Source organism: Poromitra crassiceps, assembly GCF_964638095.1.
Source record: "Poromitra crassiceps genome assembly, chromosome: 1".
Classification (NCBI taxonomy): domain Eukaryota; kingdom Metazoa; phylum Chordata; class Actinopteri; order Beryciformes; family Melamphaidae; genus Poromitra; species Poromitra crassiceps.
In genome coordinates this window covers 7,781,274-7,853,362 of record NC_139623.1, presented here as the reverse complement: position 1 = coordinate 7,853,362, position 72,089 = coordinate 7,781,274, and the positions used below count along the sequence as shown (strand labels likewise).

General features: G+C 42.0%; 4 protein-coding genes and 1 long non-coding RNA gene across 7 annotated transcripts in view; 4 read left to right on the top strand and 1 right to left on the bottom strand.

The window, feature by feature from the left end:
* Positions 1-7,405, bottom strand: part of LOC310776844 (retinoic acid receptor RXR-beta-A-like) — a 22,057-nt gene extending 14,652 nt beyond the window's left edge. For both annotated transcript variants that reach the window (XM_083637041.1, XM_083637042.1), the window contains exons 1-2: positions 7,267-7,405; positions 548-741 (exon numbers count right to left, since the gene is read on the bottom strand). In XM_083637041.1, coding sequence (XP_083493167.1) covers positions 548-688 — 141 coding nt within the window. In that variant the 5' untranslated portion in view covers positions 689-741; positions 7,267-7,405. The remainder of the gene's footprint in view (positions 1-547; positions 742-7,266) is intronic.
* A 4,177-nt stretch (positions 7,406-11,582) lies between these two features.
* LOC310788780 lies at positions 11,583-14,520 on the top strand. 2 transcript variants are annotated; one of them, XR_014553306.1, is made up of 6 exons: positions 11,583-11,727; positions 11,955-12,317; positions 12,432-12,776; positions 12,875-13,698; positions 13,768-13,927; positions 14,080-14,520. It is a non-coding gene; the product is annotated as an uncharacterized lncRNA (long non-coding RNA). The 2 variants fall into 2 exon arrangements; XR_014553307.1 differs by having other exon boundaries at positions 12,875-13,927.
* Positions 14,521-22,355: 7,835 nt separating this feature from the next.
* c4b (complement C4B (Chido/Rodgers blood group)) lies at positions 22,356-38,781 on the top strand (the record flags this gene model as incomplete). The annotated part of the gene is made up of 40 exons (XM_083644990.1): positions 22,356-22,553; positions 23,628-23,805; positions 23,913-23,983; positions 24,084-24,172; positions 24,300-24,382; positions 24,494-24,581; positions 24,759-24,882; positions 24,978-25,122; positions 25,380-25,492; positions 25,797-25,958; positions 26,084-26,251; positions 27,717-27,911; positions 28,964-29,110; positions 29,252-29,378; positions 29,517-29,585; positions 29,682-29,897; positions 29,993-30,104; positions 31,479-31,549; positions 32,387-32,529; positions 32,634-32,849; positions 32,954-33,005; positions 33,088-33,177; positions 33,319-33,525; positions 33,718-33,793; positions 33,871-34,066; positions 34,177-34,281; positions 34,436-34,598; positions 34,723-34,904; positions 35,019-35,177; positions 35,267-35,326; positions 35,541-35,631; positions 35,724-35,904; positions 36,055-36,145; positions 36,262-36,336; positions 36,875-36,974; positions 37,085-37,174; positions 37,332-37,436; positions 37,994-38,077; positions 38,222-38,354; positions 38,454-38,781. 40 exons carry the CDS (start codon positions 22,356-22,358, stop codon positions 38,593-38,595), a joined length of 5,097 nt encoding a protein of 1,698 aa, XP_083501116.1. The 3' UTR covers positions 38,596-38,781.
* A 6,739-nt stretch (positions 38,782-45,520) lies between these two features.
* tnxba (tenascin XBa) lies at positions 45,521-54,520 on the top strand. Its single transcript, XM_083635025.1, has 15 exons — positions 45,521-45,559; positions 46,806-48,083; positions 48,312-48,410; positions 49,644-50,942; positions 51,112-51,234; positions 51,400-51,543; positions 51,639-51,758; positions 51,847-52,002; positions 52,109-52,221; positions 52,345-52,477; positions 52,955-53,106; positions 53,203-53,299; positions 53,410-53,571; positions 53,706-53,869; positions 53,984-54,520. Exons 2-15 carry the CDS (start codon positions 46,889-46,891, stop codon positions 54,080-54,082), a joined length of 4,056 nt encoding a protein of 1,351 aa, XP_083491151.1. The 5' UTR covers positions 45,521-45,559; positions 46,806-46,888; the 3' UTR covers positions 54,083-54,520.
* A 4,620-nt stretch (positions 54,521-59,140) lies between these two features.
* The window catches only part of cyp21a2 (cytochrome P450, family 21, subfamily A, polypeptide 2), a gene marked incomplete at both ends in the record, with an annotated part of 13,974 nt that continues 1,025 nt past the window's right edge, over positions 59,141-72,089 (top strand). Inside the window, 10 exon segments of the mRNA XM_083644981.1 lie at positions 59,141-59,273; positions 59,529-59,687; positions 59,878-59,967; positions 60,056-60,210; positions 61,135-61,230; positions 62,864-62,974; positions 63,082-63,168; positions 65,645-65,728; positions 66,732-66,845; positions 66,955-67,121. Coding sequence (XP_083501107.1) covers positions 59,141-59,273; positions 59,529-59,687; positions 59,878-59,967; positions 60,056-60,210; positions 61,135-61,230; positions 62,864-62,974; positions 63,082-63,168; positions 65,645-65,728; positions 66,732-66,845; positions 66,955-67,121 — 1,196 coding nt within the window.

The following is a 72,089-nucleotide window of genomic DNA, read 5'->3' as shown; positions in this document are numbered from 1 at the left end:
AGAACGTTGTGCCTTTTTACTTGGGGAAAGAAGGCTTGCTGTATCACAGCACTTTCTGTGTAAAAAGTAGGGCTGTTCGATAAATCGATTTTGAATCGTAATCGAATTAATTAGTTAGGACGATGTTAAAAAAATGAAAATTGTAAAATCTATTTTTTTAACTAGGGTAATTACGTTACGGTGGGGCGGCTCTCTGTCATGTATGCGTGATGTAGCAGCACGCGTACATGACACTACCGGTCTTTTCTCCCCGCTGTAAAGTCTCTCTGGGAGGCTGTGACTACTGCTGGCTACTAAAGACGGCAGCAATGAACTTATTTCAACCCCTCCAAAAAGCAGTGTGTGAGCACTGAGCAGCGTGTTGCACTGCGGGGCGGGCTGTGCAAGATAACGATTACCACAACACACGCGCGGGCGCGCGCGCGCGAACAAAGACGTTATCACTGGATGCTGAAATGTTGCCATTACGTAGTTAATTAGTGGTAAATGTCACCAAGACAAAAAGGTTATGGCTGTCAGTGTCAAGGCCTTGAATCACTATTCTCACCTGATTGCTACTGATGGGTCCAAATCCCAGAGAAGGCGTGACCCCTGGGGAGCTGAGTGAGGGACTGATGACTGAGAAAGGGGAACCCAAGACGTCGGTGGGACTGTTGGAGGCTGAACTGATGTGCTGCTGTGAGGACATGGCTATTAAGCTACCCAGTGGAGAGGATGACGAGCCGTCAGAAGGACCAACATCTGCAGGTGACACAAGAGGACATCATTAGCGTTGCAGTCAGCTTGTGGTGGAGCTTTGGTTGAAACAAACGTACGTCTTCTTTGTCACAGGATGTGAAAGTCCAGTACACAATTCAAATTGGTGCCACTGTGCCACGATAGCTTAGGTTAGCTAAATCAACTCATGCCTGACACTGTGTGTGTGTGTGTTTAGGCCAACGTGCTACAAAGAGCATTGTCATATCAGTGGCTGCATGACAGCATTCAAAGTTGTATCAGTGGCAAAGCACTTTAAGGTTATGAAGATGGGTTAGGGCGGGGGACAGAAAAAGCATTTGCCTATGGACCCAAAATGCCAAAGGGGCCAGAATCACAACCAACCATTGACAAAGATTTGGCAGAAGTTTTGACTTACGCTAATCCAAAACTTAACCAACTTATTATGGTTCTACTGTGTGTTTTGTTTGCAAGGTGGGTTTGATTGCATCAGAAAAATAAGTGTAATTACTTCTACTACATGCCATAATATTCAAGATATAAACTGGCAATGAGCTGTAACAAGTGTACCTCTCAAACAGAGGCCTTTAACAAATAATGAATGAACAGTGGTGGCCAAGATGCTTTCACATTCAAATGAAAAGCTGCTTCTTTCTCAGCATGTCGTAGACAGTGTATTAGCAATTACCAGTGTAATGATGTGCAATCTCCCGTAAAACTTCCAATAAACAGTCTAAAATGTTACTATAGCCTGTCTCTTATACTAGACTAAGCACCAGAAAAGTGTTATATCTTGTTCCTAATTTCTCAAATATGCTCTCTCTGTACTGAACAATGTGTTAGAGATGTAATGAACACAGGCACTCTCAATCTATTCTCTAATACACAACAGAATAGTAGACAGATTAACCTGTATCACATTCAAACTTGTAAAAGGTAGGCACTCAGCCACTCAAATGGCACCAGAGCAGTTAAGACTTCAAAAATATGTTATCCCAAGATTCAAACAGGAATGTGGGAGAAGCTTGATTATTATTAGTATTTCATAGACAACGTTTCTTTGTTTATTCGTGGATTTCCTGATGCATCCAAAGAAATACATAATTTAAGTCATTGAAATGTTCTCATCAGAATATCGCAGAAAACCCATTTTTCTAACTGCTGGTTTTTAACAGGTGACCTGCAGAATTTGCATTAGCATTGTTTTTTGATGTTAGGGTTTGTTTTAATAATTAATGCATAATCATGTATACTACAGTATGTATTTTTTATTGTCTTATTTCAAGTGTACATTCTGCATAATTCAATCTTGTATTCAAGTCAGAATGATTAAACTCAACTCAAACTCGTATCCTCATTCCCCATTGAACGTTAGGGGACTAGTTAAAGAGGACATGAAACATTTGATCATATGACTCTAGTTCATTTGCATTTCACCTCAGACAAGACAGAACACAGCTTTCAAGTCTGAACTGTACCTAGATTTGCTATGAAGATGAACATTTGACCTTTTTGCCAACTAGGGTGCTGCTATATGTCACTAGGTTGACCATACAGTACAGTAGTAAGGATTTTGAATGTTTTGATGAATCAAAACAATCACAATCCAAGTCAGAAACACAACAGCATATGCTGTGAGCCTGTCAGAATTCAAAATAGCCTGTACTCCACTGTACGCGATATTTTTCCCCCATGATGGCGAAGGCATGACCCGCCCCTCTCTGCCTCTGATTGGCTGGCTGCTCTCGCCTGCTTTCCAGGTGAGCCAGAAGTAATCTCAAACTAGCCTAATATATTTCATTCATTGTCATCACGATGCAGCGGAAAAAATAAAGAAGTAGGCTACTTCCAAGCATGTATGTATATTCCTACAGATAGTGGTGTGTTAATATTTCAATTCAAATAGAATGTCACTCCAATGAGCTGAATTAAAGTTCACTGTCAATGTGCAGTTGTGCACTGACCCTGTTATCACCCACTTTCATACGTGCACTGCCAAGAGTAGTGGCAGCGTTATAAACCATAAACCCGACTATATTAAAAACATAAACACACAGTGGCTTCTTTCATGCAGGCTAGCAAGTTAAACTGCTGTTTGTCTGACCCACTGAGTCTGACCACAGACTGTAGAAAGAGATGCAAGATAGCCAAGCAAATGTGATTGGATGAACGTTTGACGCTAGGCCAATCAGAGGAAGAGAGGGGCGGGTCATGCCTTCGCCATCATGGGGAAAAAAATATCGCCCACTGTACTGTACTGTACAGTCAACCTAGTAGTAGTCTCGCTTGCCAGACTCTCCCAGCAAAGGGGCTGGAGTCTGGCTGGGGAAGGCTTTCACTGTGGACTAGAGAGGGAAAAGGCTCTTTACAGCTATCCACCTGGCTTCATTGCATAATCCACATCAATCGTTTTCAGCATGTAGCAACGAGCTAGATGATAGCGCTGCTGTTGTTATTGTTTCAAAGGCAGGCATTTGAGCTGGGCAGATTCGACACGTACAGCAGCAGAGGCATACAGATTTGATACGGGGGGCGTGGAAAGTAAATCCAAATATGGTCGCAGCCGCAGTCAGAGCGGGTCGGAGCCAATTGCAGAGCTTGCAGGGAGCGGAATGGGATTTCCATCCGGCACCGACTGAAATGATCGGCACCAATGAGAGAGCTAAGTCCACCATGCTGCTTCCACCCAGTCAGACTAACCTAGTAGTGACATCATCAAGCAGCGCCCCAGTTGGCGAAAAAGTGAAATGTTGTTCATCTTTCTAGCAAATCTAGGTAAATTTCATACTTCAAAGCAGTGTCCTTTCTTGTTTGAGGTGAGATGCAAATGAACTAGAGCAAGGGTGTCAAACATACGGCCCGGGGGCCAGAACAGAACCGGCCCACCAAAGTGTCCAATCCGGCCCACAGGCTGACTTTGCAAAGTGTGAAGATTACACTGAGAAGTCCATTCCAATTTTTCAAGTTTGGGATTTGACACCTAATGTTGATGCACTTGTGAAGGCTAAGAGGTGTCAGGTTTCAGGAGCAAGTTACACTATTAAGTAGCCCATTCATGTTTGATGTATTCATCACTAAATGGTAAACTACTTCCATTATCGTTGAATATAGAGAAGAATTACACAGTTGCCACAGTAGATTTGATATGATAGGCCTATGGTAGTTGAGATAACCTTATGTGAAAAGGTGTTCTTAAAATGTACCTGTAGGGCAGGCCTAATTCTTTACACTAAAGGAAAGAAAATGTGGAAGTGTTGTTATTTATAGGTTATTATGCATTCATTTTCTTTGTCTGGCCCACTCGAGACCAAACTGGGTCCCATGTGGCCCGTGGACTAAAATGAGTTGGACACCGCTGAACTAGAGTCATATGATTAAACTCATGTCCTCTTTAAGGTGCCCACACATGAGTGTTGTGCAGTGTGCTAACTAAGCAGGGCATGTGTAGGCTTGCCAATACCATATCAGACAAGTGTGCATAGCAGGAAGGTGGGGGAGATAAAATCATTAGGTGACGTCAAATTGTCTTTTCTACTTGCTGATATGTTTGCCATGCAATAGGCAATGAATCCATGAATTATTTTGTCAATAAATATTTCACAAGTAATACATGTATAGTTGTTTGTAGTAAATATCTGATAAGACTGATAACGTGTTATAGAGGCTATTTTGCTCGGATATATAGGTGTGCGTGTGCCTTCAGATTTTGTCTTTTTTTTCTCAGATTCCCCACCCATTTTCTCCCCAATTGTACTTGGCCAATTCCCCCTGCTGCCCTCGTCACTGCCCGACCCCCTCTGCAGATCTGGGGAGAGCCATAAAGCTTGTGGCATACTCTTCGCGCCCAGCCAAGCGCATAGGGCGCACGGCGATTATGACGTTATCGCACGGGGCGTGTCGGGGGGCGAGGCCTGAGCGCAGCGCGGCGCGTCCATGGAGATTTTTCTATCAGCGCATCGGGTTTTGCTGCCTGTGCCTGTGAGATCTCCGTGGTAGGCTATCAGCGGATATCTGCTCTGATTGAGTCATCAGCGTCGTAAAGTTGCCTTTGAAGCATGGCGTTCGATTATAACGAACTAGTTGTGTGGCTTCGCCTTCCCAAATGTTGAGGGTCGTTTTTTAGAATTTAATACATAGAATTGGGAACGTTACATTCAATTTCATTCAGACTGCCTGGAGGAGCGAGCTGAGCAGAGTATGCTCTGTTTTGGCCCGCGCAGAGTGCGCGCGCCCTCCTCGGAGCCCCGCCTCCAGCGCGTGCGCGAAGGGTATGCCAGAAGCTTAAGGCTCTTTTACACACAGATCGCGGCAAAAAAGCAGTTTAGGAGTCCCGCAAAGCCCGCAGCCTCGCCACAGAAATTGCTTTCACACAGAGCCAAGCAGCACGGCCACATTCCCGTGCTACAGTGTACTTTCAGGTGAAATCCCCTGCTCCCGGATTGAAAGGCGAGCACCACTCGCATGGTGGGTGGACTCGCCTTAATATAAAAACGCATGCATCTGCTCCTCAGACCAACTCGCCACAGACAGCTATAGCCCTCTGAAGCTTATTATTATATCCGTTAATTTTACCTACTAATGTCAACATCGTTTGAGCATAAAGCCTAACCGCACTGAGCATTCCTCCTGGCATCCCTGCAGTCATGATTGTATAGGCTTTTTTTACTTTCACTCATGCACTTTCTTGCTACATGAGGTGATTTCCCCTGTAATTTGTTACTACCTACCGTGGCGCGACAAAAGGCGTAAAACAATTATCAACCAACGCGCGTTCACGACTTTCACATCGGAGGCGCGAATCCTATTTTCCGTGCATTTTTCGGCTTTCAAGGCCGGTGTGAAAGAGCCTATAGACACACACATGCTTCCTCCGATACATGTGCAGTTGCCAGTCGGTTCTTTTTACCTGACAGCGGGGAGCTTCACCGGAAGGACGTAGCACGTGGGAGGATCACGCTATTCCCACCAGTTCCCTTCCAACCCGAACAGGCGCCCCGACCGACCAGAGGAAGCGCTAGTGCAGTGACCAGGACACATACCCTGATTCCGGCTTCCCACCCCCACAGCCAATCGTGCCTGTATGGACGCCCGACCAAGCTGGAGGTAACACGGGACGCGAACCTGCGACCCTCGTGTTGGTAGGCAGGGAATGTACCGCTACACTACCCGGACGCCTTAAGATTTTATTTTGCCCTTTGATGTGCCTTGGGCACAAAAAGTTTGAAAACCACTATTCTAGAGGCAGCGTTGGCACACACCACAGGGTCACAGACAATGAGCTTGCACGGTAGGACAATTGATGAACTTCAGACAAAGTGGTCTGTTTTGTTGTGCATATGCCACTCAAGAAGGTATTGCACAATTACTGATTCAAAATGCAGCAAATACAAATTAAAAGCAAATACAAATATTTGCAGCAACACATTGATAATATCTAAGAAACCATTCAACCATTCAGCAAACAAACTTACACAAGATTATTTTTATATAAATCCTGCACATTACAATAGCTGGCCAAATTATAGGTAACGTTCATCTCATTGCATTTGCAACAGAATTTGAAGAGGGAAATGGGCCTGCTGTTGCAATGTCCCTCGCTGGGCTACTAAGCGCTAACAACGTTATTGAAGACACACAGAACAAATAATAACACTGTGGCTAGTGGCTACCCTAATGTTTTTTTGGGCTAACCCTAAAGTTAACCTTACATGCTTTATCATTGGGGATTGTGGCGATGAAACTGAGGGGAAGCACCCGTTACTAACGTTAATATACCACTCCACACTGTAGAACGTTATCGAATACATCCCTCTAGTCTTAACGAAATCGTGCACACAAAACGGCCCGCTGCTCTTTCGTGGACTGTAAACTAACGTTTAACTAACACTTGTGTTGGTTAGTTAGCCACTGTTTACATCAACAACAAAAAAACACGATTTCTAGATTATCGTAAATGTTGCGAACCATTCGCTACGTTATATTCTCCATCTAACGTTAGCCAACTTTACCCTAACGTTAGATAACGAGTCAGAACATAAGGTTTTCTTTATTATCAGTGAGCAAATAAACTAACGTTACTGTTAACGTTAGCTGACTAAATACAACGTTTTATTGAAGGTATCACGTAGCTTACACCTTCACTGAGCGTGTTATCGTTAGCTAGTTAGCTGCAAACCTAGCTAGCTAAACCCGTAAAATCAAACCAACGCTCGAGCGAACCTGGCCAACGTTAGCTGGATAGTTAACGTTAGCTACATTAGCTTAGCTTATCATAATTCCTGTCGATATTGCATTCAGTATGATGATATCGGGATGTAAACAACATATGTCGCCAGTCACCAAGATTTAAACGTTTATGGTACTAGATACCAGTAACCAATTGATCAAATACGAACAATAACTGACGTTATTTAGCTAGCTAGCATTAGCCCGTTAGCTACGGTTATGGCTAGCCTGTTAATTTAGCTAGCTATCTGGTTTGGTTCAAGTTGCTGGCCTAAAAAAGCCGTAATTAACACATTCTAGTTGGTTGAAATAACGTATACTTACCAAGTACACCTTCAACGCATCGTTAAAAACCACATAACTAATTTTGTTTTTGTTTTCTAGATACAGGGGCGCGAGGCAACAGGCCCACACTCAAACCCCGTTCACTTCAACTTGACGCTGTTGTTGTTTACACACTGAGAGGAAGCCATGTTGGATCAATGCCAGTGTCCCTTGAGCCAAAATGTCTCATGGGACCACCATCACAGCATGTCACATGGCACTAAACAATAATAATGATATTGCTTGAATTTGATATCAATTAATAAATCATAAACTAGATTTATTCTAAAGGTTATATGACACACAATGTTTTAGGCATTGTAAGCTATATATATTTGTGAATCCCAACGTGTGTGTGTGTGTGTGTGTGTGTGTGTGTGTGTGTGTGTGTGTGTGTGTGTGTGTGTGTGTGTGTGTGTGTGTGTGTGTAACAGGCATTCGTAAACTTCTTAGTTAAAATTGACTAAGTGGGCTCTGTCTGTCTGTCTATTTAAATGTCTACCCTTTCAAAGTAGGCCTACATCACAAACGGTCCATTCTGCTGCAACTCGACAGCGCTCCTTAATCCAGAACCTTAACTTCCCAAAAGTTCCACAATGAATTGAAAATGGGGGACCCTGATGTAAACAAGACAAACGTCTTTCTCTGGTCTGCATCCCCTTAACAATTGTGTGTAATGAGCCGTACTGTATTGTACCCATTCTGCAATCTGTTAAATAAAGTTTTCATTCATTCATTCATTCATTCATTCATTCATTCATTCATTCATTCATTCATTCATTCCTTTTTGCCAAAAGTTCCTTTTGCAATGTAAAAAAAACTGGTCCATTGGAGTGAATGGAGATGTTGCGACTCTTCTAGGCTGAGGCTATATGGCTGGTGGGAGTATAAGTAGGGAGAAGAGGACAAAGGTGAGTTAAGGGGAAAAGGTAGATTCTCCACCCATATAAATCGATTTCTAGTATGTTAAATAGGAAAAACAACACTGTCTAGTAGTTGGATCAGACACAACTTCTGAATCTGCAATATTCTACCTCTTGTTTCAAAGGGGAAAATATTTTAGCACTTCCTTGTATATAGTTGTTGGCTACCAGTAATTCCAAAGTCATACTGTAATTACTCAAACAAATGCAAATATTTGCTGCTACTGTACTTCCAATATGTTACTTTACAATCAGTGTTGGGCAAGTTACTTTCAAAATGTAATATACTACATATTACTAGTTACTTTCATTTGAAAGTAATAAGTTACTTTACAATAGGCTATTACTGTCTGTGTAGAGTAACTCGTTACTTACACTACTTTTGTATTACTTTCACCAAAACAACAGCAGCAGCAGAATGACATCGCTGCCCCGGAACCATCCCGAAAAATAATCTCAACCACCTTCAAGTCAGTGTAAACAATCCAAAATTCGAAATGTTATTATTTTCCTTTGTTATTGTCATCTGTAGTGGTTATTTGCATAAAAACAGTTTGATTAGGAAATTATTGTATCTTTATTTAAATATGTGCTTTGATTTAAAAAAAAACTCAATTTGTAATTGTGTTACCTGACAAAGTAACTGGTATAATATTACTGAAATCCTATAAGTAATAAGTTATATTACTGAGTTACTGCTAAAAGTAATATATTACATGTAATATGTTACTTTTGTAATGAGTTACCCCCACCACTGTTTACAATACACACAACTCATTGTCTGTTTTTGTAATTTGATTGTAGGCGAATCACCTGTTAATTTATTACAATCATCTGTTATTTTCCAATTAGTGGGCGGCATAGCTCAATATATGAGACCAATCGTTCATTTTGTGATAAAAGCACCACATTTTGCAGATGTGCTCAGAGATATATTCTGAACAAAATTGGATATACAAGGAATCAGCCGAGCAGCATTTTGGTAAACAAACCGCGTCACTGGGTGGCAACGGCAATGGAACCCTATGGAGCCCAAGTGGCGCAAGGCTTGTGTGTCTGACTCTATAGCCGGCTAACTCTGTTTACATTTTAAAAACTGCGACAGTTCACACAACTTTAACACGGCATGCATATATTATACATCAAACTCTTGAGCTAATTCTGCTCTCACTCAGAATGTGAAAATATAAGCGATGTGATGTATAGTTTTTGAGATATTAACGTTTGTTTGGCACAACTCATACTATTAACTGCTGCGGGGTTCTGCATTTCTGGGTGGCAAGTGACATCACGCTGATTCGTCCTATTGGGGCATCGCAAATTTGCCCCCTGGTGGCCGTGGCAGACATTTTTCAAACTGGCCACCATCGATTTGTCAATATTTCCTATCCCATGGACCCACATGCAATACCAGACATAATATAGATCCTAGTAAGCCTGAGAACCAAATAAAAATAGTCATTCAGGATTTTTACAAAGTAATTGGTAATTTCATTATATTATGTGTGTAGGCTACATTATAGGCCTATTATAGTCTCTCCCCAGACTCAAATATTACGTTGAATCGCTGCGCTCCGCATACTACATAAGTGAGTCTGTGCCAGTTAACAGCCACTGCTGGTTTTGAAGGCGGGTTGAAATTGAATGAGTGACAGGTCGTAGCACCGATGAGAGAGCGGTTCGAAAAATGGGCTGTGTTTGATCGCAAAGTCGTTACTAATTGGAGAGGACTGAAGCCATCACTGACATATGACTGGCCAAGTGAACGGTTCCCTCCCATAACCAGCCCTCTGAGGGAAAGTGTCCCAGACCCAGAGAGAGCTCTGCAGCATGCAGTAACGTAGTGTATCAGCGTAAGAACTCTCATGGGTCTGGTGTTGAGACTAGGCCTATTAGTGTGGCTATTGTTCATTTTGTGATAAAAGTGCCAAATTTGGCACAGAAATAGCTTAATATCTGTAGAAGACATCTGGATATTGGGGCATTGCAGATTGGCATTTCTATGACCATTTTCCAAAATGGCCACCAGCCGTAGCTCAACATATGAGACCAATCGTTCATTTTGTGATACAAGCACAGAGTATATCTATAAACACAAAGGGAAAATCCGCGCCTCAGCCGACGAACGTTGCAGACTGGTGCTTCTCAGACCAGGGACAAATTATTCAAATTGAGAGATGAGATCTGGAGCAAACAGTCAATTTTAGCAAATTTAATAGGTGCAACAAATAATGACTAACGTTTCGACACTAAACGTGTCTTCCTCCTTCCTGAGAACTTTTCTATTTTCTCATTGTATCAGCTATATTGTATTTACCTTTTAATCTGACTGGTGCTTTGCACCTGTCCCTGCACTGGATGTAGGTATGTATGTGGTAACTTTTCATTGGCTGGGAAGTGATGATGCAGTAATCATGCCCTGCCTATGAGAAGTCCTGATTTACCTGCAGGGGAAGTATTTATACCTGTCATCTTTCCCATGTCTCTGTTTGACTCTGAAGAAGACACGTTTAGTGTCGAAACGTTAGTCATTATTTGTTGCACCTATTAAATTTGCTAAAATTGACTGTTTGCTCCAGATCTCATCTCTCAATTTATATCTATAAACACATCTGCAAAATGTGGTGCTTGTATCACAAAATTAACTATTGTTAATTACTGTTATTTTAATTAGCCACCACATTTGGAAGTATTATGCTAAAATTTTAGAATCAAACCGTGTAGACTCTTAAAATGTGTCCAATAATTATTGACCACGATACAGTTTGTCACGCACGTACGCACGCACACACGCACACGCACACGCACACACACACACACACACACACACACACACACACACACACACACATACACACACACACACACAAATATATATTGCTTAGTTTATCTTGCAACTTCCTCATTCTTCAGAGTGAACTCGAGTAAATTATTTGAACCCAGCCCTAGTCCCTTTTTCAGAATGACTTATTTAGCTTCTGGTTCACATTTTGGGTATAATTCACTGCACAAGATATGCTTACCTTCCTTCTTAACTAACTATGTCACTAATACATAGATTGCCATTTTCAGTACAACCTCATACTTGCATGCAGGAGATTGCTTTATAATACAAAAATAACATATCATGTGTTGACAGATTCAAAGTTGTTTCCTGGTGATCACTGTTTTTCATGACATGGTATCTGCAGCTGTTTTAATACAATTTCTCTCCTGCAGGAAGAAACCAGTGGCATGTGATGTATGTATGTGAGTGAAAGGAACTTGCAAAGCTGCTTTGTCTATTACGACACACGCTCCTAAAGAGGTCTACAAACAAGCCAGGTGACATTCTTACACACCTACAAATAGCCTTTGTGTTGCTCACATTCGTCCGCTCCTGTCAGAGAGTCAGAGAGCACAATATGATTTCATTAGATCATGTAGTAAGTTGTTAACAAAGTTTGTGGTTGTTTTGCAGTTTACCATGAACACGATTGAAAAGGAGGAATCACCATGATGAAAGGGATTCACACTTTGTTTCTGCTGCTTCTCTCAGGTTTGTGTCCAGTGTGATTTTTTCCTTTATTGTTTTCCTGGTATCTCATTTATCGCCATAAACGGTAGTTGGTTATAGTCTAGATACAAACCTTTTTAAATACTCAGAAAAGTATACTGCTTGAAATATAATGCTATACCAGAAGTTTGATGTTTTTGCTATCGTTATTGCCAATATGTTCTACCTGCTGTATAATTATGGCTAAACTTCTTATGATAATTCAACAGGACTTCCTTCCTTCACATCGGGCTCTTCAGATTTCCACTTTGTTAATGTTGCTAAGAGCTATGCAGAGGCAAAGAGCTATTGCAGAGACACATACACTGATTTGGCAACAGTTCACAACTCAGCAGATATGGATAATTTGATTGCTTCAGTTCCGAGTGACATAGACAGAGCCTGGATAGGACTGGAGATTGGAGATGTTTGGAGGTGGCATTGGTCTTCACCTGATGAGACACTGGATTTTTTTAACTGGAAGGCAGGAGAGCCACAACAAGACAATCAAGATATTTGTGCAGCAATGGACACAACAGGTGGCGAGTGGTTTGTGAGTGACTGCGATACTCAACAAAGTTTTGTCTGTGATGGTGAGTAAAAATCACAATATTGCAATTCACTTTGGATATGAACATACATTGTGTTTCAATGGATAATATCACAATTGTCTATGTGTTTAATATAATAAATCTTTGCACTTGCAGGTAGTAATGATACTGGGCATCGTATTTTCATTGCTGAGGGCAAATCATGGAGGGAGGCTCAGAATCATTGCAGGAACATATTATCATCTGAGCTGGTCAGCATACACTCAGCAGAAGACAACGCGGCCGTGCAGGAAGTGTCCCAGGCACAGACTGTGTGGATCGGCCTGTTCAAAGATCCCTGGAAGTGGTCCGATGGAAGCAACTCATCATTCCGTTTCTGGAAGCCCAATCAACCCAACTACTTAAACAGCAATCAAGAATGTGTTGCTGCTATACTCAAAGATGAAGGGCAGTGGAATGACCTGAGATGCACCAACAACCGCAAATTTGTTTGTCACGGGGGTGAGTTGGTGTCCTATCATTCGCCTTCTCTGCCTACGACATGAAAATGTCCTCTTTTCAATGTACTGTATATGTTAATGTATTACTCATTCTTACAGGACCCACCAGAGAGACAAGTACACAGCAAGCAGTTACAGCAGTACAAATGGTCACAAATCAGACAGTTTCTCCAAACAGTTCATCTCCGGCGGTCATAACGTCCACATTTCAAAGCACCACTGCACTTCCTTCTACTGAACAATCCAGCACTGTTAAAGTGACCACTAAGCAAGTAACAACTGGCAGCCGCCCTAATCCAACTGGTACATCAACATTTGAACCAACTACATTATTGAGTACCACAGATTTTGTGTCATCTGTGAACTCTGCAAGCACAGAGCTCAGTGTAACTACAGAGACTGCACCTGTGACAGGAACACAGCATCACACCTCAACCACTACTATGCATAGAACTACAGATACTACAGAGACTACTGCACCTGTGACAGGAACACAGCATCAAACCTCAACCACTACTATGCATAGAACTACAGATACTACAGAGACTACTGCACCTGTGACAGGAACACAGCATCAAACCTCAACCACTACTATGCATAGAACTACAGATACTACAGAGACTACTGCACCTGTGACAGGAACACAGCATCAAACCTCAACCACTACTATGCATAGAACTACAGATACTACAGAGACTACTGCACCTGTGACAGGAACACATCATCAAACATCAACCACTACTATGCAAAGAACTACAGATACTACAGAGACTACTGCACCTGTGACAGGAACACAGCATCAAACCTCAACCACTACTATGCATAGAACTACAGATACTACAGAGACTACTGCACCTGTGACAGGAACACAGCATCAAACATCAACCACTACTATGCAAAGAACTACAGATACTACAGAGACTGTACCTGTGACAGGAACACAGCATCAAACCTCAACCACTACTATGCATAGAACTACAGATACTACAGAGACTGCACCTGTGACAGGAACACAGCATCAAACATCAACCACTACTATGCATAGAACTACAGATATTTCTGCAACACCACCACCAACAACAACACCAGAGGGGACTTCAACCTATAGCACTGCAGAGTCATCAACTCTAATGCCCTCTGTGCATATTCAAGGTTTGATACCACATAATTTTGCTTATCATTCACACATGCAAAACCATTTTAAACAGTCTTTTCCTTCACTTTTGCAAAAATTGTATGCTGTGAAATAGTATGAAAATAGCGTTTCCCTGACCCTATCTTTCCTTTCTATTTTTCTCCCAAAGAAAACCTGATATTAATCCAGGAGAACATGACATGGAATGAAGCTATGAGTTACTGCAGGGAGCACCATGTTGACCTTGTCTACATTACCGCCAAAGAGATTGACGAGTGGGCGGCTGAAAAGGCAAAGAATGCCACATCATCCCATGTTTGGCTGGGCTTACGCTACAGCTGTAGCTTCCACTTTTGGTTCTGGATCAAGTCATACACTGGCTGCTACCAGAACTGGGCCCCAGGACAAGGACATGAGGGACAATATGACTGTGGCTTTACTGGTGCCATAGAGGCCACTGGGGGGCAGCAGTGGGTAGGCTTGCCTGAGACAGAAAAACTCAATTTCATCTGCTACGCCTGTGCTGAGACGGGTGAGGAGGCCCAGTGAGACCTCAGACTATGAAGATTCTGTTGCAGTTTTCATCATACTCCATTGAAAAGATATATAATGTGTGTGTGTATATATATATATATATATATATATATTTGCATATATATATATTTATATGCAAATTGAAAAGATATATGTGTGTGTATATATATATATATATATATTTGCATATATATATATATGCAAATTTAAAAGATATATAATGTGTGTGTATATATATATATATATATATATATTTATTTGCATATATATATATATATATATATATATATATATATATATGGTATATATGTGCTGTTTGCTTTTTCATCCAACCATCATATTTATGCTTTCATTGATCATACATTCAATATAATGTTTTTTGTTTGTATGTTGTTTTTTTTTACTGTTGAAACGTCAATTCAGTGGATTGTTATGCACTTATACACAGATGTCAGGGGTTATTTTAACACTTCTACATTTAGTATATCTCTCTGCATCTACTAGGCTATCTCACTTATTGCATCATACTCTATTGCCGGAATACAGCTGCCTTTTCTATTGTTTGATTGAATTTCATTGAATATGAAAACCTCATGCAGAGTGTAGGCGTGCACATTCACAGTCATGGGCAGCAAGAGTAATGTGAGAACATTGATCTGCTCTATGCCTTTCACTTGGGGGTGACTATTTGCATATTGACCCCCTGGGTTGGGCCCCTAGATTGTCTTTTTCAGACCACCAGGGTATGCCCCCCATCCAGACTGCCTGCTGCCCTCACTGACCTGACCTTCACTAGCAGCCACATGTAAGACAGAGCACACAGACGCTCATCTTCCTGTCTGCTCTCTTGAGGTACATGGGGCATCGATATACCCATAGGAAGTGGCACTGACAAAACACTTTGAATGTTATCATTTTTATATCAACAATCTGTACTAAGAACTGCATGGCATTCATTACACTTTGAATGGATTGGCTCTGCAGTAGTAGTAGTAGTAGTAGTAGTAGTAGATGACAGATTGTTGCATAGGAAGGATTGTTGTGAAAGAAAACACTGACCATTGTTGGAAAATCACCAATATTGCTGTAACATAATTAAATGCTTTTTTCACGTTTTTACTTTTCCAAATTTAATTTTACATCTCTATACAGCACCTAATCCAGACAATACAACAAATGTGAATATTTTAATACAACCTGCTTCTAAAATGAAAGAGTCCATGGGTTAAATGGGGTTTTAAATGTCCATTGGTAGGCTACATGTTCAAGTCCAACCATGTTCCCTGAGATGAATGATTAAAAGATCAAAACAAAGATGGTTTATGTATGTATTTGTATGTACTTTATTTGACACACGTGATCACGACTGTTCAGCATCAGCTGTCAATTCCAATTCCTCAAATGGAGGTATTTTGTGTGTGAAGCATTCAACTACAAATACATGTCGTGCAATATTCAATTTTATGTCGTCAGTAAATCCCTTGTAACTTTCATGGGTCATTTATGCTTTGCAGCACTTTATGCTATCAATATTCAGTTTTGAATGAAAGTTCTTATAATCATTTTATTAATAAACAATGTTTGCATAATGGAATAAAACGTGATTTAACTCCATATAGCCATGAAATACTAGTATAGCTTGTAATCCACCACTGCATTTTGATCGCTGCTTTTGCATCCACAATGAGTCTTGTCACTTGTCAATTACCACGGGCCATTACACATGAGTGTGTCATAGCTTCGTTTTTCTCTGAAAAGGCATTGGTCAGTGAGTCTCCCGTCAGTTCAATGTTAATGTCCCATTGGGTCCAGTCAGTCAGTCTCTGGACCAGCACCCCTCCTCCTTTTCTCACCCTCGTCTCCTCTTGTGTGCTGTCCAGCTGGCTCTGACCTCTGGCCCCCTCACCCTCACTCCTGACCCCTGGAGACATTCCCACGCCACACCCTTTTGTGTACACCTCTCCATGGAAACCCAGTGGTCACTCCTTCCACCGTTTTGGAGATTATGGTGATCGACATAATTCACCTTCACTGAGATCAGTGTAATGCAATCTAATTTGCCCTAATCCCAATTCAAGTGTGAGATGCTACAAAAGCTGATGAAACTATATTTATTAAAAGTGTAGTAGCAAATGGGATAAATGTCTACATGCAGGACAGAAAAACATAACTCAAGTGAAGTCTCTCAGCACATCATAGAAATTGTTTGACCTCACTCAATACCAAACGGAATGTGTTCACTCCAGCAAACTAAATCATGCGGACAAACATTCAGTGGAAATTAAACATTTTTTTTTCACTGTGGTCAGCTATCGTTCTTTATCCTGGAATCTTGAAGTTGTAGCTTTTCAAATGAGTGCAAATATTAATTTTCCATCTCTCTACCTGCCATGTGCACTTCTATCTTTCCCTCTCTCTCTCTCTCTGCCTGCACCCCTCTGTAGATCCCTCCTTCTTTTCCCTCTGTCACTTTCACAGTTAATTGTAGCAAAAGAGATTTTCTCCATTGAGGCCGAGTCTCTTAGGTAACCCCAGTCCTGCATGAAATGAGATGGAGAGAGGGAAAGAGGGTGTGAGGGACATGGACAGGCAAACTGAACAAGCAGCAGTTATGGATGGATGCAGAGGAGTGTGGACTTAAGCAGATGGGAGAAAAAGGTTAGAAAGTGTATGAGTTTGTTGTTTGATGTGCATAGGGACACATAATGAACACTGTACTTCCTTAGGACTATCATGACGTTATTACTGAAGGTGCAGACATATGTAAGTATGAAAATGACCTCTGCACTTTGTTTCACTTACCAATTCACTCATTGAAAAGAGTTGATCGCTACGGAATATTCTTGTATTTTCAACCAACAATGTATTGATTTAATTATTTTCTTAATTACACTTAAAAAGGATCATTTCATCATTTGGAGAAAGCAACCTTTGGAACACACTCTCAAGAAAACAGAGATGCTAGAGTGAATTACACAAAATCTAGATTTGAGAGATAACTACTCTTGGATTACCTTTTTCAGAGATTGGCCTACTTCCTTTTGATATTTCATTCATTCCACACCCACAGAATTATAGGCACATGCTTAAACAAAAGGGCTGAATATGTAGAATATAAATTGTTTATCCTATAGAGACTTTTTTCCTGGTTTGTAACTCTATGACATCATCCTATACATCCACCCTTTGCAGGTTTCTCTCCCACGGTTAAGAGATGCCATGTTGCTGTTCACCCCACATGTAACAGGGAGTCTGGCGTTGATTGTCCAAACGCAATTCTTGTATTTTTTCTTCATATTCAGGAGTTGTGGATGGACATCATACCCCCGACTCTCATTTAGTCCCAGATACTGAAATGATACAGAAATCAAAATGGATACAAATGAATTGCCTTTTGTGTTATTATGGAGTTGGGTTTGGAGGAAAGCTATGGAAAGATGAAGATTGTCAGTAGAAATTGAAATCAAATTGCATAAATTTGAATTTGCACACATTGAACCATCACATTTTAAACAATATATTTGTTGAACAAATTAATTTAAAATTTTAATTTGTAAGGCGCAATTTGAAATGGAATACAATACTTGAAATTGAAGTGCCTTGTTGACTTTAACCTTTTATTATAATAGCATATTAAATCTGAGTATAAACTGAAAGACAGTTGCCTTCTCCAAGGCTGCCTATGCAAGCTAACTACAAGCCATGTGACATCCCTCAGCCAATGATTGAGATTTATTCTGCTCACATGGTTACAAATCCTGTCATTTTGTTGAGGTTAGTGAACATCAACTTGATGAATGAAGCTAAAATGGACTTGTGAATGTCAACATGTGGCCTACTTAGCTGCTAGCTCTTAACTTGATTGATGGATAGCTACAGTAAATGGTTGGGGGGGGGGGGGGGGGGGGGGGAGCAAAAAAAATAGCTCATAAAATATTTACCTGATTTCTATGAATAAAAAAACAAACATTCTACTGTATGTTGTATCCATCACTGGAGTGATTATAACCTACATGCAATATACTTCACTGTTATCCTAATTATTAAGATACAGTAACAGTGAAGTATATTGCATGTAGGTCATATTAGGAACTAATATGACAATGCTGCAAACAACTAGTCCGGACAGGCTAACAGTACACTGCTTTTAAACAATACTAGCTTTCTGCAAGGTAGCAAACTGATGAGCCTTCAATAAAGCCAATAGCTATATAGACAAAGTTTGCAACTATTTCAACAAGTGTGGAGAATAAAAGTCTTGATCATTGGATGAGGAGATGAACAAGCCACTGGGCCACATGGTTTGTGGCTAGAGTGGAGCTGCAGTCTTGGGTGAGGTGACCTTCTTCCAGTCGTCACTCAGGGAGGAAATATAAGTTACAGCTGTGGCTAAGGAGGAAGCATAGGAGTTGGGTGCCGAGCAACACCTAGGGCATCAGCAGGGGGTGACAGGGAGAGATCCCTGCCATCGCTACGCCACCATGAGATGTACTGGGGTTAAAGGAGCGAAATATCCATGATTGGTGGTCTCCAGCTGATGACCCGCATAGGCCCTCAGAGGTGTTCATAGGAGCACACCAGCACAAAAGGCACTGGTGGAGGTGCGTCAGGCAGCAATGTCCGGCAGGTAGACCATCAACCTGTATCATGATAAACAGTATGATGACCTGGAAGTGCAGGTCACAGTTCACAAAACAAAGTACCAATCAGGGGAAAAACACACATTTAATGATCTCACTGCTAATTCTAAAATACTAATGATGCTATACTTACTTTGTCAGAATTAGGCTAATTTAGCTAAGTAAGCATTTAACATATTGCTAATAATAAAGACTAATGTTAAAATGGTAATTGTAATGTGATAATGCTAATGCAAAGGTCCGTTCACATTTAGCTTTGGCATGTTATAGTTAGCACTAGCATGTTAGTATTAGCATGTGACATTATGACAAATTATTTGTTAACTTTGTGACTTGTGACTCATTCATGTGTTTTGTGATATGTTAATTTGTTTTGTGAAATATTAAATTGTTTCATGAAATGTTACTGTTTTCTGTTGTCAATTTGTTTTTGTGTGAATATATGCAATTTATAGGAAATCTTTCACTAATCTCTTTCCACAGAAAATTGTTACAGTACAATTGTTTTAAGATGAGTAATGGGAAATAAGTTGAAGTAGCCATAGATTTTCACAGCAAGTTAGTGTGTAGACACACAATGATTGTGAATAGAAGGGCACTCGGGAACAAACAAAGCAAGTACACATCTACAAAAGGCCCCTGCATAGTGTAACTCTCATGTGGTAGAGACTTTCTAAGAGCTTCAGCGTGCCCTCTTGATTATTTAGCTAAAATGAGGATAATCCTTAATTTCATGTATGAACAGGTATGAAGTATCATAATGGTATTAGTGTTGGATCATCTCTCAGACACTCAATCAAAAGCATTTCATACCAAGGCATTCACTTCTAGATGTATTGTACTCGGATGCTGCTCTGCCTCACAGTCCAATCAATGTGTTTAGGCCTAATACTGAATAGCAAAATACATTAGGTCAAGGATTTATTTTTCTTTTGATTGCATCTTCAAACACTCACTATCTTTATGTGGGTGTGTGTGGGGGGGTGGGGGTCAAACAGGTTTTCAATGTGACGTTGTCTCACATCTTCTTTATCAACTGAGTTCCAAACTTGGAAATAGTCACGAGTGCCTGAGTATAATAATAATTGATGCAGTTGTATAATAATAATAATAATGTATCCTCCTGTCCTGTCCATATGCCTGTAGCAGTTTTGCCAGAACACACACAGAATTCCCAAAGCCCCGTGGCTTATTGTTAAATTACTTTTGTCTGCTTGTTCACTCATAACAAAAAGAGAACACACAGCAATATACTATCAATGGTGAACCAAAGTGTATTAAAAGGCAACATTATTTTTATAATTATTATTAAAACATTATAAATATCTTGTTAAGTTGAGTTAAGTTGTCCTTTATGGTGAAATACATCTGGGTTGGACCCATCCAGGAACCTTCCTAGAACTAGGAGCAGTGGGTAGCCCGCAGTGCAGCGCCCGAGGACCAACTCCAGTTTGATTGCCAGTGCCTTCGTCAGGGGCACTGACTGGAGTATTAACTCTAACATGTCTAGTCTTTGATGGTGGGAGGAAACTGGAGCACCCAGAGGCTGGAGGAAACCCACACAAAAACGGGGAGAACATGCAATCTCCACAAAGACAGGACCTGGGACCTTGTTGCTGTGAGGCAACAGTGCTAACCACTGAGCCCACCATGGCGTCCAACTCTCCCCTCAAGTTGCACACATTGACTGTATAAAGAGACACACACTATCAGCTCTCAGGACGTGTCTTCAAAGAACAGAGACAGTGAGCGGGATGCACACACCAAGGCAAAAGACCCAAATGAATACAAGGATCATGAACAGTATCAAAGTGAAAAGAAAGTGAACACAACTGCATGTGGCTGTACATGCTATTGCATTAACCCATATGGTACGTATATAGTTAATAAGATATTTAAAATAAATCTGATTCACTACAGTGGGAAAACCGGTGCAGACTGCAGAGTGAGAAAAATCTAAACCCTTTAAAACATCTTAATGGCTAATTTGCAAATCATTCCTGAACCATCTGTTGCAGAGAAAATAGTATTTACTCAAACCGAGAGCCGACTTCAGAATTCTTGTAAATCACGTGATTCAGGGGAAAACATTGTGAAACAACAGACACAGCTCCCAAATATGCATGCAGGCAAGCCGAGCAGTAGGCTTATTCTCAAATCAGTATCAAAACAAATGTTGTGGTCTGATATATATCTGTCAGTTCAAGTCCATAATGATCTGTTGTATTTCCAACTTCATATTTTTGATAAATGCATTAGATGTAAATATTGTCAGCCTTATCAAGCCAGTTACACACTATTGAACCAACACGAATGGCTAGAGAAAAGCATGTCACTATAAGCACTCACTATATCTGACATTCTGATGATTTTGTCAGCTTTTATTGGAAAAGTCAAAAAGTGGCGACAAGATAGCTCAGCAGGCCAATATACTGTAAATAGTAAATAGAGAAAAGGGAGCTTCTTGATGCTTATAAAGAATTTAATTAATAAAGAAGTAATGTACAGGTATACTAAATAGTTAATACACAATACATCTTCACAGGAAAAGGTCAGCTTTTATTGACAATTAAATCACGAGTTACACAGGACATGACTCTGAGCTGTGATAAGCTACAATTTAAAAGTCAGACCTCAGGAAAAAGAACAAGGGGAGGGCCTTAGGAAATGAAACTATTGAGAAATAGAGGGGTGAACGACTTATAAAACCTTAGATAATCAAAAGCCTGAGTCAGAGCAGGCAGAGAAACAGCTGGATCATGGAGTGCCACGTCTGTCCTATGCTGCTCCTCATCTTAACTCTGGGCTCTGTGTACACACATGACAGGTAAATGTTGGAATAGCTGCATGAAACAGGACATGTAATCAGCATGTAATGTCAGTCTATTTCTGTTTCATGTAGAGATGTCTCAAATATATGTCTCACAAGCCAGAAAATGTGTTTTGAGTCCAAACACATTTTCTGGCTTGTGAGACATATATGGGTGGGGGGTGGGGGGGGGGGGGGTGATCTGTATAATGCATATAATGACAATTTTACATTTGGAATTAGTTGTAGTGATTATTCTGCCATTCACTATCATTCTAGTTAGATTTAAGTAAAATTGCAGCATTGTCGATGTGTAGGCCTACCTGCTTTTATAGTTAATATTAAATGGAATAATGGATAATATAGATAGTGAGTAGTGACCCTTTTCTTTTGAACTTTGAGATTTATCTTAAATGAAAAGTGCATGACAAATACAATTTATTATTATTATTTTTTGCATTGATGTACAGATTCTTCATCTCAGCCCCCAATGTGTTCCATGTGGGTGTTAAAGAGAAAGTGTTTGTCCAGATGGGAGAGCCTCCCCTCAGTAGCCCTGTTACTCTCTACCTGGAGAATGAGAATACTGGTGAACTGATCTCTGAGAAGATGACCACTACATGCACTACGTTGGAACCGATCAAAACAGTTGAACTCATGGTACGCAAAACTTCCCAACTAATATTAGAAGAAAACACATTGGTAACACTTTATAATAACGTTCAGTCGTAAGTCATTTATAAGCCTTTATTTAATGATGAACTAACCATTTACAAAACATGAATATACCTTTGTAGATGATTAATAAATGTTATGTTAACATATACAAATGTGTTGTAAGTCATCTATAAACCTTTAGTAAATGAAGTGTTGCTCACATGTTGTAAATGATGTGTAAATCATTTACAATTCTGGGCTTCAATTCAAGGCTTTCTGCATCCCCTAAAGTGTAAACCATTCATGAGACATAAATGTGTTACATAGCCTACAAGGGGGTAGCTCTGTTTGTCAAAATTGAAGCCAATGCAGAAGTGTACTCTTTGCCTGCAGGGGGCGACCCATTGGTTTGTTGACTTCTGTTTTTAAGCCTCAAGTATGGCCTCAGTAAACATTTTCCTAATGTGTTTATGGTCTCAATTGCTAGTTTCACACTATGTTGTAGTTCTAGACTGTTTTGGGGCATGATTGACAGGTCGCCGATCATGGACCAATAGCAGGCCGTGTTCTGTGGGAAACGGAAACCCCTGGACTTGTGTCGAGATCCAAGACGGCAATGGCCAAAATGCCATACGTGAGGTGTCAAAAAACAGAAGTCCACAGACCAATTGGTCGCCCCCTGCAGGCCATTCGAAAGAATGCAGGTTTAAGTGCACTACCACATTGGCTTAAATTTTGAGAGACCTTCCCCCTTGTATGTAACACATTTATGTGTGATGAATGGTTTACACTTTAGATTAGGGGATGCAGAAAGCCTTGTAAATTAATTGTAAACGATTTACCCATCATTTATAACAGGTGAGGAACACTTCATTTACTAAAAGTTTATAGATGACTTACAATGCATTTGTGATATGTTAACATAGCATTTATTAATAATCTACAAATGTATATTCATGTTTTGTAAGTGATTAGTTCATCATCAACTAAAGGCTTATAAATGACTTACGACTGAACATTATTATAAAGTGTTATCAACACAGGATTGAGAGAAGGTTCACATTTCTATCTGTACAGATTGCGAGGGAAAAGATGCCAGAGCCTCCTCGCAACTCTACACAGCCATACCTTCTGCTGGTAGCAGAAAGCCCCTCCTTCACTAGGAGGAGGAGGATGACGAGGGTCCTGCTGTCTCAACACAGAGGCTATATCTTCATTCAGACTGATCAACCAATCTACAACCCAACACAGAAAGGTGAAAAAGCGTGAATGAATGAAATATTTGTGTGAAAAATATAGTACTTGGAATAGGTAGCTGAATATTTTATAGCCATTAATCAGATGGTATCCCCCCTCTGCTAGTGATGTACAGGATATTCACACTTGACCATACGCTGAGGCCTCACGAGGACATTTTCCAAATATCTATAATTGTGAGTACATTTTTGTGCATAGATTCAGAGTTATGATGGATGCAATGCAATTTCTGCAGAAGATAAGATCATTTTAAAAGGCCTTTGCAACTGATTTCAGAATGCAGCAGGAAACAGAATAATGAAGTCCTTAAAGACAGCAAAGGGAGGAATATTGACTCACTCATTCAACATACCTGATGTCTCTGAGTATGTTGAGCGATTTGCCAGTAACTGTAACTACACAGATAACACAAACAACTTTTAGTAATACAATTTAATATGGAATATAGATGTCACATTTACAATAGGCTACATGCATATTTTGTTTACATAGAATGGGCACATGGAAGATTGTTGCACACTATGAAGGCGATGAAGCACATGCTGCTATTCGAGAGTTCAAAGTCCAGAAATTTGGTGAGCAAACAACTTGATATCATGCCCCCTCCCCCAATTTAAAACAGTTTTTGCAATAATCTATACTATTTATTCCCTCTTAATATATATATATTTTTTGTCACATGCTAGTTTTACCCAGTTTTGAGGTAACCATCAGAATGGAGCAAAGCTATCTTCTGCTGAATGCCTCAAAGCTTAACTTCACCATCTCAGCCTTGTAAGATTTCATTCATTTATTAATTTATATTTACAAGTGGAAAGTGGAGAGATCCTATTAGTAATAATTTATAGACATACTAGTTTTGGGGTGCTCTTCTCAAGTACTAGTGTGGAGTATGTTACGTTTAGAAATGCTTATTTCATGTTACAATGCATTTACAATGCTTATTTCCAGGTACTCATATGGTGAGACTGTCAGAGGAGCCTACCACTGCCGATTTGGAGTGGTAACAAAGGGTTCTAAAGATGGCCAAAGAATGAAGCCTGTCTTTATCAGGGGATTGGAGTTGACTGGTTCGGTGAGAGAAGAATCCACCATCCACATTTTATAAGTCATTTGTTATGAAGCCTCTTTGTTGCCATTTAAAACCAACAATTTCACCATTTCTTGCAGGTCCAGGATGGGACAGCAACAGCTATTCTCCAGACAGCCGAGTTAAATAAGAACCTCCAAGACCAGACGAACGGACAAACCCTCTCTGACTTAGAGCAGAGTGGTGCAGAGCTCTATGTGGCCGTGTCTGTTACCAACATACAGAGTAAAGGACACACTGGAACACAAGAAGGGCTTTTAGAGGGATTGTGCAATAGAAGCATGTGGAAACCTCTAACCTCTAATAATATTATTCAGAGGTCTGGTAGGATAAAATACACCATAGCAGAACAAGAAATGCCGTAAAGTAGCCTAAGGTTACTATAAACTTGAGTATCACTGACACACAAAATGTCCTCGGGAAGGAATATTGTGATGGTTTTTTTATAAAGGTTGATAAAAATGTCTGTATTATTTGCCCAGGTGGTGAACTACAAGATGCAGAAGTTTCCATTCCCATCATCTCTCACATTTACACCATTGATCTGTCTCCAACTCGCTCACATTTCATTCCTGGAGTTCCGCTAGATGTGGTGGTAAGTCTGTAAAATAATAATGGGCACAAGCAAACACACAAACAAACAAGCGCACACACACACACACACACACACACACACACACACACACACACACACACACACACACACACACACACACACATATATACATACATACATACATATATACATACATAGATACATACATAGTACATACATAGTAGATGCATCCATGACGTGCATGCATGTATATATACATACATACATACATACATACATACATGCATGAATGATGTAACTTTGATGATTTTGTATGTTAAGGACTTGTATGTTGTTATGGCAGGTGGTCATTCGTCTCCCAGATGGCTCACCAGCAGCTGGTGTGCCAGTAGAGATTCATGTCCCAACGGCAACATCAGAGGAGAAGTCTAGTCAAGCCACCACAAACCAGCAGGGGGCAGTGTTTGCTGTCTTTAATATTCACGATGCTGAGGTTGCTGTTGAAGTTAGTATCCCCAAACAACTCAGTTAAAGGTGGAATCAAAACTAAGCAACCTTTGGAGATTTTTGTCGATGGTCTCATAGTTGTGCTTTAATTGAGTCAATGGTTTTCACCTCTGTCTTCAATAGGTGTCTGTAGATGGCCAGCAACAGACAAAAGTAATACAACGGGCCTCATCACCGAGTGACTGCTTCCTTTACCTGAGTGTTACCAACAAGATTTACTCTGTGGGCGAGTCCCTTACAGTTACATACCATGCCATCAATGGTCAACCGAATGGGTTAATATACTACATGGTGAGACATATTTAAGTAAATACAACATGATTGAATAAAGACCAGTGACAGTTTTTGGCCAGCGCACACAGGCCGCAGGCCCTATGACAGGGTTTGTCCACCCAATTTAGTCACCAATTTGCAAGCCGATTTGGTCCCACTCAGAAACCATAAGACCTGCCGCTACCGAACTTGGTTCACAGAGTCACCTTTTGCTATGGGCGGAAAAATTACACTAGTTGACGACTAGGTGGTGCTATAACAGCCCCTCTTTACATTTTGGTCCATAACCTTTGAACCGTAGCATTTACAATCAAAATCATTTTTCCCAGGATTCCTTGGGTCATTCCGCATCTGCTGATAGAGGCCCCGCCCATTTCCGTCTCGCTAGATTTTCCGCCATTTTGAATTTTCTCTCGCTATTTCTCCTTCAAAGTTTGTCCAATCTTCACCAAACCACATCACACAGCGTGTGTGGACTGTCCTGCACAAAACCTATTTTGCAGTTTTTTGCAAGACCGCACTGTTGCGATATAATCGACTTCGGAAGTTTTGTGTGTGTGGCCTAGTTAGGTTAGGTAGGTTCATAGGTTCATAGAACTCGTACTCTTCTAATCTGGCCTAAAGAAATACACCGATTGACCTCACGGTGGCGCTATAGCTGCCCTCTTTACATTTTGGTCCATAACTTTGGAACCATAGCTTCTACGATCAACATTATTTCTATATAGACCACGCCCATTTCCGTCTAACTAGATTTTCCGCCATTTACAATTTTGTCCAAAAGCGTTTTTCCACTGCTATTTCTTCTTCAAATTTGGTCAAATCTTCACCAAACCACATCTGTCCTGCACAAAACCTGTTTTGCCATTTTTTGAAAGTCTGCACCGTTGCGATATAATCGACTTGTAAAGTGTTGTGGGTGGGGCCTATTTCACAGAAATCGCTATTTCGCCTTCTAATTTTGTCCAAACCTCCCCAAACGACAGCACACAGCATGTGTGGACTGTGCTGCTCAAAACTTATTTTGTGGTTTTTTGAAAGCCCGCACCATACCATAGGCTATTTCATCATGAACTTATGATTTTGGGATACTGTTAACTGGGAGATGTAATTAGAACAATAGAAGTTGAAAAGGCACCATGAGGCTATACAGAGGGGTGGGGTCCTTTTAATGCGACAAATACACATCTTTTTGAATTTCACAATAAATACACCCGCACACACACATACAGTACACACACACATACAAATGTATTATAATAAAAGGTTTTATTAAATGCAAGTACATAATTAAATAATTATTTTCTACCTTTCTTACCATACTGATTTTCCATTATATCCTTCATACCTTTGCGACCGACAGCCCTCCACTTTAACAATGTCGCTGCCTGCTACAACCAACAGGCTCGTCAATGCCTTTCTGCGCTGGCCATATGCTAGGTTTGGACCTAGCCTTGTTTAAAAGACGCTGTCTATGTTGTAGGTGTTTAGTCGAGGGAGCCTAATAAAGCAAGATTCTCTCAGAGCTGGAACTATAGAGACGAAAGGCAACCTGCTGATAACGCCCGATATGGTGCCATCCTTCCGTCTGATTGGCTACTACTACAACCAGCGTGGTGACATCATTGCTGACTCTGTGTGGGTAGATGTCAAGGATGAGTGTGAGAAGAAGGTCGAGGTGAGTAAACAGTAGATATGTGCAGACTGACCATGAGTGATTCCACACAAACACAACTTTACCTCTGTTGATTGTAGGCGTGTGTGTGTGTGTGTGTGTGTGTGTGTGTGTGTGTGTGTGTGTGTGTGTGTGTGTGTGCATGCGTGCATGTGTGTTCATGTGTGTGTACATGGTTAAATTCAGCATAATTATATAAACGCAAACAGTTTCATATTGTGTTTCAAATGATGCTGTCCCACCATATCAGACAAATCTAAGACAAAAAAAAACACTGACTTTCTAACAGGGTCGGATCAATTCATGAATTGAATTGATAATGCCTGGTAGATTCCAAATCAATTCCTGGGGTTGGAATTGGAATTGCACCCAGCTCTACGGAAAAACAGAATTGGTGGAATCTAATTGGAATGACAGGAAACAGAATTTAATTATATAAAATTTCATGAAATTCCACTTTTTAATACAGTATGTATAGTGTGTAAGCTAATAAGACTATGTTATCATGTGTACAAACACCCCCCAATCCCACCGCTTACTACAAATACAGTCAGGCATATAGACCGCCGACCCGGCCTGCCCCCCCCCCCCCCCAACCATCACCACTCACACCATGCCGAACATGGAAGAGGGCGTGACTACTACTACTCTATTAGAGTAGTAGGATTACATAACTATATACAAAAAAATCATGGCCGACCCACCCACCCAGGACATAAACTCTTCATTGCCCTCCACCATGGCAGAAGACTGATGTCTGGCAGTACCGGAACATCTCGTCACAGGGACAGCTTCTCCCCAACTGTCATCCTCCTCTTCAATGAGACCCGAAAGCCCCCCATTCCTCCATCTTCTGCTATTGATGCGATCGCATACTTGAACTAAGTCAAATTCCTTGTTTGGAATGTGACTACTCACTATGGCTATTCAAATGAATCTTGACTCCACGACATCCCACTTGTACCAAACTCATCCGCACGTGTATTTACAATTACAATTTCAATATTTCATTTTGATTTACTGATTTACTTGCAAGTCTTAATTCTAAAATCCAGGTATCCTCAAAGACGCATCAGTTTTATCCTGGGAAACAAGCGGAGCTACAATTTAATTTACATGGTCAGAGAGCCAAAGTGGCCTTGCTGGCTGTGGATAAGGCCATCTACGCTCTCAATGCCCACAATAAACTCACAGCCAAGCAGGTAACATACTGCCTCCTCACATCCCTACCAGCGTTAGGTCATTTACTTTCCTCTGAAGCTCACTTTCACAATATATTGAGACATTTCATTTAATCCAAGCGACAATATAGTGAAACAGAGTTCTTGTTCTCACTTTTTCAGGTGTTTTCCTCTATGCAGTCATATGATCTTGGTTGCTCATATGGCGGCGGATCTGACACAGCTTCCACACTAAATGATGCTGGCCTGTCTTTTATATCTCAGTCTACGCAGTCAGTCATTAGGAAGGGTATGATAAACCAACAAGCAACCAAACTCAAACTGAAAAGTTGCTCATCTAATTATAGTCGCTTGCTTTACACTTATCCCAGTTTGAGCTGAGAATGACATTGCAGTAAGTCCATATGCTGATCTATTGTTTTTCCAGGGCTCGGCTGCCCACGTTCTGTACGGCAAAGACGCTCTTTGGATCTACAACAGGAAATGATGATCCTCAGTAAGACAGCATTCTGGCGTTACAACGGCTGTCTATGAAAATGTAATGCTAATTCTGGAAAGCATGTGCCGTTAAACATGTCCTTCTCACTTACAGAATCGAACTTCTCCAGTGAGAAGCTGCAAGAATGTTGTGTCCGTGGCTTCTCCCTCATCCCTATGAGGCGGACATGTGAAGAAAGAGCTGATAGGATCTCTCAGGTGGACAGCCCAGAGACAGACCCTCTCTGTGGAGAGGCCTTTCTTCAATGCTGCCGTCAAGGAGAAAGGTTGAGACAGAGACAAGAGGATGCCAAGAAAGGACTTGGGAGAAGTGAGGATAACTTGTCATTGGATACTATTTCATACGTTTGGCTTGATTATCTGTGAGAGTTTAAATGCAAACCTCTCATTTTCTTAACCCTTTAGCTGCAAATGCATTGGAAATTGAGGAGTTCTTCTCTGACACCATTCAGTACATTCGGCGATATTTCCCTCCAAGTTTTGCATTTAAAACATTTGATGTAAATGGCAAAGGAAGGTAAGAGACGTGATAAGTGTTGAACACATGGACAACGAATTGTAGTCTACATTGATAGGAGCCCATTATTACTTTTTAAGTGATCTTTTCTTTTTTCACTGTCATAAGGTCCTTTGTTTCCATGTAGTGTTGTTTATATTTGACCAATTGCTTGTAACATTGGCAATGGTAAAGTGTACCAGTTAAATGTCTCTACAGCAGTGGTTCCCAAATTGCGGTATGTGTACCCCTAGGGGTACGTGGAGGTACTACAGGTGGTACTTGAGAGAAAGGGGTAAAATGTAAAATGTGAGGATAGATCATGAAAATAAATTAAACGTTAAAATAAATCTTTGGTAACGCTTTATATTAAGGTTCTATTAATAAGCGTTAATTAATAGGTAATACGTCTCTTATAAGGTGCTTATTAACACTATTATATGTTAATGAGGTTATTTAAGTGTTAATAATCGCATTATGAACATATTTATTGGTAGCTTATAAGACATTTATAAGCACTTCATAAGCACCATTACTAGCTGGTTTTGTTGCTTTATTAAGCTTAATAGTTTAGTTATTACTTTATTAGCAAATAACTATGCACTTATTAACAGTTAACTATGCTTTTTGTAGGTACCGGATCTAAAGCGAGAACAGTGCCTTATTAAGGTTAATAAATACCTACAAAAAGCATAAGTGCATAATAAATGATTTATTAACCTTAATAAGGCAGTGTTCTCGCTTTATATCCGGTACCTGCAAAAAGCAGTTAACTGCTAATAAGAGAATAACAAACTATTTATTAAGCTTATTAAAGCAACAAAACAGGCTAGTAAAGATGCTTATAAAGTGCTTATAAATGTCTTATAAGCTACCAATAAACATGTTTATGATGCTATTATTAACACTTTATTAACAGTGTTAATAAGCACCTTATAAGGGCCTTATTACCTATTAATTAACGCTTATTAATATAACCTTAATATAAAGCATTACCAAATCTTCTCTGGAGGCACTAACTCTTTGCAACTCTTTCACTCAATTTCTTATTTTGTAACGCTATTCTTCAAAAGGTGAGCTATCATTCATTCATTGCATCATATTCTATAGTTTTCGAAACAAAATGTTGTAGTTTGAGACCCACTGCTCTACAGTATAGAGTAGACGGTTTTAACTGACAACATAAACATTCTAAATAGCCCCTAGCTTACTTCCTGTTGTAGTGATTGCTATATAGCCGACAGGAAATAAGCTACTGTAGGTTTCAACACTGCTCCCTAGCAACACAATTCAGTGAAAACCGTCTATAAATGGCAAATGTAGTCTGTCACACCATATTTCAGATGAACTATATTACAGCTGGTTAATTCATTGTATTGTGTTTGAAAACTCTAGTTATCATTTGTCTCTACCTGATTCCATCACCACCTGGGAGATTCAAGCTATCAGTTTATCTGCAACTCACGGTAATATCAGCTTCCCACTTCGCAACATGTCAGATTTGATTGATACGGCAGTGTATTGCTGCCACACTGGTTATAACGAGAAAACTTTTCTCGATATTATGACATACAAATCTCATTATAACGCGATATCAACTTGTCTCGTGATGACGAGATGTCAACACTCACTCTTCACAGCCACCTTGGACCGGTGAACTGCACTTGCTCACCGGCATGAATTGAGACATCACCATGACCGATAACACGGATTTTGGCAGCGTAGAACTGCCACAGTGGAGAGAACGAGAAAATATGTCATTACAACGTGAAATTATCTTGTTATAACAAGAATATAGAAAATATCTCATTATAATGAAAGGATCTCAATATAACGATATACTGAGATTTTATATCTCCACTGTGGCAGCTCTACGCTGCCGTAGTGGAGGGATCTCTGATGAATAACTGCAGTTGACTTGTCTCACTCCCTATCTCTTTCCTATCTCTTTCTGATGAATAACTGCAATTGACTTGTCTCTCTCCCTATCTCTTTCTGATGAATAACTGCAGTTGACTTGTCTCTCTCCCTATCTCTTTCTGATGAATAACTGCAGTTGACTTGTCTCTCTCCCTATCTCTTTCTGATGAATAACTGCAGGTTGATTTGTCTCACTCTATTTCTTTCTGATGAATAACTGCAGTTCGCGTGTGTCTCTCCCTATCTCTTTCTGATGAATAACCGCAGTTGACTTGTCTCTCCCCTATCTCTTTCTGATGAATAACTGCAGTTGACTTGTCTCTCCCCTATCTCTTTCTGATGAATAACTGCAGTTGACTTGTCTCACTCCCGATCTCTTGCAGGATTTTGCGTAGCTGAGCCGTATGAGTTCAGAACATTTAAGCAGGTATTTGTGTCTCTGAGGCTGCCTTACTCAGTAAAGAAATATGAGCAAATAGCCATTGAGCCTGTCATCTACAACTATGGAGAGGACAAATCTGTACAGGTACAGACGTCCAAAATAGAGCATAGCCTAATAAGGACATGCAGTGGTGCATACAATACACACAATTCTGAATGTTCTTCTCTAAATATGTGATTTTTGTGTAGCTGGCAGTTCACATGGAACAAACTAAAGGGCTGTGTTCCCCCGGCTCAGCCACTTCTGTAGCTTTTGTTAACATTACTGTGGAGCCCCAGTCTTCCAACTTTGTCAGTTTCTCCGCTGTCCCGATGGCAACAGGCACAATACCCATCAAAATAATCCTCTATGATATAGAGGAGGGGGAAGGAATAGATGCAATTGAAAAGACTTTGAATGTTTGGGTGAGTATGTGCATTTCCTCTGCATGGTGCTTTTTCCACTAGCAGGTTTGGTAAGGCAATAAGGACACACTAGACTAACGAATCACTCTTTTCTCATGTTGTAGACAGAGGGTATAGTGCACAGAGTGGAAGAAACTCATGTGGTCAAATTAGATGGTGAGTTGTTTCTAAATGCATCGATCACAGTGCGGTCACATCAAAGTTGTCATTGTTTTAACCATTCTCTTCATCTTGACAGGAAGGAGTACAAAGTTTTTAACTATTGACGGGAATCTACCAGATAACATAGTCCCTGACTCCAGCAGCAATATGGTTGGCCGGATAGAGGGTATGCACATCAAATAAATCAATCAATCAATCAATAATCAATCAATCAATCAATCATGTACAACTAGACATAGCCCTTTTCCATACTGTGTCAATAACAACTCATCTCTTTTGCCATTCTCTCTTCTCCTCTGACACGCAGGGGACGGCTTTAGCGAGTCAAGGGCTCTGAGACTTCTCTCTCCTGAAGGGGTTGCTGAACTGCTTACGCTGCCTGATGGATGTGCAGAACAGACCATGAAAAGGCTGGCTCCTACAACGTTAGCCCTCCGCTACCTTGACAGTAATCGGCAATGGCTGGGACTGACTGCCGATACCAAAGATGTCGCCCTAGAGTACACTGAGCAAGGTGCAACATTTAATCAGCTCTTTTTCTTCATAAACCTTCATTTATTGTCTTAATGTCACCATGATTCACTTCCAAGAACATCGTTGAAGGTATTTGTTGATGTTGATTGCTCTAAATTGCTGTTATTTTTTTTAAATCAAAATAAACAAAAATAAATACATAAATACATAAATACAAATATCTCTTTGTCAGGTTACATGAGAATTTTGACTTTCAAAAAAGCTGATGGATCTTATGGAGCATGGATTCAAAGGCCATCTAGTACTTGGTGAGTATATGTTTTATGGTGCTGTGATGGCTTATTATTTCCAATATCTCATCTGTGGTTCTTTCTCTTGTCCTCAGGTTGACTAGCCTTGTAGTGAAAGTGCTCTCCCTGCTGGCGGAGCGCAAGTCACTGTTTAGCGGACAACAGGGGAGACAGGCTAAAGTTGTTGTATCTGAAGACGAAATCAGTCTCTCAGTCCGTTACTTGCTCTCAGTACAGAATGTTGATGGGTCATTCACTGACCCACATCCAGTGATACACAATGAGATGCAGGTAAACTTTCAAAAGCTAAGTATATTTGACAACAGTATGGTGTGTGATCTAGCAAAGATAGTCAATATCTTTGATCTGGGTGAAATACTGTCTCTCTGTTTTTAATGTAGGGTGGCATTCGAGGCAAAGAGAAAGAAACATCGATGACAGCTTTCATAACTATTGCACTGTACCGGTCCCTTCAGTTCCTAAAGGCGGAAGAGAAAAATAATACGGTAAGATAAGAGATAATACAAAGACACACTCTCCAGGGTTTTTGTCGATATTGTTGTTGTTTTTCATGTATTTTAATAGACTGTATGTAATGTGCAATTTACAAAGACAATTTGATTCAAAGAATTGAGAGAAATTCTTTCTACTTTTCTCCAGAAAGCAAGCATTGTTAAATCAACAACGTACCTCTTGTCACACCTTGGGGAGCTTACGATGCCCTATGCTGTTGCCATTACAACGTACTGCCTGTCACTTTGCCTGCCAGTGAAAGAAGATGCTTCAAGTGCCTGGGTGAAACTCAAAGTACTGGCAACCGTAGGCATGTTCCATCAGCAAACACACCCATGTGGATGAAATGAACAGGCCTATGACAATATATGATTTGAAAGGCGTTTTGCCATGTTTCCCTTTTACATTCATGTTCTATTTCTCTGACTAATCAGGGAAAGATGGGTGCGCTATGTGGAGCGCTAATGCTGAAGACGTAGCGGACGCCATCACAGTGGAGACCACAGCCTACGCTCTGCTAGCTGCAGTAGCACTTGACAAGTCAGAGTGGGCAGAGAAAGCAGCTTGCTGGTTAACCTCACAAGAAAACTATGGAGGAGGCTTCAAATCAACACAGGTGGGATGCTGATCTTGTGAAGTAGCTGAAATCATATTCTGAATAGATGGACCCAATCTTCCTAATGAGTGGTCATTATACCAAAGGTTAAATGTGCCTTAATACCATGTCCAGGATACTATTGTGGCTTTGGAAGCCCTGTCTGAGTATGAGCTGAAGAGGGCTTTGAGGACCATGACAAAGGTGGAAGCACAGTTCACTGTTCCAGGAAAGACAGAGAAAGAGGAACTGTCATTGGAAAATAGGAGGGAGAAGGTGGAAAAAGAGCTAAAGGTAGTGTGGAGTATTGGAATCAGCACACTTAAATGCACACATGCATGCTATACCTTATACTTACATTTCTCTTGTATTTACTCTTTTAGAGAATGATAGGGAACAACATCAATGTGTTGTTAACAGGACAAGGGGAGGCCAAGCTGAAAGTGAGTTTGGAATTAATTTCTTAAATGTTCAAAGAGATCCAAAATGTACAGTAAATCACCAGTCTGTTTAAATGTACAGTAAATCACCGGTCTGTTTAAATGTACAGTAAATCACCGGTCTGTTTAAATGTACAGTAAATCACCAGTCTGTTTAAATGTACAGTAAATCACCAGTCTGTTTAAATGTACAGTAAATCACCAGTCTGTTTGGCAGATTGTAAAGGCTTTCCATCTACTGGAACCCATGGACAAATGTGAGCAACTGTCTATCAATGTCAAAGTCGAGGGGAAAGTGAAGTACACTGGTGAGACTTAGCCACTAATACAAAATATAACATCTAAACTGTTTGCAATGTTGAAAAATGCAACGTGGAAATGTTGACTGCTGTCTCATCAGCAAAGATCGTGGAAAATTATGACTACTATGACCAAGACTCAGACTACAGTAATGATGAGGCCACTGACAGGCGAGTCCCACGATCAGCAATTGAGTGGTTTGATGCTCGAACCCGATACAGGAGAGATGCTGATCCCAGCCCAAATTCTGAAAATACTGTTAGCTACGAAGTCTGTGTCAGGTTGGTTCAAGTGAAAGTCACACATGCCCCTCACAAAGCGTGTACATTTATTCAATAATAGTCTCAAATATTCAGCTGTGGTTTTGTGGAAATGGGTCTCAAAACCTGATTGGCCTCTCACGCTGCCTATTGTGTTTACCATGTGTGCAGTTATAGCTTGAGCAGGAATCTCACAGGAATGGCAATTGCTGACATCACACTTCTGAGTGGTTTTGAGGCCGTAAGCGAGGACTTGGACACGGTTAGTACCACTTCACCAACATTGAAACTTGCAAAAATGAAGTAAAAATTGGAAGTACCAACTCAAGCATTGGCCTTTCTTTTACTGTGATCTCAAAATAAATCTTGTCCTCACAGCTAAAATTGCCGCCAGAACAATACATTTCCCATTATGAGATCTCCTATGGAAGAGTGTTGATCTACTTCAATAAGGTAAAGGCTGAAATCTATACACACACTGAAAAATGCACAAAATTTACTTTCTCCACCCCCTTTTGTTTTTGTTTTTTTTTTTTTGGGGGGGGGGGGGCAATTCCCTGTTAGGGTGTCTTTGTCATTGCTCCAACCCCTCTGCCGATCTGAGGAGAGTTGTAGACTAGCACATGCGTTTCACAACTGCCGTGGCTTTGATTGAGTCTGTCATGTTAGCTGGCTATCCAGGAGGCTAACGGAAGCTACACAACACCACCAAACTTGTTACAACGTGGGAGGATCATGCTATTCCCCCCCAGTTCCCCCCCTCCCTGAAAATGCACCCCGACCGACCAGAGGAGGCCCTAGTGCAGCGAGCGAACAGGACTCATAGCCATAATCCAGCTTCCGCCTGCAGACATGGCCAATTGTGCCTGTATGGACACCCATGCAAGCCGGAGGTAACAGGGGGGCTCAAACCTGCGACTCTTGTGTTGGTAGGCAGGGAATCTACCACTGCACTACCCGGATGCCAACTTGTTTTTTTCTCACTCTATAGCTTGAACGAGACACATGCATTGCATTTGACGCTATACAGAGAGTGCCAGTTGGCCTTCTACAGCCTGCTCCAGCCTCATTCTATGATTATTATGAACCAAGTAAGAACAAAGTTTCATGTTTTCTGGACATTTGATGTTTATCTGTGCTAGAAAGCTCATCTCTGTCGAATTTAGTAGGAAGTAATGGACTATTGGTGCTTTGCCCGCAGACAGAAAGTGTACTGTGTTCTACTCTGCCCCCCAAAGAAGCAAGATGGTCGCCAAGCTGTGTTCAGAGGATGTGTGCCAATGTGCAGAAAGTAAGCATTTATTCCAAGCCTACACTGACAAATACACCCTCACACATTGTGCAGCCTAATATCCTTCAGGGCTGTGCTGCATATTTTGAGAAATATCATGTCATTTAATATCCTTCAGGGCTGTGCATATGTTGAGAAATATGTCATTTCTTTCTAGGACCCTGTCATAAAATAAAAAGCGTATTTGAACTAGTCAATGGTAAGAAGATCACACTGGAGGACCGTTCAAGCCATGCCTGCTTCTCCCCTATTGCAGATTATGGTCAGTACTGCACAAATGGTAAATGGTAAATGGACTGTATTTATAGAGCGCATTTAGTCTATCGACTACCCAAAGCACTTTTACATGAATACCTCACATTCACCCAGCCATGCAAGGTGCTAGCTGCTCGTCAGGGGCAGTTAGGGGTTCAGTGTCTTGCTCAAGGACACTTCAACACACTGCCGGGAGGAGCCAGCCTCGAACCAGGAACCTTAAGATTCCCAGGTGACAGCTCTACCTCCTGAGCGAATGCCGCCCCACAAGGCAATACAATGCTTTGGCTCAATCCAGTATGTTATGTTATTTTTGGATTTATTTTGAAATATCAAATACATTCATAGAGATTCTTCAACAGTTTTAATTTGAAGGTGGAAAATGCCACAATTTGCAAATTTGGGGTGGAGAGGGTGCTCAAAAAACAAACAAGTACACACAGGGAGATATCCTTAACAAATTCCATTTGCATTTAATAATGACAAAAAAAGAAAAAAAGAAAACATGTACAATTGGGGCTTTAACAATTAAACTTAAAATGAATGACGCTTGTTTTATTTCAGGATATATTGTCGAAGTTATCAGGGCGTCTGTGAAGAGCAACTTTGAGCTTTATACCACTAACGTAACTGAGGTACTCAGAGCACGTAAGTATAATGCATATGTTATAGTGCTAGTTTTTTATAAATGTATTGTGTAATATAGGCCTACAGGTGAAATAAATGTGCCATTACATGAAGTTTTGATGAGCTGCTGTAAAACATAATGACTATATGCTCTGTGTCTTCCAGATGGAGATATGCATGTGAATGTCAATGACGTTCGGGTATTTGTCAAGAGGCTTCAGTGTAAAGGCCAGTTACAGATGGGCAAACACTATCTGATCCTGGGCAAAGATGGCACCACAACTGACTCAAACGGAAAGTATGTGCACTTAATCTTATTAGTGAAAGATTTTGATTGCTAAAATTGTACACTGATTCATTCTCCTTCTGCACATTTCCCCTCTCCCTTTCTCTGTAGGATGCAATACCTGTTGGAGTCAAACACCTGGGTTGAACAAATTCCGGATGAAAGAAAATGTAAACGACCCCTCTACAAAGTCGCCTGCAAAGCGCTGGATAATTTCTTATCTGACTACACGATGAATGGCTGTAGACAGTGAATATTCACAAACATCTTTGCTATAACTTTCATGTTGATGCTTATTTCACTGTACCCCCATTAAAGTAAACCTCATTAGTTAGCCATGATATACAGTATACAGTACAGCCACCATGGATATTGAGGTGTATTTTGTATTCTTTATCAATGGCTCTGCTCTGTATCCAAACTCAAATGACTTATTAAAGAAGACAGAAACAGAATCCCACAGACTTTTGTCTTTTATTTTATTTCTACACTGTTAATTATGATTCTCAGAATTTTTGTTTAACTTTTGTATTGGGAAGTTATGGGAACTAGGAATATCCCAGTTGAGTGATGTCACACCCGAGTTGACCGTGTCCCATTAAAACAGGCGGAAAACCAGCCAGGGTTAGCTCTAGCCAGGCTAGCCATTGTTAGCAATAACAGTTGATAAACAACGCATTTCGCAGTATTTTGCGCACTGTAGCAACATAAGGGGTACGGTGGCTCAGTGGTAGAGCTGTCGCCTCACAGTTAGAAGGTCCTGAGTTCGATTCTCGCCTGGGACACTGTGAGCGCTGTGGTTGTGTTCCCCCCCATATCTTCAGTGCCCACTGCCCAGGTGGGTTATCTCGTCATAAGGGCCTTTCTCTCTGTGTGGAGTTTGCATGTTCTCCCCGTACCCCCCAGGGGGTTCCTCCGTATATAACCCGCCCACTAAAAACATGCAGAAGATCAGATCGTCATCGTCATCCGACCAGTGACGACAACATCCGAAGTTGGTCCCCGGGCGCTGTACGAGAAAGCGACCACTGCTCCTGGCCTGCCCCTCGGAGGAAAGGACATGCCTGGATGGGTTAAATGCAGAGGACACTTTTCACCGGCCACCGTCAGCATGAGTGTGTTGTGGCCGCATGGCGCATGCATGTATTGTGGTGTTCGTGTGACAATAAAAGACGGGCTTGTCCGTTACGAGAACATGTCTACAGATAGAAGTTAGACAGTACTGTGTGTATGACTGATTTTAATGAGACACAAATAAGACAGAACTGCTAATAAACGGAATTCACTACAACTTTCACGACTGTTGAAGCGTGGCCCTGCCATCTTGGATTTTGAGGTGGGGGCTGGTGAAGCTCCCCCGAGATTGGCGGAGGAAATCCGAGGGCAGGTGACATCACAGCGGGCGGGCGTTCCTGACCTTTAAACCGGGAGTTTCATAGTTCCTAGTACAAATGGAATGGGGCATAATACACTATAGGTAACTGAGACAGACAATAGGTGGTTGACTGATTCAGCCTGACCCAATCCACACAACAGAATATCTTTTTTTTTAAGGATCACTTCTTACAATTAAGGTCGTCAAAAGTATCGATAAGCATCTGCACATTTTTCTATTGAAATGGATACAATATTCATTTGCAACAGTATCAATATGAGCAGTTCTTTCTCTTTATGAAATATCCAACAGGCTACTACAGAGTTTTGCCTCCCCAACATTGGTGAGTATCTGTTGCTTCAACAAACTAAAAGAGTTCTGATAGGCTGATGAGTAGAGAGCAGGGGTAATCTGCTGGGCCTAGATCTATCTTTCTATCGTCGTTGTATTTTCATGCCTCTTAAAGTGTTATCATCCAACCCCATCCCCCCCCCCCCCCCCCCGGTATCGCAAATGGTATCGACTATCGACATTTTCCCGGGTATCGGTATCGAAGTTACAAATTCTACTATCGTGAGTAGCCTACTTACAATGTACAACTTGTGTCTCCAGTTATTCAATAACGCCTACAAATACTTGAACAAAAACAAGCCTCTTAATGTTGACTAGAAAATGCCAGGTGTATCTATAAATGGTTATCGCTTTGACCATGGATGCATATAAGGTAAGATAATATTTGAAATGGAACAGAGCTTTGCCTGTTTGACATATTTCTGCTTGTACAAGAACAGAACACAAAGATGGGGAGAAACGTACATCCACAAACATCCCGCTCCTCTTTCATGTTCCGGCCAAAGAGTGAGATTCAGTTGGGTTTTCTGCTATGATTTAGCTTTCCTACCAAATCTATTTATTTTTTATGTCTTTTTTTTTCTGTTACTGGCAGTAAAGGCCCTGAGAGAGGCCTCTGTACTCAAAGCAACCCCCCTCACTACCCCCTCCTTCCTTAACATCTGCAAGGTGAGGGAGAGAGAGGGAGAGAGAGAGAGAGAGAGAGAGAGAGAGAGAGGGAGGTGGAGTGGTGTGTAGGCTTAGTACAGTGCATACACATCAAGTTGCATAGCAGTGCAGTTAAGCCCACAAGACTGGTTTGCTTGCTCCTGGTGGACTTACAAAGTGACAGCTCAATCATCAGCTCATAAAGATAAGAGCTCGATCAACTGCGATTCGCAAATATGCTAAACGTTAAGATACCGCAAAAGATCATGAGAGTAATTATGCAAGTCCAAATCTCGCTGAGATGTAGAGAGATGTAATGGGAGAAAATGAGGGGTGGTTAGAGGGGGCAGGAGAGAAAGAGAAGGGGGGCGGGGGGGGGGGGGGGGGGTATGGGTGGAGAGGCAAGGAACAAGCAGGGGCTTATGTGCTTATATTATTCTAATCTCTGAGGCCAGGTCCAATGTAAGCAACATGGGAGTACTGACCATCACTTCAATCACAGCCAGATCAATGCCAGCACTGTTCCTGCCTTTGCCATTAGACATTTCATTACATTTGAATCAATAAAGGCTAAGTCAATACACAGACTTCAACATCACATTCATATTTTCATCTCAGGATGACTTTAGTGCACCGTTAGCAGCCAACACCGACAGCACATTTAGAGTTTTTTTTTTTAAACCCATAGCCCACTCCAGGTAATCAATGTTTTGTGATGACTAAGCAGTACAGTTGTACCGTGGTTATCATTACAATCACAATCACAATCAGTGAGGAGCAATCACAGTAGCGGATGAGGCTACACCTCTTCACAAGCAATATTTGACACTTTGACCCCATATATTTCCAAGTTAGTTCTTTCAAAGTGTGTCAGATAAAACTGCTACTGTATGTTATGCAAATGGCTATGAATGCTAATATGTATCACAATGAAAACAGATTGACAATATCTGAGGATCGACGATTAAAAACACCTTCAAGGAACGCATCCTCCCTTACTCTTAGCTCAGAACAAAATATGCTTAGGTAGCTGCTGGGAAAATTGGCTGAGGAACGGTGAAATATACATGCGTGACCACATGTGTTTTGTTAGGTGTGCCTTTGCCATAGAAGGTTTGTCCGTCGCCATTTTCCAAAGGCCAAGACAGGGTCAGTGGCTTGAGGGTGATCTGTGATGCAGCGAGGAGAGCAGGGCGGAGCCGTTCCTGGAAGCCGCCACCAGATGGAGGCACTGATGAGACGGGACCACCCGCTCACGACTCCACACTATGCGACAAACGCTCTTTGTTGTTTTTCATCTCAATGTGAGGTTGACTCGATAGACCCGAGATGCAAGATGCCAGTCTTAATATCATACATGTAGGGCGCATGATAAGACGTGCTGTTATTTTTCTGATTCCAAGTTCAGGTCACAAACTTTTCTAGGGATAAGTTGAGCCAGCAACAGCATGCTTTGAAATTCAAAGTGATAAAAAAAGATACATGTAACGTAATGGATAAAGAGTTCCGGTCTGTACTGTTATAGAGATGTTTGAGCAAGTGTGTGTGTATGTGTGTGTGTGTGTGTGTGTGTGTGTTATTGCTAGTGGTTTTCATTGAATTAATTTGTGTCATGTTAATAGTGATTTATGCATGTTATAAGTTTATGCATGCTATCTATCACTCTTTGATTTGGGTAAGTACTTTTCTTTTTACTATGTTTTTGAGAGAAAACATGTGGGGGGGGGCATTGCATGTTGTCAGTATCTATGTCTCTCTGTGTCACCTCCCTCTCCTTTAAGTATCTATCGTGATTCCTCCATGACTGGCCCTGCTTTGATATAAAACCAGGTGTGACCTACCTGAACAGACTTCTCACACACACACCTTCTCCCATGTCACAACCCAGCAGCAGCCAACTCTCCACAGTCCGCCTCCTGAAGGACAACCTGACACTGTTGTTGAGCCTTCCTTTCTTTGAGCTAAGGAAAGAAAAAATAAATATATAAATATAAAACATATAAAAAAATCAATCAATAAATAAGTAGATAGATGGATAAATACATGAATGAATAAATTAATAAATGAATGAATAATATATATATATATAAGGTATATATTGTAAGGTCTTGGAATATTCAGTGGTTTGTTTCTACTAACGCTTTGTTTGACTATGCAAATGATGTGCAATATCACACAAGAGGGAGCGTTGCAGCCTCGTGTCAAAGATAATCACTCTGCTGATATAGCATAGCAGCATGACCTTGAGTGTGATGTTGCTCAAATAATTAGCATAGTAGCTTTGCCTGAAGTTAGCTACTTAAAGGTTTGCACCTCTCACAACTGTTCAGGTGAATGTATCCATATTGCTGTCTACGAGGTGCACATTAAGTTAGAGTTTTGTGTAGCCATGTATTTGGAATATCTGGTAGAAGTGCTAACCAGCTGGTTAGTGAGCTAGCGAGCTACTCAGCTAACGTCAGATGATCTTGTCGTGAGCCAATAGGAAGAGCTTTCTCCACACAAAGAAACAAAAGCTAATGAATGCAGCCTACCCAAGGTTGGTGATAATGTTAGGTTCAATCAGATGCAGGGGAGTAAGTGGGTTCTGCGATTTTGGTCACATTTTCGGTCACGTTTGTGGTTACACTTAGCAAATTGTGATGTCACTGATGATGTCATAGACATTGTGACATCATCACTGATGATGTCATAGACATTGTGACATCATCAGTGATGTCACAATTGACCGAGTGTAATTTCTCTCCCTCAGTCTCTCCCCACTCTCTCCTCTCTCTCCCTCGGCTCTCTCTCCCTCAGGCGCTCTTGTGTGTGTGTCACCGATGACATCATCAGTGATGTCACAATGCCCTATGTATGACATCATTGATGACATGATCACTGAACTATAGCCTTGTGTGTGTGTGTGTGTGTGTGTGTGTGTGTGTGTGTGTGTGTGTGTGTGTGTGTGTGTGTGTGTGTGTGTGTGTGTGTGAATGTATGACCTCACTGATGATGTCATCAGTGGGACAGAGAAACAGACACAATACTTCCTGGTTCAGACTGACCTGTCTGTGAAGTGCAGGGTGACTGATGGACTTTATTGAAACACAAGGAGTCATAATTGCATTATTTTTCTAGTCAAGAGTCTTTTAAGACTTCCACATCCTCTCATAGACTCCCGGTGCGAGATTTTAGGTACAGTGTCTGTTGTAAACACCAGTACATTTTAGTAGATTGGTTGTAAAGTTTTTGTTTGTTTGTTTGTTTGTTTGTTTGCTTTTTGTCTTTTTTTTTTTCCTTCTTCTTCTTTCCATTAGAATTAGTTTGTTTACTTGTCTTGTCTTGTTTGTTTTGTCTTTGTTTTCGATCATTTAAAACCAAACCTGTACGGTCAACTGGATGTGGGATGTTCATGAGGTGGGAGAAAACAGTTTATTTTCAGACCAAGCATTCACATGGTCAATGCTGCTGTGACATTATATTCTTACACGCAGTTTATCTGAAGACTATTTGTTATGGGTTCTGTTCTGTCTGTTGTTTTGTTTTGTTCTTTGCTTGTCAATTGCTAACGGTACTGAACCGATCGATGTCTGAAAAAGAAACAATAAAAAAACGATATAGATTCAAGAGTCTTTTAAGACACTGATTTACATCTATAATGTGTCATGATTAGTATTGTGTTCTTAAAAGAATGGTCATAACACATTGTGAGTGAATTATAAATCATTGTCATTATGATGTGCTATGAATGATGAAACTTACCGCAAATACTTTTTTTTCTTACATTTTCACTTTTCAATCTTTTAAACTTTTATTTTTGCTCTCCTGTAAAATTACGAAAATGTCACTTAAGCCCCTTTCGCTCAGAAACCCTTGATATACTTGTCTTCATGTGGTTTAGAAAAGGTGAGAAGGTGGGTGGCCATTTGGTCAAAGATGCAGTGCCTTCACAGAGCATTCGTTAAATCTGCTGGATATTTGGTCACTTACATAACTCCCACGTAGTTACATCTCATTACTTCCAACAAACAGCCAATTCATACAGAGAGAGGTTCCTGTCCCCCAGAGCCAGTGGTGAATACCTGCAGTGTTATGCTATGTATTCCTGCTGAATCATGATTCTCCGACCAAGACGTTATTCAGTCAAAGACTGTGTTAGCAATGTCTGCTAAAAGTCAAGTAACTCACATAACTGTCATGTGGCTCGCAAAGGTCAAACATGTTGGAATCGATATGCTGTGGTCTTTTTGTGTTACATGACAAAACTTTGCCTTATTCAGAGAAATGTGCATATAGTTTGACAGCAAAGTGGCACATTTACTACATTTACAAAGAATCTGAATTCACTAGATATTAAATCAAAACTTTTTGAAGATGATCTATTCAAACTGATTCATAATTCAGTAGGTTATTATTTTAATGATGACTTTCAATGAGTTATCCCCAAAAATATGGTATGCATAAAAGATTAACTTAATAGATTAACTTTGGATCAGTTGTATTGATAAACCTACTGGCCATGGTCTATGAAAGGACTACAAAAATATGCTTTCTTGATATTACAGAATATAGGATTGCGGTTGACCATATTCAATGCACAAACCTATGTGAAAATGCTACTGTTTTTGTATGTCCAATACAAATATTTTCCATGGTGGTTGAGAGAGTGGGAGCTGTAGGGGTGGAGGGGGGGTCCTTAAGTAGGAGCGGACTTTATCGCTCTCCTCCTTTCTAGTGGGGGTCCTTTCTCTCTCCTCTTTCCTCCTAGTTCAGACCCAGCAAGTCTAGGTGAGCTTTTCACATCAGATGGAGGGAGACACACAAAGGAAGCCATAAAGCCAAGAACCAAATCATTATCCTGGTAGGTTCATTATGTTTCTCCATGCATGATCTATTGCCATGGTATCATAGTGGTAACTGCAATCTTTTTAATGTATGGATTCATATATTCTATTGAGATGTCTGCAGCCTATATCATTGTTCATTGCTTGATATAACAATGTCTTTCAATGAGCACAACTGAAAACTCTTTCTCAATGAATGACATTTTGAATAATAAATGAAAAGAAGTGAGTAGAAATGTGACAACAAAAGTCATCCTGATGCTAAACACTCTGCTGTAAGAAGTAGAACTTTTTCTGCATACAATTGATTTCATAGGCAATGACACTTTGCTATAGTGATTTGTGTGCAGAATAGAATAGAATAGAATAGAATAGAATAGAATAGAATAGAATAGAATATTGTGATAGCATGACAGTTTATATTTGAAAAGCAAAGGGTGTGGTTACTTTAATTGAGTCAGATCTGCACCTATTTGGTCAATTAATGCACACCCTACTGCATTGAGAATAGTGTTTGCTTGCTGTGTGAGCACCCACTGTATGCATTTTCAACATGCTGGCTGATTTATTTGATTCTCTAGCTATTTAAAGCCAACTGTGGACATACTTCTTTTTGCGGTTTTCATGAGATGTGGGTGCAGAAGATGATGTAACCTGTGTATAGTGAAAGACGTACAGTGTCTGAGTGTTCTATACAGTAACGCTCTGTTAGCTCTCTGCATAGCCTCTCCAGCAGCTCTCTACACTTCCTCTCCTTCCTGCTCACAATCAGCTTCATTTAGATATCACTCACTCTGTATTTTTTTGGACTATACATGTGTGTACATGTGTGTGTGTGTGTGTGTGTGTGTGTGTGTGTGTGTGTGTGTGTGTGTGTGTGTGTGTGTGTGTGTGTATGTTTATATATATATACTGTATATAAAGTAGAGAAAAATAGAGAAGTAGAGAAAATAGAGGTAGAATTGAGAATCTGAGTCTCTCCTTTCCCTCAACAACTTTCATCAAGCAAGCCTTAAGTGAGTCACTGAGCCCAACATTGCTCCAGTGTAGCTACTCAGTGGTCAGCAGAAGGCTGTGGTTGCACCATCTGCAGCCAGTGTGAATGGGAACTCTATGAGTGTGAAGCTGGACAGTGCTGAAAAGAGCATGTATGCTCAGCAAAATCCTTCTCTGAATAAATAAAGGTTAAAAATGTCTTTGCATAAAATTTCAAACATTAAACTTGATTCATGATTAAACTCTTTCATTTTTTTTTATTTGTAGGAAAGAGCTGGCAAATCACCTTGAATCCTGGTCACTAAAATATCGAGGAAGGAGTTCATAATTTTCCAGCAGCATACATACAGATGATTCCTTCACTGGGTACTGCTGGTGGCTGCTGGCTAAAAATGCTGTTTACTATAGGACTTCTCCTCCTGCTCACCCCATTTCCCTCATTTCAAGCCACGACCAATGAGAAGAGAAACTCCACAGGAAGTGACATGACCAAACCCAATGCCGTTTTCACCCTCTCAAAACCAAAAACCACTGGTCCTCTTGCCAAACAGGCCCTTCGCCCCACCCTAAAGCCAAACACAGTTAATCAGACCGTTTTACCCACTTCGACCACCAACCAAAAACCTCCAACAGTCAATGCTCCAAAGAGCACCAAAAGCAAGCCCAGCAGCCCCACAGTCATTCAAACCACTCTGTCAGCACCCGCGAAGCCTACTACAGCCAACGGCACCACAGCCACCAAAGACAAGCTCCCACTCTCTGTCAATCAGACTGTTTCAACTAAATCTCTGTTGGCCAGCGAAGTGAAGACTACCAAAGACAAGCCTTCCCCAACAGTAGTCCAAAATGTTCAGTCAACATCTGCAAAGGCTGCTCCAGCCAGTGGCACTAAAACGACCAAAGACAAAATCACAGCCTCAGCCAATCAGACTGTTTCAGTTAAATCTCCTTCAACCAGTGATGGGAAGATTACCAAAGACAAGCCTGCTCCCGCTGCAGGTCAAAATGTTCAGTCAACACCCACAAAGCCTACTTCAACTAGAAGTAGCACAGCCACCAAAAACAAACCCACAGCCTCAGTCAATCAGACTGTTTTAATTAAATCTCCCTCAACCAGTGAGGTGAAGACAATCAAAGACAAGCCTGCGCCCACAGTAGTTCAGGCTGTACTGTCAACACCCATAAAGGCTGCTGCAGCTAGTGGTGCCATGGCCGACAAAGACAAGGGCGCAGCCTCTGTCAGTCAGACAGCTGTGAAGAGCACTAAGGACAAGCCTGCCACCTCACAGCCCATCAAGGTGGTCGTAAGTGAGAAGGACAAGCCTGCACCCCTGCAGCCCATCAAGGTGGTCATAAGTGAGGGATGTGACTCCAGCAATGCCAAGGAGCAGGAGCTGAACCTGAAGCCTGGCTCTCCTCTCGTGATGACTCATAAGATCAGCTTGATGCCTGGAGGCTGCACTGGGGGCTGTGAGGCGGAGATGGCTGCACTAAAAGGACGTGTGGCCCGACTGGAAAAGGAGATGTCCTCCATAAAGGATAAATGTATGGTTTCATTATCATTATGTCATCATTTCACCTTCATCATGTACAGTTTTCATCACATTTAGTATTGTTCTGCCATTAATCAGAATAGCCATATTTTATTTTATTTATTTATTTGGGGGGGGGGGGGGGGGTAATAGGGGAAGTGGATTTCATAACTGACACTACTAAAGACTATTTTGTTAACATGCATTCCCTCTAATCGTGGTTCTATTTGTATATGCTCAGGTCCATGTTCAGTCAATTGTCCAAATGACTGTAATGGCAATGGAAAATGTGAGAAGGGGAAATGTATCTGCCTCCAGGGATTCCTAGGTCCAGACTGCAGTAAGTGTGCACCTGGAGCTGACTGTAACTAGAACGACAGCACCACAGATATATGCCTCTGCCAACAAGTGCAGTCGACATCCATGTCTGTCCTTACACCCTTTCCCATTGCCCCTTCCCACCACCCACACCCCCTAGCCACCCCTCGAACCCTGACTCTCTATGACCTTCCTATCCCTAGCTACGGCCCATTTTCCCTAGCCCCGCCCCCTTACTGATCATGCTCTTTCCCACCACCCACGCCCCCTAGCCACCCCCCAACCCACCTCTCAAATCCCAACTATCTACGACCTTCCTATCCCTATCTACAGCTCCTTTTCCCCAGCCCCACCCCACTTCCTTGACCCACCCCCTCCCACGACACACATGTCCCTAGCCCCCACTCTACCCACCATCGAATCCCGACTCTCTACGATCTTCCTATCCCTAGCTATTTCCCTTACCCTGCCGCTTTCCCTCACCCCACCCCCTCCCAGCCCTCCTACACACCCACCCCTCCAATCTCTAGACTCTCTAAGACCTTCCTATCCCTAGCTATGGCTGCTTTTACCTCGTCCCGCCCCCTTCCTTGATGGAACCGTCACATTCCTTGATGGAACAGTGACATACAGTCACTGTGACCTTGAACTTTGACCACCAAAATGTAAATGTCATCAGTTCATCTCGAGTCCAGGTGGATAATTGAGAAATTCCGCCAAGGCGTTCCTGAGATATCGTGTTAACAAGCATGAAACGGGCGGTCATGAGGTCACAGTGATCTTTGACATTTGACCACCACAATCTTATCAGTTCATCCTTGAGTCAAAAGTGGACGTTTGAGCCAAATTCGAAGAAATCCCCTCAAGGCGTTCCTGAAAGATTGCGTTAACAAGCATGAAACGGGTGGTCGTGAGGTCACAGTGACCTTGAACTTTGACCACCAAAATATAATCAGTTCATGCTTAAGTCCAAGTGGACATTTGAGCCAAATTAGAAGAAATTACATAAAGGCGTTCCTCAGATATCGTGTTAACAAACATCGGACGGACGTATGTACAGACGGATGTACAACCCGAAACCATAATGCCGCCGGCCCGGCTATCACCGGCGGAGGCATAATAAAAGTACATTAGAGTGTGTAGCTGTCATTGGGACATGGTACAGTCCAGGATACAGATGTTTTTTTGTTCATATTGTCATGGTTAGAATATCTGATGCATTTCCTGATCTGAAACCTCTGCTGTCTAATTTCAGAAGCTGCCAAAGGGAAGGCCAAGATAACAGTGGAGACAGTTACCCTGCAGGTGAACCAAGACAGCAACGCCATCAAGCAAAACACACAGGGGAAGAACACCAAGGCTGAGCAGACACTCTTCCAAAAGAAGGAGCAGAAGAAGGGCACTGAAGGCAAAGAGATTGACACCAAACCCAAAGTGGTCACGGATGTGAAAGGGGGCCTTATTAAAACAGTAGCAAAACAAGGCGCTTCTGCAAGTAAAATAACCATTAAAGGTTCTGCAAGTGCCACAAAGACCACCAATCGCCCAACTGTTGGTCAAGTCCTGCTGAAACACGAGGGACGAAAGCAAGAGGAGGCCCGCAAAGGCAAAACGACTGTCCTAACCTCTAAAAAGCCCCTCCCAAAAACTGATCTCAAGCTAGTAACTGTTAAGGAAGGAGCTGCAGGTAAAGTGCTTTCTAAATCTGACCAACTGAAAGACCAACCTCAAACCAATATTACCCAGAGTCATGCAAAGAAAGCTAACGGCACGGTTAAAGTTCTGACCATTCTCACCAAGGTCATGGAAACATCTAACAACAAGACACGGGCAGGGAAAGAAACCCTGGAGCAATCCACCTTGGCTGAGAAGAATGTTACGCAATCATCTGGAAATAAACTCATCAAAAAGGTCAAAGCAGAGACTGTAAATGTGACAAAAGTGGTGCAATCTGTTGAGAGCAAAATCACTGACGTACACAAGATTGGATCTGGAAAAGGGAAAGTTACACAGAGTACACAGAGGAGTCAGTACCTAGTAAATACGACCATCGCGGCATCATCGGATGAGGCCAAAATTGTTCAGGATAAAACAGCTGTCCAGTATTCTGGGAATACCACCAAGAGGACAGGGGGTGGCATCGGCTCTGTGAAGGCTACGGACATCTCCTCCTACAGCTTCACTGTCACATGGTTGGCGCCGCAAGGGATGTTCAAGAACTTCACGGTGATCAGAAGAGAGCAGAGGGCAGAGGGTGAGGAGGAGCAAGATGAGGAGGTAGAAGATGCCGCTCTTGACGGAGACAAGGCCGCCGCAGCTAAGAACACAACTGAGGTCCCAACACAGAGTGAGAGCACCAATGGAACCGCTTCCTCTGCTCAAGTTCTTGGATCCAGAGGTAAAGCTGAGAGCAGGAGAGTCTCCCTGGTTCTCCCTGGCAGCGTACGCTCTGTGGAGTTCAGTAACCTTCGCTCACAGACACGCTATGCCCTGCTCGTTTATGGTACTGCTGCCGGGAAGAGGTCCAAGTTTCACAGAGTAACTGTAACTACAGGTAATTAAAATGATACTACATTGATTTATGGGTATTTCCCATAGTATTGCCAGTGTGTGTACTGAATCCAATACATGCACCCTGTCTTCTTCCCTTTTTCACTTTGCAATATTTAATGACTGATTTAAAAAAAATCTTCTGACACCATATTGTCTTTTTGTCTCACCAGGTCCTGAGCCAGCCACAGAGCTAGTGTTCAGCAACGTGACAGAGTCGTCTCTCACAGTGTCCTGGACCAAACCAAAGACCACATTCACAAGCTTCAGGGTCACATACACCCACTCTGTCAGAGGTCTGTCCAAAGGTTTCCTATCTACTATCTCCACTCACAATCTTCTTGCTCAATTCACAAATGTGATGCCTGTAATGACAGTGTCCGTCGGTGTGGCTCATTCATCAGTTTGCATGAGTGTGTAAAGTGTAAAGGTATAATATTGGTGATGTATCATCCTACCAGGGGAGAGCCACTCTGTGACTATGGACTCCCAGCAGTCTTATCTGGTCCTGTCAAAATTGTCTGCTGGGTCTTCTTACATAATCAGTGTAACTACCACACAAGGCAAGGTCCAGAGTGATGCCCTCACATCTGCTATCACAACAGGTATACACAGTCGGTTCAACGGAATTGTGGTATTATTTGGTTATCTCGGTCTGTGAATAAAAAATAACACACTATGGATTGTCTCCTGAATGCAGTGCCTGCACCTCCAACCCATCTTCAAGCCATCAATATTACAGATACCAGAGCTGTGCTGCAATGGACACCCAGTCTGGGAAAAGTAGACCGTTTCATCATCAGCTATGAGTCCTCAAAGAGTGAGTGCAGCGAAATGCCCATCCTCTCTCGGGTCTTCATCCAGGACGAAGGATTCAGCCGTTTCATTACTTCTACCTTTTGCCACAGCTCCTAATGTGACGGTGACAGTCATGGTGTCTGGAAACTCAGTGGAGCACCAGCTGAGAGGGCTGCAGAGAGGCACCCTGTATACAGTCAAGGCCCTGAGCCAGAAGGACAGTCTCCAAAGCACAGCCATCTCAACAACCTTCACTACTGCTAACAGTGAGTAGAAGGGGGGGTAAATAGAGATGACGGCGTCGCTAGTTGTTATGTGCAAAGTCTGGCTATAATATAAACTAAACGGATAATGCGTTATTGTGCTCCTCAGTGGTTAAAGCCAGTGACGTGGGCGCTCGCTCTGCAGTGATAGCGTGGAAAGCACCCACTGTTGCGTTCCACAGCTACAGACTCACCTACTACGTGGTAGGAGAGGAGACAAAGGTGAGCAATGCACCCTCAGCAGTGATACTTTACATAGTTGAAAAGAGAACTTTAACACGTCCAGCATTTGTGAAAAGATTCGGCGTGTGTGCTTATGTGCGTGTATGTTTGTGTATATATCAGGAGGTGATCCTGGACCCCACCATCACAGAGTATAAGCTGAGCGGGCTGCTGTCGACGTCCCGGTACTTTGTTCTGGTACAAGGAGTGAGAGATGGACAGTACACATCTGTTGTCACCACAGAATTCCTCACAGGTAAATGCCTTTTAAATACTCTTTTACCTCCTGTCCTCTCAATACTACGCATTCTTTTTAGGGATGCACCGATCCACATTTTTTCACTTCCGATCCGATTCCGATACCTGAATTTGGATATCTGACGATACCGATATTATTCCGATACCGATATTTTTCTTGAATATACAGTATAGGCAAAGATTTGGCCAATTAAAGATTTTTTTTTTTTAAATATACCTTGCAAAAAGCAGACAAAATTAAGAAAATATACAAGGCGAAGAAGGATACTATTATACATGGGCAAATTACGGCAAATTGTGGCCGGTGCTGGAATTGCAATAAAAATAAAAATAAATCCCCCCCCCCCGATTCCGATCCGACCCCGATTCGTGAATTATGTCAGTATCGGCACCCGATACCGATATTGGATCAGATCGGTCCCATCCCTAATTATTTTATAGTTATTCTTTTAACACTTTTTTTTAAATCTCTCAGGGACACTGCGTTTCCCTTTCCCTACCGAGTGCTCCCAGGAGCTTCTGAATGGAGCGCTGCAGTCAGGAGAGGTGGATATCTTCCCCCAGGGGAGAGAGGGAGGAGCAGTCAGGGTCTACTGTGACATGGAGACAGATGGCGGCGGTTGGACGGTGGGAGAAATTGACGTTTACTCAAATTAAACTTTGCATTTACGCCATGGCAGATCTAGACAGTATCAGTAAACTGGTGCTGTGATTGTTTTCTAGGTGTTCCAGAGAAGGATGAATGGAAAGATGGACTTCTACAGAACCTGGAGCGACTACAGCACTGGCTTTGGAAACCTCAGCGAAGAGTTCTGGCTCGGTACAGTTTGCTGCTCATCCTGATTCTGATCAAATCTACATCGAAATGTAGATTTGTCAAAATGTTCTTCAATGAATCCGACTAAAACTGTGCACTCCTTCGCCCACCAGGAAATGAGCTTCTGCACAACCTGACCAGTGTTGGCCCTGTGAGTGTGAGGGTGGACCTGCGAGCAGGAAATGACACAGCTTACGCTCACTACTCCAACTTCACCATCGACACAGAGGAGAAGCACTACGCCATCATGGTGTCCGGCTACACGGGAACAGCAGGTTACAATTTTTTAAAGAATGGACAATAGAAGAATTCTCTTGAACATGTATAGTAATATGCTACTCTCCTGTATATTCATGATAGTGCTTGTTTGGGAAAAGCACATCTTAATTTTACTGTACGTCCCAATCAGGTGACTCTATGAAGTACCATAATGGGCGGCCATTCTCCACCCGGGACAAGGACCCTGATACCTTGGGGATCCACTGTGCCAGGGCCTATATGGGTGGCTGGTGGTACAAGAACTGCTACAAGACCAACCTCAATGGTCTCTATGGCATCAACAGTAACAATCAGGTACAATCTACCTCCCTGAAGTTATCTGAATGAAGACTAATTAACTTAACAAACAATTGTTGCCATAGCACAATATCCAAATGTAATCTCTCAACTGTTTCTGTTATGCTGCAGGGGGTGGTCTGGATAGACTGGAAAGGTAAAGACTCCTCCATTCCCTTCACTGAGATGAAGCTCAGACCGTCTGGCTTCTTCCCTGCAACTCACGGCTAAGGACGTATGCAATCTCTATGAGTTCTCCAACCCTCACACCTTACTGAAAAACAGACAAATCAAAGGGCTCCAGGAATCCAGAAGAGAGTGGGATCTCACACCTGCTGCATTATACTATCTAACTAAAGTTGCATGTACATTCGTTTTGGGAGCTGTAATCACAGCTTCTCGATAAGTGCGATTGAGCACACCAGGAATTTGTTCTATTTTGGCTGGCGTCATCAGCTGTTTGTTTAAGAAATGTACCGGTAGAGAGGAGAGATATTTTTTATTGCAAAATTGTGTGTTGTATTGTGCTGTTCTGCCTGACCCGTCCATGTCTACACGGTTTTGTTTGGACTCTAAAACACTTCTCTTGTGCACCACCAAGGTATGCCACCCCACTACTACTGTAATTAAGTATGCACTGTCTCACCCTATTGGAATAAATGTGGCTAAAGTGGGTCTGAAGTGTGTTTCTTCTACTCCCTCCCCGATCCCCTCTCTTCTCTAAAAGATCAACAAAAGCAAGTGTATCTGTCAAGTGCCTTGTTATCATGTCCTTCAGTCCCTTCCATGGCAACTGTATCATCAGGCTTCTTTGCTCTCAACCTATTTCCAACTAAAGGAAACAGAAACATAAACATTGTAATACATTACAATTATTTCTTTAATGAGTACTTTCAGCACATTTATATGCTTAAAAATCTGCCTCTTGTTAGATTAATCTAAAAAATCAGAGATATTAACCCCCTATCGGGTCAAACAAAATATTTTGCCATCCTTGATTGCCGCGAAACACTAACATCATAAGCTAAGATAAGGATAAGAAAGATAAGAAGAGTATTATGGGTCTCTTGTATACAAACATTAGTGGGTGTGCGCACATCACAGGGACAGGGGATGACGAGAAACGCATCGAGCTGATCGCCCATTGGTTCAACACAGGTGCATCACAAACCCACAGTGAAGTGTAGAAACTTCCAATTTTATATCTATTCCAAGCTGTCACTCTACATTTTACATAAATACCACCTGTAATGCCTACATTAACAATAAAATAAGTAATCTGAAGGGCTGGGTCATTTGAGCAGTGAGTGTCGGTGGATGTCTTAATTTGTTTACAAACCGCTGTTAAACAAAACTGTAGAAGAAGAAAATCAGCAGTGAGTGTGTGCAGTCTGGGGTGTTCGACTTGTTGATGCCTCGCCTGACTGCGCTCGGCTGCTCTCGTCTGCTTTCCAGGCGAGGTGGCAGTCAACTCAAACGAGTGTGTGGATCATACAGTCTATATGGTGTGTAGCATACAGTCTATATGGTGTGGATCATACAGTCTATATGGTGTGGAGCATACAGTCTATATGGTGTGTAGCATACAGTCTATATGGTGTGGATCATACAGTCTATATGGTGTGTAGCATACAGTCTATATGGTGTGGATCATACAGTCTATATGGTGTGGATCATACAGTCTATATGGTGTGGATCATACAGTCTATATGGTGTGGAGCATACAGTCTATATGGTGTGGAGCATACAGTCTATATGGTGTGGAGCATACAGTCTATATGGTGTGTAGCATACAGTCTATATGGTGTGGATCATACAGTCTATATGGTGTGGATCATACAGTCTATATGGTGTGGATCATACAGTCTATATGGTGTGGATCATACAGTCTATGGTGTGGAGCATACAGTCTATATGGTGTGTAGCATACAGTCTATATGGTGTGGATCATACGGTCTATATGGTGTGGATCATACAGTCTATATGGTGTGGATCATACAGTCTATATGGTGTGGAGCATACAGTCTATATGGTGTGGAGCATACAGTCTATATGGTGTGTAGCATACAGTCTATATGGTGTGGATCATACAGTCTATATGGTGTGGATCATACAGTCTATATGGTGTGGATCATACAGTCTATATGGTGTGGATCATACAGTCTATATGGTGTGGATCATACAGTCTATATGGTGTGGATCATACAGTCTATATGGTGTGGATCATACAGTCTATATGGTGTGGAGCATACAGTCTATATGGTGTGTAGCATACAGTCTATATGGTGTGTAGCATACAGTCTATATGGTGTGGATCATACAGTCTATATGGTGTGGATCATACAGTCTATATGGTGTGTAGCATACAGTCTATATGGTGTGTAGCATACAGTCTATATGGTGTGGAGCATACAGTCTATATGGTGTGGATCATACAGTCTATATGGTGTGGATCATACAGTCTATATGGTGTGTAGCATACAGTCTATATGGTGTGGATCATACAGTCTATATGGTGTGGATCATACAGTCTATATGGTGTGGATCATACAGTCTATATGGTGGGGAGCATACAGTCTATATGGTGTGTAGCATACAGTCTATATGGTGTGGATCATACAGTCTATATGGTGTGGAGCATACAGTCTATATGGTGTGGATCATACAGTCTATATGGTGTGGATCATACAGTCTATATGGTGTGGATCATACAGTCTATATGGTGTGGATCATACAGTCTATATGGTGTGGATCATACAGTCTATATGGTGTGGATCATACAGTCTATGGTGTGGATCATACAGTCTATATGGTGTGGATCATACAGTCTATATGGTGTGGATCATACAGTCTATATGGTGTGGATCATACAGTCTATATGGTGTGTAGCATACAGTCTATATGGTGTGTAGCATACAGTCTATATGGTGTGTAGCATACAGTCTATATGGTGTGGATCATACAGTCTATATGGTGTGGATCATACAGTCTATATGGTGTGGATCATACAGTCTATATGGTGTGGAGCATACAGTCTATATGGTGTGGATCATACAGTCTATATGGTGTGGATCATACAGTCTATATGGTGTGGATCATACAGTCTATATGGTGTGGATCATACAGTCTATATGGTGTGGATCATACAGTCTATATGGTGTGGATCATACAGTCTATATGGTGTGGAGCATACAGTCTATATGGTGTGGATCATACAGTCTATATGGTGTGGATCATACAGTCTATATGGTGTGGATCATACAGTCTATATGGTGTGGATCATACAGTCTATATGGTGTGGAGCATACAGTCTATATGGTGTGTAGCATACAGTCTATATGGTGTGTAGCATACAGTCTATATGGTGTGGATCATACAGTCTATATGGTGTGTATCATACAGTCTATATGGTGTGGATCATACAGTCTATATGGTGTGTAGCATACAGTCTATATGGTGTGGAGCATACAGTCTATATGGTGTGTAGCATACAGTCTATATGGTGTGTAGCATACAGTCTATATGGTGTGGATCATACAGTCTATATGGTGTGGATCATACAGTCTATATGGTGTGGATCATACAGTCTATATGGTGTGGATCATACAGTCTATATGGTGTGGAGCATACAGTCTATATGGTGTGGATCATACAGTCTATATGGTGTGGATCATACAGTCTATATGGTGTGTATCATACAGTCTATATGGTGTGTATCATACAGTCTATATGGTGTGAATCATACAGTCTATATGGTGTGTATCATACAGTCTATATGGTGTGGATCATACAGTCTATATGGTGTGGATCATACAGTCTATATGGTGTGTATCATACAGTCTATATGGTGTGGATCATACAGTCTATATGGTGTGGATCATACAGTCTATATGGTGTGGATCATACAGTCTATATGGTGTGGATCATACAGTCTATATGGTGTGGATCATACAGTCTATATGGTGTGTATCATACAGTCTATATGGTGTGGATCATACAGTCTATATGGTGTGGATCATACAGTCTATATGGTGTGGATCATACAGTCTATATGGTGTGGAGCATACAGTCTATATGGTGTGGAGCATACAGTCTATATGGTGTGGATCATACAGTCTATATGGTGTGGATCATACAGTCTATATGGTGTGGAGCATACAGTCTATATGGTGTGGATCATACAGTCTATATGGTGTGGATCATACAGTCTATATGGTGTGGATCATACAGTCTATATGGTGTGGATCATACAGTCTATATGGTGTGGATCATACAGTCTATATGGTGTGGATCATACAGTCTATATGGTGTGGATCATACAGTCTATATGGTGTGGATCATACAGTCTATATGGTGTGGATCATACAGTCTATATGGTGTGGATCATACAGTCTATATGGTGTGGATCATACAGTCTATATGGTGTGTAGCATACAGTCTATATGGTGTGGATCATACAGTCTATATGGTGTGTAGCATACAGTCTATATGGTGTGGATCATACAGTCTATATGGTGTGTAGCATACAGTCTATATGGTGTGGATCATACAGTCTATATGGTGTGTAGCATACAGTCTATATGGTGTGGAGCATACAGTCTATATGGTGTGGATCATACAGTCTATATGGTGTGTAGCATACAGTCTATATGGTGTGGATCATACAGTCTATATGGTGTGGATCATACAGTCTATATGGTGTGTAGCATACAGTCTATATGGTGTGGATCATACAGTCTATATGGTGTGTATCATACAGTCTATATGGTGTGGATCATACAGTCTATATGGTGTGTAGCATACAGTCTATATGGTGTGTAGCATACAGTCTATATGGTGTGTAGCATACAGTCTATATGGTGTGGAGCATACAGTCTATATGGTGTGGAGCATACAGTCTATATGGTGTGGAGCATACAGTCTATATGGTGTGTAGCATACAGTCTATATGGTGTGGATCATACAGTCTATATGGTGTGGATCATACAGTCTATATGGTGTGGAGCATACAGTCTATATGGTGTGGATCATACAGTCTATATGGTGTGGATCATACAGTCTATATGGTGTGGATCATACAGTCTATATGGTGTGGATCATACAGTCTATATGGTGTGGATCATACAGTCTATATGGTGTGGATCATACAGTCTATATGGTGTGGAGCAGCTTTCTACCCCGGCGATGCGTGCGCATTTATGAGATGACCTTGCATAGAAAGCCGTCTATAAAGGAGCCAGCAGAGAGATGGAAAGCTTGTTGAATTGGGAAACAGCACTAAGACACAGAATGGCTCTAGAAATATCAGTGATCAGTGTGGTAGCTGTGCTAGTGGTTGTAGTGCTGGTGACATTATGGATCTACATTTCTGGACAGAGAGACAGATCCATACAGGGAGATCACAAGGAAACGAAGTCTACAGGTAGCCATCTACTTTTCTTTTCAATCCAATTTGATATTTATTGCTTTATTAGCTTACTTGAAATCACCACAAACATATGAATGTGACAGATATTCAACACAACCTGATCTACTGGACTCAATTACTAATCAACTTTCTGCTTTTTTTTTTTTTTTTATCTTTGTCTCTCTTAACTCCTCAATGCAGTAGTTGAATCCAAACTACTGCAATATCTCTATCAATTTCTTCCCCGCTCCGCTTCTCCTTCCCTCCCAGGTCCTCCTTCCCGCTCCGCTTCTCCTTCCCTCCCAGGTCCTCCCGGCCTCCTTCTCTTAGGCAATATGATGGAGCTGACACACGACCACCTGCCCATCCACCTGACCAACCTGGCACGACGCTATGGAAGCATCTACCGCCTTAAATGTGGCAAAACTAGTAATCAGTCAATTTCAGATTCCTGCATTTGACCTCATTGATAGATTTTGACAGAAATAACGCGACTCAGGGCTTTTAGAAAATGTATATACTGTATGTCTTATCTACAGTACTGTATATGTCTACATTGGGACTCTCCATGGTTTCAAAACCTGTTATTAGTTTGTATTTTGGTTTTGGTTTTCTTCAGCTATGGTGGTGCTTAATAGTAGTGAAGTCATCAGAGAAGCACTGGTCAAGAAATGGTCAGACTTTGCTGGGAGACCACATTCTTACACAGGTAAAGAACTCAAACATCTTCTGCGAAATTTTGAGCCCCACAGTGTTATGGATACATGATGGTGTTGTCCTCTACGTACCTGTGTCAGGAGATCTTGTGTCTGGGGGCGGGCGCTCCATCTCTTTGGGCGATTACAGCGAGGAATGGAAGGCACATCGCCGTCTCGTCCATGGTGCTTTGCAGCGCTGCTCCCAGCGCTCTTTGCATGATGTCATTGAGAGACAGGCGCTGCACCTGCGACAGGTACAGAACAGGAGACACTCAGTGGGAACAGATAGCAAGACAGCATCAATAAGTAGATCATGCAAAGAAAGTAATAGCCTGACATGGAAAAGGAGAGATCCAGACAGCTTTACCATTCCACTCTATCATCCCAAAAGTTGGGTATTTTCCAAAATGGTCCCATAAACAAATAATAATAATAGTAATAATAAACTTTATTTATATAGCACATTTCAAACATAAAATCCAATCAATGTGCTTTACAGAAAGATAAAATAGTGAGATAAAATGTCAGCAAAACACACAAAACAAAACATGTTAGTGGTAAAATGAGAAAAGCATAAAAGCATAAAAATGAATGACGGGAAATATGGTACAAATTAAAATAAGTGAAAATAATGGTTCCTAACAGAATGCCCTTTTATAGAGGTAGGTCTTCAGATTTTTCTTAAAAATATCAACGGAAGAAGAAAGTCTGATTTCTAAAGGAAGGTTATTCCACAGTCTAGGGGCATAGGAACTAAAAGCAGCCTCTCCATATGTTTTAGTTCTACACAGTGGAATACATAATTGGAGGGAATCTGCGGACCTCAGGGCTCTGACAGGAACATATTTAGATACGAGGTCATTAAAATAGACAGGGGCAAGTCCATGCATGACTTTAAAAACCAATAAGAGCACCTTAAAATCAATTCTAAAATCAACCGGCAGCCAGTGTAATGATTTTAAAACAGGAGTAATATGATCACATTTCTTCGGGTTTGTGAGTATTCTGGCTGCTGCATTTTGAACCAATCTAAATTTATTAATAACTTTTTTTGGAACACCAGTAAGTAGAGCATTACAATAATCTAGACGACTTGTTACAAATGCATGGGTTTTAAATGAAATATTTAAAACAAGGATCTATTATTCATGGCTGAAAATGTATCTTTTACCATTTAGGTTTTGATGGACTATCAGGGCCGTGCTGTGGATCTCTCTGAGGATTTCACTGTGGCAGCCAGTAATGTCATCACCACTCTGGCTTTTGGAAAAGAAGTGAGTGTGTGTCCTCCCCTCAGCGCAGTGTGTACCCTCCCCTCACCACAGTGTGTACCCTCCCCTCAGCGCAGTGTGTCCTCCCCTCAGCGCAGTGTGTACCCTCCCCTCAGCGCAGTGTGTACCCTCCCCTCAGCGCAGTGTGTCCTCCCCTCAGCGCAGTGTGTCCTCCCCTCAGCACAGTGTGTACCCTCCCCTCAGCGCAGTGTGTACCCTCCCCTCAGCACAGTGTGTACCCTCCCCTCAGCGCAGTGTGTCCTCCCCTCAGCACAGTGTGTGTCCTCCCCTCAGTGCAGTGTGTCCTCCCCTCTGTGCAGTGTGTACCCTCCCCTCAGTGCAGTGTGTGTCCTCCCCTCAGTGCAGTGTGTCCTCCCCTCAGTGCAGTGTGTCCTCCCCTCAGCGCAGTGTGTGTCCTCCCCTCAGTGCAGTGTGTCCTCCCCTCAGCGCAGTGTGTACCCTCCCCTCTGTGCAGTGTGTACCCTCCCCTCAGTGCAGTGTGTGTCCTCCCCTCAGTGCAGTGTGTCCTCCCCTCAGTGCAGTGTGTCCTCCCCTCAGCGCAGTGTGTGTCCTCCCCTCAGTGCAGTGTGTCCTCCCCTCAGTGCAGTGTACCCTCCCCTCAGCGCAGTGTGTGTCCTCCCCTCAGTGCAGTGTGTCCTCCCCTCAGTGCAGTGTGTACCCTCCCCTCAGTGCAGTGTGTACCCTCCCCTCAACACAGTGTGTACCCTCCCCTCAGTGCAGTGTGTACCCTCCCCTCAGCACAGTGTGTGTCCTCCCCTCAGCGCAGTGTGTACCCTCCCCTCAACACAGTGTGTACCCTCCACTCAGTGCAGTGTGTACCCTCCCCTCAGCACAGTGTGTGTCCTCCCCTCAGCGCAGTGTGTCCTCCCCTCAGCGCAGTGTGTCCTCCCCTCAGTGCAGTGTGTCCTCCCCTCAGTGCAGTGTGTCCTCTCCCCTCAGTGCAGTGTGTCCTCTCCCCTCAGTGCAGTGTGTCCTCTCCCCTCAGTGCAGTGTGTCCTCCCCTCAGTGCAGTGTGTCCTCTCCCCTCAGTGCAGTGTGTCCTCTCCCCTCAGTGCAGTGTGTCCTCCCTCCGCGCAGTGTGTGCCCTCCCAGGAAATGAAAAGGAGAGTATTAGATGGAAAAATCTGTTTTTCATCAATGAACAGGGGCGGTTGGCTCGTGTGGTTCAGGGTCGGTTGGCTTGTGTGGTTCAGGGGCGGTTGGCTTGTGTGATTCAGGGTCGGTTGGCTTGTGTGATTCAGGGTCGGTTGGCTTGTGTGGTTCAGGGGCGGTTGGCTTGTGTGGTTCAGGGGCGGTTGGCTTGTGTGGTTCAGGGGCGGTTGGCTTGTGTGGTTCAGGGTCGGTTGGCTTGTATGGTTCAGGGGCGGTTGGCTCATGTGGTTCAGGGGCGGTTGGCTTGTATGGTTCAGGGGCGGTTGGCTCGTGTGGTTCTGGCAGTGCTTGGTTGCCTGGTAATGTTGAGAACTGGGCAAGGTCACTGTTTATGTTGCCCATCTTAGGAGTTTGAGTTATAAGAACCAATGTTTAAATTCATAATGTGTTGTGCAATGACACTGTTAGTGGACAGAGTATTTCAGGGGGTGGTATAATAACTTAAACCTGTTTTGTTCTATAGTATGACAAGAGTTCAGCGGAGCTGCAGCGTCTGCACAGCTGTCTGAATGACATTGTTGCTCTGTGGGGCTCCTCGTGGATTTCTGCTCTGGACTCCTTCCCATTGCTCAGAGTGAGTAGATGTTCACTTCACTATGATGACTATAAAGTACAGTGTGCACGAACAGCCACATTCAGAATAGGATTTCATAGATTATGTGATGTTCTCTCTTCTCAAAGAAATTACCCAATCCTCCGTTTGCCCGTCTCCTGAAAGAAGTGGCCAAGAGAGATGACATCATAATGACACACCTAAGCAATTACAAGGTTTGTAATAACAAATGCTACAAAGATACAGAAGGTTTCATTAACATTCACCAGATTTTTCCAAAAGTTCATATGCCATCTTGTTCAAGTCCCAGTTCAAGAGACAGGTCAAAAGTACCAGTAGATTGGCCTGGTGGTTAGAGGAAATCCTGTAAATGCAACTTGCAGCCAATGTGTCAAGACTCCAAACCCCGTCCTGCTGGTGTAGCAAATGCCTGACACATACACGTGTCTATAGTCTCGGTTTCCAGACGTTTGGTGAGCGGCGCCAACAGCGCCACCTAACCACCAAACGTCTGGGAATTTCACTGTCAAAATCTTTCTCTTCGAGCCCGGCGAGAATGGCCGGCAGCAGACACACCTACATTTATTATTAGAATTTTATTTGGTAGCGGCAATGCAATGTTTCATAGTTCCAATATAGAGCAAGACACTGATGTGCTGCAAAGAGATTTTATACCTGTTGTTTATTTTACAATAATTTTTCCTACCCGGAAGTGGTCCGCTTGCTACTGTGAACTTGTGTGAAGTCATCAGCCGGCTCTGTAACGTTAGCCTCGGGAGTCGGGCTTATCGCTGGGGGAAAGACCTCTAGCCGCCGGGGCCGGATGAAACACGTCCTATTAACAGGTTATGTTTGTTTCTAAGTGATTCATATGTTTCTCCGCAAATGCGGCGATGTTTTGCGAGACACCGGTTCTGCATGAGTGTCACTGCCCCCAGAAAGCAGGCCCGCCCACAACACTCATGATTGGTTCTCCGATGCAAGGCTTCCAACAGCACCACCTAACGTTATGAAAAGATTTAAATAGTAATATTCTCAGTCTTACAGTAGTGAAACGGATTGGGCTGAGTCTAACATGTCTATAAATCAATAAACTAATTGATTTTCAACCAACCCAAATTCTCTCATGTCACTCCCCTCTTCCGTGACCTTCACTGGCTTCCCATCTCGGCACGCATTCAATTCAAAACACTGGTTCTGGCCTACAGGGTAGTACACCAGACAGGCCCCCTGTACTTACAATCTATGGTCAGGCTCCAAATCTCTCACCGTGCCCTCCGCTCCGCCAGTGCGGGACGCCTCGCTCCGCTCATCCCGTTCCAACACGTTCTCACTCCGACCACGTAGCATATTGACGCTTTGTCCCGTCCCTTATGCGCCACTTGTTACTAACATGGTACCCTTGAGCGACCCATGAAACGACTTGGGCTTTCCGACTAAACTCAATGCAAACCCATAGAAGTCAACTTTGACGCTTATGGCAACTGCTCCCCCATCAGCCTAACTGCTCGCCCATTAGTCAACTGCTCCCCATTAGCGTCTGGGGGGAGGTTAGGTTTAGGCGTGGGAGGTGGGAGAGGTTAGGTTTAGGGTCTGGGGGAGGTTAGGTTTAGGCATGGGGTGGGAGAGGTTAGGGTTAGGGTTAGGGTCTGGGAGAGGTTAGGTTTAGGCATGGGGTGGGAGAGGTTAGGTTTAGGGTTAGGGTCTGGGAGAGGTTAGCTCCTCCAGACCCTAATGGGCGAGCAGTTGACTAATGGTGGAGCAGTTAGGCTAATAGGGGAGCAGTTGCCATAAGCGTCAAAGATGACTTCCATGGGTTTGCATTGAGTTTAGTCGGAAAGCCCAAGTCGTTTCATGTGTCGCTCAAGGGTACCATGTTAGTAACAAGCGACGCACAAGGGACAGGACAAAGCGTCAATATGCGATGCGCTCAGAGTGAGAACGGGTTGCCCGTTCGCGACTCTTCTCGTCCCTGGCACCACAACGAGCTTCCACCTTCGGTCAGGACGGCCGAATCACTGCCGATCTTTCGGAAAAGACTAAAGACACACCTTTTCAGGCTCCATCTGGGCCCTTCTTGAAACTAACTTCCTTCTCTCTCTCTCTGTCTTATAATAAAAAACAAAACAAAAACTAACTACTTACTAACTTAACTTTACCACTATTCCTTCAGATGTTGTAGTTGTCATAGACTGTGTTGCATAGTTGATTGCTCTATTGTTGACAAAAATGTGTTATTGTAAGTCGCTTTGGATAAAAGCATCTGCCAAAGAGTTAATGTGATGTAATGTAATGGCATAGCATTTCTGTGCAGTAAATTACCCCCAAAACACATTTAAATCCAAACATCAATGTGGCTCACCACGTGAAATCAACTAGGCCTAGTCACAATCAAAAGGCGAGTGAAGTTGAAACTCAATTCACTTGCATGAAAACACTTCTGCGTCATCTAGTCAACTTGGATCAATTATTATAGTGCAGAAAAAGAGGTAACACTGTGAGAAATATCAGACACCATCTGTCTGGGAAGCACGTGTTTTCAATTCAATCACATGTCCCATTTCAAGCCCACATTGATTTTTCCTTGTCTCAAATCATCAAAATAGTGAGTTGGATCAGCCAATCCCCACTCTGCTATTTCCTGCACTATTCATATTGACTAGTTGTTGTGTTGTGTTGTCCCATGTACAGTCACAAGACAAGACATCTGACGAGGCCATCACAGGCTGTCTGCTCGAGGGCCTGGACCAGCGTCACAGCACAGCAGATGGAGTGGTAATACATCTACTATACTGATACAGAAATATGAATTGTACTTCAATCCAATTTAATTTATACTGCCATGTACTACCTTCCCCCCTATTTTAGACTTTGATTTCCAATCCAAACTCACGTTCAAATGTATTGAACTGAAATGAACCAAAATCACACTGTCCCTTATACCAGGGGTTCCCAAACTTTTCCGACCAAGTACCACTACGTACCAAACCAGATTTCCCAGGGACCACTTCCACTACGTATATACTCCCCCCCATAAAATGAAATTTGCTGATTTAACCATGCAATAGCAGCAGAAAGGCTAAATAAAAATATAAGGCTACTAGCTGGTTCCAAATGGAGACACACGGGCAAGCACGCACGCACGCACGCACAAACGCACACACACACACACACACACACACACACACACACACACACACACACACACACACACACACACACACACACACACACACACACACACACACACACACAAATTTATTATAATAAAAGGTTTTATTAAATGCAAGTTCATAATTAAATAATTATTTTCTAGGGCTTTCTTACATACTGATTTTCCATTATATCCTTCATACCTTTGCAACCGACAACCGACAACACACACACACCTGCCAACATTAGGCTGTGAAAAAGAGGACCCCTTTGAAAATGTTTTTCCCCTCGCCAAAATTTTGCCTAACTTTGGAGTGTTATTTAGCAACCTTCCTGACAAACTAGCATGTCATGGTTGGTACAAATCGAAGGTCTTCTAGTTTCATATGATAGCAGAAACTTCACTTCGCTTTAACTGAGCCTGCTGGAGCCTCTGAAAGTAAATGTTCAAAATTGTGATATTTCCCAAATATCGCGATATTTCTGAAAATCGGCCCAATCCAGCTACTCCTAAGGGTTAATGTGTATGTAAAAACTGTTTTCTGTAAAAAACAACAACAATGCCTTAGCTTAGACTATCAAAAATAAATAACACTGGTGTACTGAATGTATGTATTGTCTCCAGCTCCTGACAGATACTCATGTCCACATGGCCACTGTGGACCTTCTCATCGGAGGGACAGAGACCACTGCAGCCTGGCTAAACTGGACTGTGGCATTCCTATTGCACAGACCAGAAGTAGGCTACAGCACATTGTCATAACATACCCAGCACATACCATATTCAGCAAACACTGACTGCATTTTAACTCAGTGCGTTTCTCTCCTCTCAACGCTTTCGTCTTCAGGTGCAGGGCAGGGTGTACGATGAGTTGCGTACGGTACTGGAGGGACGCTACCCAAAGTACAGCGACAGACACAGACTCCCTGTGCTGGGTGCTGTGATCAACGAGGTGCTCAGACTCAGGCCTGTAGCCCCACTGGCGGTGCCGCACAGAGCCGTCAGAGACAGCAGGTCAGCTGAGCTACAACAAGCAGTGCTACTGACACAGCATGCCACAAACAGAAACAGGGCAGTGACTGCAATACAGTTGACAACATGTAGAATTTACAGATGAAACGATAACCGGTTTTTAATGATAACTGTGATAAAGTTCCTTACGATAACCGTGATCAAATTCCTTACGACAACCATACACTTTGAAAAACATGGTAAATACTGTCCATCATCAACGAAATTTGGCAACTGTCTCCCAGATGCAGACGCGCAGCCTTGGAGAAATGATTTCAGTGAGTGTATCAATCCTTTTTCGGTCTGAGTTTTCAATATTAGACTTGGTGAAATGATTTCTGTGAGTGTATTAGTACTTTTTGAACATTTTCAGCACATTTTAACAATACCGTGATAATACTGATAACCATGATAATTTTGGTCACTATAATCGTGATGTGAAATTTTCATATGGTTTTATCTCTAGTAGAATTTAAGCAACATAGGTGGTGAGATGATTTGGATGTTGTTAGAAGCAGAAGGATTCATGGGTCTGACACAGAAACAACTAGGGGTGTCAAAAATAATCGATTATAAGATGCATCGCGATGCGGACGTGCATCGATTCACAAATGTCAAAAATGGATTACTGTATTAAAAAGATAAAAAAATAAAAAATCTAATAAAATATATTGGAAGTACATGCAGTTGTTTATTTTAATTATGGATCATAATACAATGCAATTCCAAATGCACTTTTATTTTAAAAGTAGCCACACAGTGAGAAAAAAGAAAGTGAGAAAAAAGAAATCATGTATTGGGGAAAAAAAGTGATGCATCGATTTAAGATGCATCGAGATGCATTGAGATGCATCGATAATCGTAATCGAATCGTAGCCCTCTGAATCGTAATCGAATCGAATCGTGAGGCCAGTGAAGATTCACAGCCCTAGAAACAACCCTCCTAGATTTTGCTCCAAAATGTTGTTTAGCCCATCGACAACTGCTTAGAAATGTCTGATGCCAGGCCAGTGTCAACGCTATGGAAGCACAATTTGGGGGGGGGGGGGGGGCGGGGGGATTTAAAACAACACTATATAACAAGGATTTCCCATTTGATGAAGTAGCCAGCCAACCAAACTAAAACCATGAGAAAAACACAAAGCAAAATAAACCTGGAACTCATCAGGATTCAGCCAGAAATGTAGCTAGCTTGAATGGGTTTGTGCATTACTAGTTAGTGAGTAAATTCAAACCTACCGGTAATAGGCTATATAGACTATTTCACAGCAAATCTACCTGAAGCGTTTAAAGGGACAGCTCACCCTAAAATCCAAAATACATATTTTTCCTCTCACCTGTAGTGCTATTTATCCATCTATATCGTTTTGTGTTAGTTGTCTGAGTTTTGGAGATATCGGATGTAGAGATGACTGCCTTCTCTCCAATACAATGGAACTGGATGGCACTCGGCTTGTGGTATTCAAAGAAACAACACCCGCTGCTGCCATCTAGTTCCTACAAAAGAAAATAGTTCCTACATGAAACTGCTCACAACAAAGTCTGTGGATTATCTTGAGTAACCGGCTCATGATTTCTGGAAAGAGACAATGCTGTGAGTTTTTCAAATGTATTTTTTGTGTTTCTTTGAGTACCACAAGCCGAGTGCCATCCAGTTCCATTGTATCGGAGAGAAGCCAGAAACTCTGCTGCCGATGGGCCCTATCTTGGTACAGGCCTTAGGCGCAAAAACTGGCGTTAAACGCAAAAAAAACGTGCCTTGCGCCTGCCTCGGGAAAAACGTGCCTTGCGCCTGCCTCGGGAAGATAGCAACATGGTTTTCGGCCCCGAAATGCGCTTTACGCCAAAGAGGCGTGGCACAGTGCCAGAATAGGCCAGAATGGGCGTTTCGGCCTTAAATACCGGCCTAACGATATCTTCCGCCCTGGCATTAATTTAGCACTTAGCGCTAGGGCTGCTCGATTATGGCAAAAATCATAATCACGATTATTTTGATTGATATTGAGATCACGATTATTTAACACGATTACTCATTGACATTGAGAACATCATGAATTTATTGAACATTGACACTGGCTTTTCTTTTTAACATTGGATGTCTTTGGATTTTAGATATAATTGAAAATAAATAAATAAATAAGTGAAAATAAATAATAAAAGTGCAAAGATTTAGAAATAAAATAAAAACTAAAATAAATATACAGTATATGTAGGCCTACTATGTTGCAGTGAACTGCCACAACCAACTGCAACTATTAATCTACATTCAATATGTTGGTAAACATCTGAACTAGTAGTCCTTAAACCTCAAATCTAACCAAATGAGAACGCTATTGAGTAACGTTCGTTTACATTACATCAAATTACTCATTTGGCAGATGGTTTTATCCAAAGCGACTAACGTTTAGGTTCATAATAGGCTATTGTTAATGTTTATCTGTCAGCTCGTTAGCTGTTGAATATGCGGTCGCATTGTAAAGAGTGTCCTGAATCGATGGCTGTGTTGTGGCAGGAGTAACTAGATGGGGCTTTCATTTAGCGTTATTTCTTGGTCATAGACCACTTTGTGAGTGGATTTCAAGTGATTAAACAGAGGGAGAGGTCGTGTTGCGGGCTGGTGCCACGACCGCGCATATCTTGACAGGTGGGTCAAAACTCGCATCGCAATTCCGTGCTGTATATTCGCATCGCTCTTGATGTGTAAGTTACACATCAGTTACACATCAAGAGCGATGCGAATATACAGCACGGAATTGCGATGCGAGTTTTGACCCACCTGTCAATCACAGCCACAGACTTGGAACAAACAGTGCAAGATATGATTATGCGCAGTGTAAGGACCTTTAAACTCGGTGAAACCATAGTGTTTCCACCCCACATACGTTGTTTCACCTCTCTTCTCGACCAGCGGCTCTCTTTCTGTGACTTCTGTCATCTTATTCTTGTGCTACCACGGAAATAAGCGGGGAGGAGAAACGTGCCGTGGCTCTTCACACGACAGTCATTCACAACTCGAGCTGGTGTGCTTTGGGCTTTGGGGGAGGGGCCGAGCAAAGGAAGGGGTGCGCTTGATTTACAACACAAGAAAGAACGAGAGAGACAAGCGCCGCAAAATCGTTTGATGTCGATTATCTTGTTTTCATAATCGTGGACAGCCCAAATCGTAATCATGATTAAAATTCGATTAATCGCCCAGCCCTACTTAGCGCTTTTCAAAACCAGGCCTATTCAGTGCGCCGGTTGCGCGGAGCTCTCCTCTGCCATCACTCTCTGTCCCCCCTCTCTCTCTCTCACTCCCTCTCTCTCGCGCATCAGACAGGCACAATGACTGATGGAAAAAAAGTTTGCTGGTTCTATTATTGTGCGTAATTGCGCGGACTCTCCTCTGCCATCTCACTCTCTGTCCCCCCTCTCTCTCTCACTCCATCTCTCTCGCGCATCAGACAGGCACAAAGCCACACATGTGAAATCTCCCAGTATGCATTGAGGCTAATCCGTTTGACAAGAAATAGCAACCAAATGAGCTTAACACGTTCACTGCCGTCGACGAGATATCTTGTCAAAAAAAATACAACGGTTGACTGCCGTCGACGAGTTATCTCGTCAAAAAAAAAAAAAAAATTTTGACGGTGGACGTGGATCAAACCCTTTTACATCTCCTATAAAAAATATGGGAGCTATTGAATGTGTTTAACCTATTTTACCGACCCACTAAGTGGCGACAGTGCTCTCCAGACGAGAGAAAGCCAAGCAAAGACAGCAGCGTGAGGAAGCCATTCTCATGAAAATGGATTGGCGAAAACACTTTCGCTTTCGCGCTGGGAGCTGGCGGTGGGGGATTGCAAATTTGCATAATAGATTATGGGTGCAACACACTTTGAAACACCAGCAGAAAGCCCAGAATCGCACGCAGCTTCATTCCAGCTGAGCTCACAACGAAAACGAACGAGCCCCATCCAGACTCGCCCAAAGAGCGGCCGCCAGCAGCCAGGCAGCACAGACAGCAGAAACTCGCTTGTGACACGCCCGCTGCAGAGCCACGGAGGGAGGAGGAGAACACACACGGAGGGAGGAGTTTGAAGGAGAGGGGGGTGGGGGTGGTGTTATGGAGGAAATTACTGTTCAGAACTATTGTTTAGATGTCTGATGTGTTACTGATGCCAAAAATATATGGTTAAAGTGACTGTTCTATCGAATTTCACAAAAAGGCATTTATCTCAACTTTCCTTTTCAGACGCTGAAACCATGCTGTATTCAACTGCTAATGCCTACATAACTACTAACTCTACAAACTAACTCTTTTAGACAGAGAAAGCACACATTCTATTAGTTCTTTTGAGATATTTTGTGTTCACAAATTCCTAGCAGAAAATAATCCTCTGCTCTTGAAAGATGAGCCAGAATCCTCAAAAAAACCCTTGGCAGAAGCTACCTACAGTAAAAAAAAAACTGTTGGCAGTGAATGTGTTAAATAGGGTAAGTGGTAGATCGAAATAATGTTTCTCTTAACACAACATGCAATTGTGGAACATTTCAATATTGGACAAAATTAAATCGCGAAATCAAAACACAACCCTATGTGAAACATATATGTAATCCAGGTGGTATATACTGTATATCCCTCGCAGATTTAACGTGATTTAGATGAGTGACAGCCATAACACGGTTCTACTGTGACTTCATGTGATGTTGCTCCAATAAGACTTGGCTTAGCCTACTTCACATTTACTTTTACAATAAAAACACATTTCTGCAATGACTTTACATAATGTAGGCTATATTTATGTGCATCATCCTACCTGTGCAGCAGGGGAGAGAAAACGATATCATTCTGGACAAACTTTCACCAATCTAATCTCATCATGACATATAGGATAGGCTATATTTTTCTAGCCAATGCGTTTAGAACATTCTTTTCACTTTGATCTTGCTATAGTGTAGCGTATTTACATGCTTGCAGTATTTAAACTG

Bases quoted from the DNA above. Each gene is read 5' to 3' on its own strand.
- tnxba (XM_083635025.1), top strand. From the start codon at position 46,889: ATGATTCCTTCACTGGGTACTGCTGGTGGCTGCTGGCTAAAAATGCTG. The intron at 48,411-49,643 runs GTAAGTGTGCAC...GTCTAATTTCAG, and splicing joins ATTCCTAGGTCCAGACTGCA to AAGCTGCCAAAGGGAAGGCC. The intron at 53,107-53,202 runs GTGGGAGAAATT...ATTGTTTTCTAG, and splicing joins CAGATGGCGGCGGTTGGACG to GTGTTCCAGAGAAGGATGAA.